This window comes from Miniopterus schreibersii (assembly GCF_964146895.1).
Source record: "Miniopterus schreibersii genome assembly, chromosome: 12".
Taxonomy (NCBI): domain Eukaryota; kingdom Metazoa; phylum Chordata; class Mammalia; order Chiroptera; family Miniopteridae; genus Miniopterus; species Miniopterus schreibersii.
The window spans coordinates 73,258,318-73,315,603 of record NC_138112.1 but is presented as its reverse complement, the minus strand read 5'-3'; the positions used below and the strand labels follow the sequence as shown (position 1 = coordinate 73,315,603).

Sequence of the window (57,286 nt, the reverse complement as noted above, 5' to 3'; positions counted from 1 at the left end):
ATCCCCACCCCCACTCAGTCTTACACTGCCCCAGGGTCCAAGGCCATCTGCCCCCCAGGGGGTCACCCCACCACCCACAGCCGCAGGTACTCAGGAGCATTAGGGGTGGGGGAGCACCTCCCTGCTGCTGGAGGCAGCCACCAGCTTTTTCCAGTTCTCCTTTTATTGACTCCAAGGGGCTGCCAGAGTTATAAATAGATGTTCTTGAGCTAAAAATAGCTCCGCTGGAGCCAGCCCTGTTTCTAGCTTCCAGCCTCCGAGAACTCTCAAGGATGCAGGATTCAAGGACCCGGGCTCCTCCCGCAGCCCCGATGTGTGTACGCTGACCCGCTCGCACGTGCTCTCACAGACACACGTGCGCACACGGGCCTGGTCGGCGTCGCGGGTGTGGGCTGCCAGCCTGGCCTGCTCGGAAAGCGGGAAGGGTCCTAGGAGAAGCAGCCAAGCCTCCAAGGTCAGGCCCCTCTGAGGTCTCCTGCGGTATTTGCTGCAGGACATGGGGTCAAAGGCGCAGGCCTGTTTGGCGCTGCCTGGGAAATACCTGGAGGGGTGCCGGGCACACAGTGGGTGTCCAGCATAGGAGCCCTGTTATGGTAACCGCCAGGCAAACTTGGGAGTGACCCAGGGCAGGCCTGTCTGAAAGCCCGTCCTGGGAGAGCAGCGTAGGAATCCCCAGGCGGCCCGGGGCTGCCTCCGGGGAGAGGAACCCAGTGCTGGGGACGCTGGTGGGGGCAACACCAGAGGCCCTGGTACCATGTGAACATGTTATTTTGATAAATCACGTACATACTGTTTAAAAAGGGGGCTGCAGACCCTAGATAGCTGGACCCCATTTCTGATGAAAGGAAGAGCCACTGTGGGGAATGTGCCCACGTGGGACACGAGGCGCCTGCATCCAGTCACGCCCAGGGGTCACTCCTGGGGAGCGGGGCAGGGGCAGCTGAAGGGCAAACTGAGTTTTTATTTTATGTGGTTCTAAGTTTATTTTATGTGGTTCTAAGCTAGTTAAGGCTTCCCCGGCAGTACCGAGGTTCTCCATCGGGGGGCGCAGCGGAGGTGCGCGCCTGGCCCTCTCCACACCCTGCCCCCCTCCAGTGATGCCCCACCCTGCCCGACCCCCCCTCTGCCCTCTGCCCTCTAGGGTCCCGGCAATCCAGCTTTCCAGGCCCAGCACCCCAGCCTCCTGGCCTCAGAGGGGCCTCCAGGAGCCCTCCCCGCCCTCCCACCGCCAGCCTGATGAAAGAGGCAGCCAGAGGCTCGGAGAAAACATCCATCTCAGGATTTATTACAACACGTTTTTTCCAAATACAAAAGAAGGGGACAGGGCAGGAGCAGAGAGTGTGGCCGCGCTGAGGCAGGGGGTCTGAGGCAGGGGCGGTGGGCAGCCGGCCCAGTCCAGAGAGACTGGGAGCCGTGCAGGGGGAGACCTGCCGCGTCTAACGCTGCTGGACTTTCCAGCAGATAACAGGAGGGGGCCGATCCATTCTGGGGCCATCCCAAGGCCAGGGCGTAGGGGTGGGGGGGCGGGCAGGAGGGTAGAGAGGACTGAGGCCCCCCCTCCCTGCCTGGAGCAGGGGGTGGAAATGACCAGGGAGGGCCCCCCCTCCAGCACACAAGGGGACCTTCTCCTGCATTGCAGCTGCTCACTTTGGGGTGACCAGCGCCTCAAGAGCAAGAGCCCCCCTGCCCTCCAGGACAGAAGCCGTGAGAGTTGCTGCAGCCTGCAGAAAGGGCGAGGGAGGGGAGGACCGGCCGCCGGGCCCGCCTCCAGAGCGCCGGGCCCAACCAGTGGCCCAGACCACTGTCTCCTGGACAGCACAGGGGTGGGGCGCGGAGGGGGGGCCAGTGCATCCTCCGCAGCAGCATCACCTCAGAAACCCAACCCGACAGACAAACAGGAGGCAAATTTACATAATCAACAATAATAGTAAATAACCAATAATAATAAATACTTAAACCTCTAATCCATAGATTGCAAATACAACAATGATAGCTTATTTCTTGGGGATCAGGGTGGGGACAGAGAGAACAGGAACAGGACTTCCGCTTAAAGGAGGCATGACAGGGACACAGGGCTGTGGGCGCAAAGAAGGACAAATAGAAACAGCCGGAGAGGCGGCTGGGTGGGCAGGCACATCCCACCCTGCCTGAGGACGCGGTCCTACCGGGGCCACCCCGCCCGCCAAGCCCCTGGCCTCTTCCCGAGGAGACCGGCCCCAACTCCTAGACTCTGGGACTTCTGAAGGTCATGGGGGACATCTACTCCTGCCTCCAAAAACCTTGGATCCCAATACGCGGAGTGGGTGCCCTCACTCCCAGGCTGGCCCCACTGGGACAAAAGCCATCTGAGGTGGGGACTGGCGCATCGCCTTGAAGGTACCGGGAGACTTCGGAGGGGAGAACTACCCGGGGAAGGGGTGTGCAGGGGGTTTCTCTCCTCTGAGGCCCATCTGGGGGTGGGGCAGACATGGGGGGACACGTCCTACATCTGCCTGGAGCTGGCTCTCCCAGAGCCGAGGACCCCCCCCACACACACACAAGCATAGGGTCTGACAGGTGCTTCAGGGCCCGCCCTCTGCATGGCAGCCGCTCCGCACGGCCCCTCCTGACTTCCAAGTCTGGCCTCGGGCGGGGCTGGTGGAGGGAAGAGCCCAGAACAAGACCCTAAAGCCATCTGCCCTCTGACCAGTGGTGCCAGCGCGGACCAGCCCAGCTCCTCCCACCAGCCAGACACCCCAGAGGCCAAGCTCCTCTTCCTGGGTTTCCCCCACCTGCAGGTGGAGCTCGGGGGACACCCGCAGAGCAAAGGGAGGGGCGCAGCCTCCTCTGAACAGCCCTGCTGGGCTGGGGCAGGAGTGGGGGGCAGTCCACCTCCATCCCTGCTCTGCGACCCAGAGCATCTGACACTCAAGAGTCCCCTTCACCAAGTCCTACCCTGTTCTCTACCCCAGCCCCTGGCACACCCTGGCCTTGGCGGGCCCAGTGCCGGTCAACACCTGCCAGGCCTGGGCCTGGGAGACGGGCAGTGGGAGTGCCCTCCTTGGCACCAAGACACGGTGCCCGAGGCTGGCAGGGGGTGGCAGGGACTCCCGGACCACAGCTCCTATGGCTTTGGTGCAGAGCCCAAGAAAGGAGCCGAGAAGGAAGGGGGGAGGGTGGGTGGGGAGGGCAGGCACAGAGTTTCTGCGGCTCAGTGTGTGGCAAAGTTTTTTTTTTTTCTTTTTCCCCCTTTTTCTTAAGTAAAAAGTGCATGAAAGCTCGGCAGCCTCTTTGCAATGGTCAGCAGTGTTTCCTCGGGGATGGGGGTGGCGGGGAGGGGACCCCCCCAGGCCCGGCACCCCAGCTTGCGCCTGAAGGTGGCCTCGTATTGCTTAAAAACGTGTCTCAGTTTAAATACCAGACTAAAAATAGAGCTCGGAGGACCACCCTCGCGGTTGCCAAGTCATTGCCAGAATGAACAGCTTCAATAAATAAAAAATCGAAATATTTACTTCTCGATAAAAATCGCAGTAAAACCATTTACCTTTCTTTGCATTATATATAATATATATTTATAGTGGGCCCGGCTGCTGGCGGCCCAGCCGAGGGCAGCGGAGGGCTCTGGGGCGCTGGGTCCCCACGGAGGGGCCGTTCCTGGCCGCCGTCAGGACACCTCGATGACCTCCACGCTGCCCGAGAAGCTGGCCTGCTTGCCCAGGGCGGCCAGCTCCTCGCCGCGGGCACGCCCCTCCACCATGCCCTCCTCGAACTCCATCTGGCAGCTTCGACGCTTAAACTGCGTCTCTGGGGCTGGCTCGTCGGGCCAGCTGGTCCGCGGGTCCCGGGACTCGGCTCTGGCCGCCTCCCTGCGCCGCAAGTCGCCACCACCGTTGCCCTGCGCGCCTCCCAGGCCGAGGGGCGCAAACCGAACGCCCTGTGCGCCCTCGGGGCTGAAGCACCAGAGCCCATCGGGCGACGGTGTGCCGGGGGAGTCCAGGGGAGGTGCCCAGCCCCCGGGGCTGGACGGCTGGCCTGGGCCAGGCAGCCCGGGCGCCGACAGGGCAGAGAGGCCATGCCGTGGAGTCTGCCGGGCGGAGTCCCCGAAGTTTAGGCCGAGGCCATGCGCTGGGGAGCGCGCTGGGGAGCCTGCTGGAGGCCGGAGCCGCCGGCGGGGCCGCGGACGCGCCTCGGGCGCTGCATCTGGGCTGTCGGGGCTGGGCGAGGGCAGGCCTAGCGCGGCCCCTGACGGGCTGTCCAGCTTGCAGAGCTTGGGGGCCTCCCCGGGGTCAGGGGGCCCGGGGTCCTCCGGCCGCCGGCTGGGGGCGTAGGCCGACTTGATGTCCAGCGAGAAGGAGCGCTTGAGGCGGTTGGTGTCCTGGAGGCGGTCGGAGGAGAGGTGCAGGCCGTGCAGGCCCTGCTGCAGGGCGCTGGTGGCCGGGGCCGGGGCGGGCGACGGGGGCTCCCTGCCCGCGCTCGGCTTGCCCTCCCTGGCTGAGTTGGCCGCTGCGCTCCCGGTGGCAGCGCTCTCTGAGGTAGGTGGTGGCAGTGGCGGCAGTGGGGCCGCGGGGCCCGGGAGGTGCTCGGGCGTCCCCGGGAGGGGCGCCCCCTCGCCATGCAGGGCGGCCAGCAGCTTCAGGCTCCGCTCATACTCCAGCAGCTGGCCCAGGAAGTTGAAGTTGGGCGAAATGGACGGGCGCCGGTCCTTCACAAACCTGGGGCGAGAGGCGGCTGGGTGGCCACAGGGCTTCCCACCAGGCCAGGCTGCCCACCCGCCTCTCCCCTGCACCCACTGCCCACTCCTGGGCACCCAGGCTTCTGTGCAGACCCGCATGTGCTGGGGCCGGATCCAGGCCTCCCCCTCCCCTTCCCCAGCCAGGGGGTCCTGAACCGCGGGCCACTCTGATGCCAGGAGGTAGAGAGCGGAGGAGAGGGGGCGGTTTCCAGCCTCAGAAGGGAAGCCTGGCAGGCTACCTGTAGGCGTCGTCCGAGGACATGCCCATGGTCTTCATGATGTAGGCGATGGCGATAGTGGCAGAGCGGGAGATGCCAGCCAGACAGTGGACAATGACTTGGCAGCTGGACAGCTTGGCTTTATCTGGGGGCAGGGGGACCAGGTGAGTGCTGGGGTTTCCACTCCTCCCTTCCCCCAGGTGGGGAACCGCGACCCTCCCTCAGAACTGCTAATAATCCCAGCTGCTGGTTGGGGAACAGCCCCTCCCACCTGAGCACCCGCCCCTCCTCCCGCCCTCCCCCAGGAGTGGGGGGCCGGGCCCCTCACCGATGAACTCGATGGACTTGTCCAGCCAGGGCAGCAGCTTTTCACAGTAGTTGTCGTTGATGGGGATGCGCATGAAGCGGCTCTCGCAGATGAAGTCGGGCTTGGGGCAGGAGTTGCTGGCGTTGAGGACGTAGCTTATTCCGTTTCGGGTCATCAGGTCCTGCAGGGACAGCAGGGCAGGTTGGAAGGGCCTGCAGCTGGGCAGGCCCTTGAGGGCCCAGATCCCGGAGCCTCAGAAGCTGTGGGGGGCGGGGCTGGGTCCTGGAGCCCCGCCCGCCGGTCCCGGGATTTTAGGGCTGCCTGGGCGGTGGCTTTACCCTCTTTCCCCGTCACCATTTTTAAAACACGGGGTTCTTTCAGCGCTGGCCCGGGGCCCAGTGACATCAGCAGTTTGGCATGTGGGCTCTGCCGCCGAGGGGGCAGGGAGCTGCTTCTCTACCCGGGCCTGCTGGGCCCTTCCCCCAGCCGGGCTCTGGTCCTGCCAGGCCCCCTCTGGTCCTCCAGTGCCCCCAGCCGGCGCTCATCCACCCCCCCCCCCCCACACAGAGGCCATCGGCTCCTTTCCAGCCCCAGACAAGCCCAGGAGCTGCTTCTGGGTTCCTGCCCCCCCCCCCCCCCCCCGCGGGCCTGTGCACACACCTTGTTCAGGACATCCTTCTGAGAGCCCAGGTACAGGTGAGGCAGGATGCGGGTCAGGCCCACGCTGGGCACGGGCAGGCAGGGCTGGGAGAGGCTCACGGGCAGCAGGGCGGCAGGCTTGCCCTCACAGAGGCCGGGGAAGCAGGAGGAGAAAGTGGCAAAGCCCCCTGCAGAAGGCGGAGCGAGGGCGCAGTCAGGCAGGGGGCTGGCTGGGGCAGGAGAGAGCCCAGGGCACTGACCCCACTGTGTCCCAGCCACACCCGACCTGGCCCCCACGGCTGACCCTGTGGCCTGAGCGCCCGGTCTCTGTGCTGGGTGCCGCGGGGCCATCTCACCAGGCTGCAGCTCAAAGCTCGTGCCGTGGGCAGTGACGGCCTCTCCTACGCCCACATTCCTCCTCGCGCTACTTAGGCGCTGGCCCCACTGAGGACGCCACTGTGATGCCCATAAAATGGGGGGCCGAGGCGGCGGTCAGCTCAGCACGTGCAGGGCCCAGGCAGGGACAGGCTCCGAGGCCGTGCTTGGGGGGGGAGTGGCTTCTGTTGAGGGTGTGGATCACACAGCCTCTCCATACCTGTGGCCGGGGCCAGGCTGGGCCTTCCACCTCCCCCCTGGGCTGATGCAATACCTCCCTGTCTCCATCTGGCTGGGAGCCCCAGGCCAGGCTTGGGTGCCAGGACCAGGAAGCAAGAGCTTCTGAGGAGGCCCTCCCCCTCCTCCTGGGCATGACATCACCCACTGGAATTGGCACAACCCGCAGGGGCATCTGCGCTCCGGTTATGGCTCCATTCCACCAGCAAAGACCAAGGAACCGGGCACCCTGGGGACTGGGAGCATGCAGGGCAGGCAGCGGGCACGCAGACTACATGTGGCTGGCACGTGCCCTGCCACTGTGCCCGCAGAGCACATCTGAGTCCTGGGCCGTGAGTCGGAGGAGGGAGCCCCTCCCCCCGGCCAGAATGACCGAGTGGGAGTCTTCCTGGGTACCCTCTGCCTCAGTGAGTGACCAGGGCAGAGCTGCTCCTCCTGCCTGCCACACACCAGGGTAGTAAGGCTCGTGGAAGATGACCGTGAGGACACACAGGACAGACTCGCTCACACCCGGCCTGGCTGGGTGACCACTGACTTGGACCAGCAACTGGGCAGTGCCCAGGGGCTGCCAGCTCTTGGTAGAACGAGGGCAGGACCTGGGGCTGACCACACTTCTGGGGACACAAGCCCCAGGGCACCTTCCCTGCTCCCAGCCCCAAGGGCGGTTGTTTTGGGTCTTAGTGGACCAGCCCATCACGTGAGACAATGGGGCCAAGGCCTACCCCATCCCGCCGGAGGAGGCAGGAGAGTGAGGTGGGGTCTCAGGCCCCAGGACCCCCCAGTGCTCTCTCCTGCCCTGGTGGAAGGAAGCAGCTGATGCCAGAGACCTGGCTGATTCCCAAGGACAGAGGCCTGGGGGCCTCAGCCTTCACCCCAGCCCAGCTCAGGGCCCAGTTTGTACAATCCCCCAATCAGATGCTTCCAGTGCCCCCAGCGAAGGCCTGACTTTTGGGGGGCATGGAGATGAGGGACCTCCGGGCTGGGGAGGAGGTGCCAGCGTTGGAGGAGAAGCCATCCTTTCCTCGGCTGCAGCTCCCAGGCTCCCAGGCTCGGAGGCCGAGCTGGGTCCTGTGGTCAGCTCCTGCTCACCACCCAGAGCGGGGGACCCTCCATGTTCACAACAGCCTGGCCAAAGGGGGGGTCCCACTAGTCTCTCTGCAGGTGCAGGGATCTGCCTGTCTTTGCTGCAATCCTCAGGAAAGGCCCCCAGGACTCCCTGGGTAGAGCCAACCGGCTTGGGGTGCCCCCTACAAACCCCTATGGATGCCAGGTCTGGCAGGGTACCCAGCCCCTGGGCAGCTTCAGGCCCCCCCCCAGGCTCTGGGATGGGCGGTGGGGAGTGAAGCAGGGCCAGCAGACCCGGACCCTCCGCAGGTCCCCGCACCCCAGGCTTGGGAGGCGCCCCTCCCCCCAGGCATCCCTAAGGCCACCTTCCTTCAGGAGGCCCCCCTTCACCAGCCCCGCTGCCCTGCCCGGGGGCCCCGGCGCGCGCAGGGCCCGGGCTGCCCGCACAATGAGATCCTGGGCTCGCGCGCAAGCGCGTGCCCGGCGCGCCCACCCGCGCGCTCAGCGGCGCCGCCCCACGCGCGCTCCCGACCGAGGCCCCGCGCCGCGCCCGGGCAGGGTCCCGCCCGCCTCCGCAGGGGCTGCTCGGCCTCGGCCTCCAGCGAGGGCGCGAGGGGACGTGTGGGCGGGCGCGGGGCGCACCCGCGGGCATCCCCGGTCCGCACGGTCCGCATCCCGCAGCGCGCACGGCGACCGCGGCCGGGCCTGCGGCTGCTTAAAGGGCCAGGCTCCCGGCCCCATCCCTCCCCCGCCCCACGTCTGGGTCGCGAGGCTGGGTGGGGGCGGGGGCGGGGGTCCCAGCAGCCCATTCAGCGCCCCAGGGCGCCTGACCTCACCGCCCTCTCCCTGCGCCAACCTCCCCGTGATGAGGTGGGGGGCCCTCCCTCCCTTCCTGGCGCTCCTCAGGGCCCCTCAACACCCCCCCTTTCTGGCCTCTGCTGACCCACCCCTGTGCTGGGTTCCCCAGCTCCCCCTTTCTGGGTGGGCAGCACCCCTCCTCCCCACTCAGCCTGTCTTTCCCATTCTCACTGCTCGGGGACCTGCTTGCCTCGGCCTGGGAGCTGCGGGCAAGGCCGGGAGGCCCTCCCCACGTCTGGGTCCTGATCTGGTGCCCCCAGAGCCCTCCTTATTCCACAAGGGTCCTGACTTCTTCCTGCCTCGGCTCTCAGAGAAACGGGCCAAATACTCTAACCTTGCAGGTGGGGCAGCGAGGGGAGAAGAGAAGGCCAGATGGGGCACAGCTGGGTCCCAGGTAAGCCCTCCAGGTGCATCCTAGCCCATGCCTGCCCTGCCCAGTGTTGGGTGAGGGGGCCCCAGGCCCCCCACTCCCCAAAGCGGGGGGAAGAGGGGGAGACAGTCCACTAGAGGCTCTGAGCTTCCCACTCTCCCCACCCCACCCTCCAGCCTGGGACGCTCTTCTCAGATTCCCGGCAGGGGCCCTGTGGCTCCCACTCATGCTAGGGTGCATGTGCACCCCCTGGGGATCCTGGCTGGGCCCTGGCAGAGTTCCTGTTCTGCCCAGGACACCTGTAAAAAGCCCAGACTGCTCCCCTCTCCCCCCTCCACTCCCACCCACTCAGCTCCCAAATCGAACCGGGTGGCGACACAATCAGTGTCTGCTATTCTGTGGCTTATGGGTCCACGTAGATGAAAATTCCACACCCCACCCAGACGAGCTCGACGAGGCCACCGGAGGTCGGACACGCCAGCAGGCGGGTGCTGGCCACTACAGCCACGCACAGACCACGCAGACCCAGACCTGCAGAGTGCCGGCCCTGCACCAGACACGCGTGCAGAGGGCCGCAGGCACACCTGGGCCACCACGCCGGGCCACCCATGGCACCTCCTCCTCCTCTGAGAGGTGTGCCCTGAGCAGCCTGGCCACAGCAGTCAGGAGACTGCCCACAGCGTCACTCGCAGGCTGTGGTGAAAGTCTGTGCTGCCTCTGGACACCAGTCCTGGAGGGCCAGCCCGGCGCCCACTGACCACCCCACCGGGGCCCGTGCACGGCCGCTACTCAGGGCAGGTGGGCCGCCTGTGCAGAAACGCCCCTCAACTGTGTGATGGTGGGGTGACCCTCTATACCCTCCTGCACACTCCACCCACCCGCCAGAGCCCCTGGCACACACAGGGCAGGGTCAGGAGCACCCACGAAAGCCCTGGACCTGGGCAGGGAGGGTGCACATCCCTGGGACAAGCCAGAGTCACCACCACCGGGTCCCAAGGGGTGGATTAAACAGAGGAGCCTCAGCCACTGCCCACAGGAGGAAGGAACCAGCTGAACCACAGTGGAGCCTGTGTGTGTGTGTGTGTGTGTGGAGGGGGGCTTCCCAGCCTGGGGGCGAGGCAGAGAGAGGTGTCCCGCACCCCTCCAGGCCCCTGGGAGCTCACCTGTGAGGATGGCCACGCTGTCAAAGCAGCCGTCCAGCTTACTGAGCAGGATGGAGAGGAAGCTGTCTGCGGCCAGCACGCTGGCGTCCCGGGTGCTCTGGTCATAGACGACCACGTGCTGCGGCTCCTCGGCCTCCACCTGAGGGCCAGGAGGGGAGGGCACAGGTCAAGGCACCTCCAGACAGGGGCTCAGGTGACCGGATGGAGGGGTTGCTGGCACCCTGATGCCTTGACCGGAGGGCAGGCACCCAACCACCCACCTTATACCCAAACAGGTGTAAACGCCCCTGGCCACACAGCCAGGCCCTCAGAGCAGGCAGAGATGGGGGGCGCTGGTCCCCAGTGCAGCCACGTATGAGAGTGAAGGGAACGCATGCTTATGGGTGTCCACTGTGGGCCAGGCGCACGTGGAAGAGACACAAGCAAATGTGACAGGTCTCTAGCAGGCCCACGCAGGGCCCATGGTAACAGGACCGCACAGCCACGGCCTGGGCTGGCTCCCACGTTGGCCAAGGAAAGGGAAACCCGTCCTCAGCGTCCCCGGGAGGCATACTTTGGGGATTTGAAGGCAGGGTACCTTTGAGTCTGGGTTCTCTCCCTGCACCTCAGCCAGCTAAGGGAAACTGAGGGCTGCAGCAGGAGCCCCCCCAGTTCAGGAGGCAGCCGCTGGAGGCTCGGCTCCACCTGCCCTCCTTCCCCTCCAAGTGCCCAGCCTGGGGGCCAGATGTTCAGCGGCTTTTGCTCAGACGGAGGCTGATGCCTTCCTCCCCCCAACGCTCAACGCTTAAGCCAGCTGAGCCACCAACCCTGGCCTGATGATGTCACCAGCAGCCAATGGGATCGAGCCCTGGTGGGGAGTCCTCACTGGGGGTGATTAATGACCGGATTCCCCTCGTGGAGGCTGCAGGGAGCTGTTCTGCCTGTGGGGAGGGGGGCTCCCGACAGGCGGCCACCGTCTCACCTGGGTCCTCTCACAACCAGCTCTGCTTGTGGCCTATGACCAAGACCCCCCACAACCTGCAGGTTGCTGGACATGTCACCCCCCCCATTGGAGGTGCCACTGTCTTCCCAGGGCTCTGGCCCAGTTGTCCCTCCCCAGCTGGACTTGATGCTGTTGGGACAGACAGGATTGTCCACTGCAGATGACCCGAGATATTCTTAGGGGTCACAGAGAGAATTCTGGGTGACTCGAGAGGGGAAAGAACCAGGGGGCTGGGGACACGGACTGCTCATTGTAAGCTCCTTGGCCACCCTCCTGTCCTCTTCTGAGTCCTCACAGCCACCAGAGTATGTGCCTGACCCGCCGCCATCCTGGCCCACTGCCCATCTGCCACCTGTGCCCAGCGCACCCTGTGCCCGGTATGGTCACACCCCGCTCATCCACTCGGTGCCCCTCTCTGGGCTGGGGCTGGGCCTGGGGCCGTGGCCTTGTCCGGTGTGTGCAGAGAGCTCCACGCAGGGCTGAGTGGGGACCCAGCCAGGTCAGAAGACCCTGGGAGGGGTGGAAGCTCCAGGAGGGGGGCTGCCCTGCAACAGCCAGGTGTGGACTGAATGGCTCTGAGCACTGACCCCGAGGAGCCCGTTTGGGTTCAAGGGCAGAGGTGGGGAGGCTGCCCCAGGCATGAGCCCCTGCGCACCTGGCTGGATGAGCTCAGCCCTGGCCCTGGGGTGGCGGAGCCTGGGTGGGGAGGCGGGGAGCAGGGGCAGGGCAGGCGCCGTACCTGGCCGCGAGCGGTGGGTTGGATGAGCTCTGCGATGGTCACCTTGCCCTGCTGCAGCCGCCGCTTCACCAGCTTGGAGCAGCAGATGTTCACGGAGCTGAGCACGTGCCAACGGTTGTACTCCACAAAGGAGCGGCTGTCGATGACCAGCGGCCCCCCAGGCCCGCCCCGCAGCAGGCTGGCCAGCTTCCTGGCATCCATCACCTTCCTGGGGAGCCGGTCCCCGGCCATGGTGAGCAGTGGGCAGTGGGTGCCCCTGAAGTGAGCAGGGGCTGCTTCGATGGCCCAGATGTGGCCTAGGGTTTAGAGTGACCAGGCATGGCACCAGACCTGCAGGGAGAAGCAGCCGGTCAACAGCGACCTCGGAGGGGCCAGTGTGCGACCCCAGGACCCAGAACGCCCAGCCCGGGCCTGACATGTGCCCACGGCCCTCCTCCCTCAGGAGAATCAACATCTCTCTGACCCACAGGGTTGGAAGGCTCAGGGTGCTCGGCATGGGCCCGTCCAGCCTACATCATCCAGGTCACAGTGCCAGCCTCAGCAGGACGCAGCAGGGCAAGTGGGGGACCCGAGGGAAGGGGCTCAGGGCTTGGACTGGGTCGCAGAGGGGCAGGACAAGCCCTGAGCATCTGCCCCTGGGCCCTTGGGTCCATGGACACCCCTCATTCCAGAGCACAGCATTCTGCTTCCCGGCTTCTGTTACCCCACCTGCCCTCGCTGTCCCCCCATCTTCCCAATCCCCAGGGCCCCTCGCCGCCAAGCCCCCCCTCCTCAGCACACCCTCCCTCTCTGATCCTGAACAGCCCAACTGCTCCCTAAGCTGGTACTTTGCATGAGTGGAGGGGGCTGGGGGTCGGGCTGCCTCCACAGGCTGACGGGCTCCCGGAGGCGGGCGGCCAGGGCAGGGCGCTGGAAGGGGCTTGGGAGTGTGGGGGGCTCCTCTGCTGTCACTATTGTCCCAGTTCTGCAGGACAAGGCTCAGAGTAGCTGCCTGCTCGCCTTACAGCCTGTGGCCAGTGTCCTCCAGCAGGGTGTCACAGAATGGGGGTGGTGACAGCGGGTGCTCCAGGCAGTGGGGGCCTGGGCCCACCATCTAAGGGCTGGTAGATCCCAGGATAGGGTGGGGTGGGGGGCAACCCCAGGATAAAGGTCAACATGGGTGACCCATATCTGGGACCCTCAGCATGGTCTCTGAAGGCCCTTGGGCCGAGGGGTGCACAGAGGGAGGAAGGGGTTAGGGGACTGCAGAGCCTGGGTGGAAGCCCCTCCTGGGGGTTCAGTACCAAGTCTCTACCACCCTGCCCCACCTGCCAAGCCCTACCTTTCCTGTCTCCATCTAGGACTGGCCTTTCTTGGGGCCCTCACAGCCCCCCCGGAGGTACACAGAGTCAAGATGAGGAGTTTGCTTTAAAGGTGGGGAAATTGAGGCTCACGGAAGGGGTGGGACCAGCCCAAGGTCACACCAAGGAGACTGGAGAGAACCCCAGGCCTCCTTCCATCAGTTCTTCCCTCTACCACATCCCCACCCAGCTTGCTGGGAGGGGGGGGAGTTTGATTACAAGCAGGTTTGGAAAGCTTCTGAGCTCTAACCTGAATCCCTTCAAGGCTGTGACAGGCCACAGCCACCAGGTCTCCTCCCTCCTCTCGCGCAGGCCTGGGCACAGTCACCTGTCCTTGGACGTGGAACTAAGGGTCCAGCTCAGAGGCCCAGGACCCTGTGTGAGAGGGACACAGTGGGAGGGAGGCACAGTGGGCCAGAGGGTCCTGGGCGCGGCACTCAATGTCCCCATCAGGCATGTGGGGGCAATTACCTCCCACCTAAAACTACAAAAGCCAAATTGAACTCCAGCGCAGGGAGGAGGGAAGGGGCCGGGAGAGAGTGGCCTGCACGCACACTGCCCCCGGGGCCTTGAACCACCCCGAGAGGAGCAGGGTGAGGAGGTGTCCACCCCGCAGATGGGAATCCAGGCTGGAGGAGGGCAGAGAGGAGAGGGGCAATGACCAGGGCCAGGCAGGGGCTGCGGGGGGTGGGCAGCCCGGCCCCAGGCTGGTACCTGGTCCCGGGTCCCCGCCCGCCTTCCAGGGAAGCTCTATTAACCACCACAGTATTGTTATTTGCAGCCGAGGAGGACTCATTAGCCAGTTAGCACCTCTGCTGTCACCATGGCAACAGCAGAGGTGCCAGGCAACCGCTCCTCCTGCCGAAGCCGCAGCAGCCACTGAGCAGGCTGCCTCCGTAGAGCCGCAGGCCCCCCTCATTTGCTCCCCCCCATCCCCGCCCCTGCAGGTGCCCAGTAGCCAGGGCCTGGGACCAACCCCAGCCAGGGCCCACGAGGCTCCTCCCCACTCTGCTCGGCTTGGTCTTAACCTTTCTCGCCAGACACCACCCGCCCTGCACAGGCTCCCACCCCCTGGAGACCTCCTTTGAATGACCGAGGTCTGGCCAGAGCCCCTCCTGCAGGAGACCTCTTGCTTTGAGCTGGCCTCCTAGGAGGGCGCGCTCACTGCAGGGCCTCCTCCTCGCAGCTAAAGCTTACCTCTCCCCTCCCAAGGATGCTACGGGTCAGGACCCAGCTGGGCACAGAGCGGGGGTCGGGGTGGAGAAGCTAAGCAGAGTCTTGAGCAGTGGGTGGGGCCAGAACAGGCCAGGTGGGTAGAGGAAATAGGTATTGTAGGGTCTTGGGCCTCCCTGCTCTCAAGAACCCACCCCAGACCCCATTCCTGCCACCCACCATCTCCTATTCCAGGGCCTGGTTGTGGGTGGGAGGAAGGCACAGCCCATACACCCATCAAAGGCCATTCTCAGTCCAGAGGCAGGAGACCCCTCCCTGTCCTGGCACCCTGCACACACCACTATGCCTGCTGGGACACACTGACCATACGGACCCGAACTCACCCCTTTCCCTCAATGCACCTCACCCCACTCTCGCCATGTGCAGCTACTCACATGCAAATGTGTGCACATACATGTGGCCACTGGATGCATGTGTGCTCACCCTCTGCACGCCAGATCCCCCCAAGTCCCAGGACACCCAAACCCCCATGCCAGCTCCACAATACCACACTGTTGGCCCCCATGGCCTCGGACAGCACATTCATGTCCCTGAGTGCACGCACAACCAGGACACTGCCAACCAACAGCACCCTCACCAAGGTGCCTTCTGCTCACTATCTAGTGACGGGGAGCTCACTACCTGCAGAGGTGGCTATCAGGATGGTGAGGACAGGACTGTGGCTCTTAATCAGAGCCGTGGTGCCTGGAACAGACAGGCAGGTTCCCAGGGAAAGCCGGCCGTAGAGGGAGGCACAGACCATACATCCCATCAAAGGCGACCCGAGATGCTGAGACATCCAGCTCACTATGACCCAGGAGCAGAAACTGCCACACTAAGAGACCTCCACAGGCGGGGGACCCGAGTGCTCACACCAGATCGGCTCACAGCACCCTCAACTATGCTCACCAGGGACCCCAGTGCTCACATACCTGCTCCCCTCTAGGCATCCAGGATTGAGCAGGGCAGGGCCCACACTGGCCTTCACTCCCCTGCCCAGCCTGGGGAGGCCATGGGCTTGGGAGGCAGCGGGGTGGGGGGCCTGCCTCCTTGGTTCCCAGGGGTCTGGGCTGAGCCCGCGGTGGAAGGGCTTGGCATGTGGGCCCTTGGAAAGGCAGGCGTGATATCTGGCTTCCTTTGCTCCTGCCCAACTTGTTCTGGCCTCACTGACCTGCAGGACTTGGCCCGTGTTGCACACACAGGCCCGCCCAGAGCATCTCCCCGTTACTGCCCAGGCTGAGCAGTCCAGGAGAAGTGCCTCAGTCCATGTGGTCCCGGTCATTCTGACCACATCTCTTTGCTGTGGGTTTGGGCCCCTCCTCTCCTTTCCCTGTGAGCTGCACACCGTGGAGATGTAACCAGGCCACCCTATGCTTTCCCCTGGCCACAGTCTCTGGCCCCTGGAGCCCTCTGTCCGGTTGAAACTTCTGGGCCCTGAAGTCAGCATCAGCGGAAGAAGAGAGGTGATGCTGGGAAGGGCCCTGGAGCCCAGAATGACCTGGAGCATCTTTCTGCATCTCTGTTCATGGGACTCACTGCTCCTGGAGGCAGCCTCTGGGGCCCAGGAGCCTTCCCAAGGGCCAAGGACAGCAGGGGACCAGAGCCTGCCCAGCAACTCTCCCAGCCCCCGCTGACTGCAGCCGGACTCAGGATGCAGCCCCATCCTTGGCCGGTGCTCATTAGCCATCCGAGCGAATGCAGGAGACATCTGTCCTCTGGAGCAGGGTGGGGGCGCTGAGGCTACTCAGCGCAGGGCAGCCCTGGGGGCAAGAAGGTCTGGGGCCCGGAGCTGGAAGAGCATGGCCTCCCCTGGCCTGCAGCACCCCTACCCCACCCCAAGCTGCACAAGAACACTGCAGACACCGCACCAGATCCTGCAGCGTCTCTCCTCCAACCCCCAGCCCCCTCCCCCTCCATCACTGCAGCCCCAGGCCCCCAACTGCCCCCAGCAGAAGCCAAAAGGCAGATTCTCCCAGAACGTGATGACCTGGCATGGGCCGGGCGGTCGGCGCCCCCTCCCTTCCAGGCCACACTATTATGCACCCTCCCCCAGGTGGGTAGATAGGCAGAGGGAGGCTGGCTGCACTCAGCCTGGCAGTGCCAGCCCCTCCCCCAGCACTCGGGCCGCCTCTGCAGCAGCCGGGCGAAGTCTTTCTTCCGCAGAGACCAGCTGAGCGCCCGGGGCTGGGGGTGCCCGCGCGGCCTGGGCGCACGGGGGAGATGGATCTGCAGCCCCTCCCCACCGACTCGGAATGTGCCCTTTCCTGAGCCTCCCACAGGCCAAAGGCCCGCAAGCTCCTGTGGCCGAAGCCCCCGCGTCCCCGGCAAGCCCGCCGCAGGGGCGACCGTCGCCAATTCTGGGCCCCAACGTGGGGGCTGCGGAGGAGGCGTCGCGGGCTCGCGCGGTGGCCCTGACAGATGCCCGCTGGGTCTCCAAAGGCCCTCCGGGGTCCTCATTCACACCCCTCCCCCCAAGATAAGACGCTATCACAAGGAGACGGGCAGAGGGCGGCGGCAGGGCGTGGGCCAGGCCGGGGTCCCTGGGTGCAGCGAGAGGCGAGGGAAGGGCTGCCCTGTCCGGCCGTGGCATCCCTGCGAGCTGGGTTTGGGGCCGGCATCCCAGGAGCCAGGGACGCAAACCTCAGGGCCGCCTCCTCCCCCCTGGTGCCCCCCGGACCCACGCAGCTCCGGGGTGCTCCAGACGTGGCGCCCCGGGGTGGCTGGGCCGGCGCGAGGGCTCCGTCCCGGGCCACCTCCCCACCGCGCCCCGCTCACCTCGCTCGCGCTTGCCTCCGGGGCGCCCCGGGGACCAGGGTCGCGCTCAGCGCGCACGGCCGGCTGCGTCGCCCATGGGCCGGGGGGGCCCAGCGGCCGGGCCGGGGACGGGGGAGCGCGCGGGCCGCGTCGCCGTCGTCGCCGTCGCCGCCGCGGCCGCCGTGGGGAGCGCTCGCTCGGGCCGGGGCGCGCGCACTGCGGGCGGGCACGCGCGCTCGCGGCGCGCATCCCACCCGCGGCTCGGCGGGCGCGGCCGGTGCTGCGCGGGCTCCGGCTCCTCTCGGGCTCCGGCGTCCGGGCGGGGGGCGCGGAGCCGGCTCGGCCGCCGGGCTCGGCCGCGAGTGACAGGCCCGGGGCGGAGGGCGGGGCCGCCGGCGGGGATGAGGTCATGCGGAGCGAAAAAAGGCCCTGACGTCACCTGCAGCCAATCAGCGCGCGCGGCTCGGGGGCAGGTGACGTCAGCCGGAGCCCGGCTTTGGGTGCAGATTAGAGGCGGAGGCCGCGGGGGGCGGGGGCCCGGGCTCGACGCCGCTGCCCTCCGCCCTCTGCCCTCACCCCGCACCCGGGCACCGGCTCTTAAAGGGACCGCGCGGGGTCCCGATGCGTGCCCGGGATCCCCACCTCCAGGAAGCCTTCCCTGCCCCAGCGCTCTGCCTCTCCCGGGACCCGCAGCCTCACCGCACACAGCCTCGCGGAGGGTCCGGACAACCGTGCGCCGCGCGCGGGTCCTCTGCCCGCCGGACGGGCCTGAGCTGGTGCCAGCCCCCCGCCCCGCGCGCCCCGCGCCCCGCAGCCTTTGTTCGTGCGGGGCCTGCCGCCCGGAGAGCCTTGGCTAGCCGGGGGCCTGGCCCGCGAGCCCTGCCCTGCGGAGCGCTCTCCCCGCAGCGTCTGCGCTCACCCCTCTCCACGACGCCCGCAGATGAGAACCCGGGTCCCCACCGCGCTGGGAGGAGGCTGGAGGCTCAGAGGCGAGACGGTTTGCGTCGGTCCCACGTCTCATGAACTCTGGTGTGGGGAGGCCTGCAGCGCTGCTCCCCCCGCCCCACCGGGGACCTCCAGCCCCTGACGCTTCCAGCGAAAAGCAGCCGCTCACGGCGCTCACGGAGGCCCCCCTCGACAGTGTACCCCCCACCCCAGTCCCCAATAAAGGGTCCGCCCCCAGCCGGTCACTGTGGGAACACAACCAGCCACCCGCTTGGACGCTGGGAGTCCCGAGTGGGGACAAACATAGGTAATTACACCTTGGGCAAGGGTTGGGCCGCAAACACACGGGAGCAGGTGGGTCTCCTGAGGCCACCCCAGGAGGTGACATGAAGCAGTGACTGGAGGCTGAGGGGTCTGTGGTGAACAGGGGTCAGCCCAGGCAGGAGAGGACCTTGTCCCTCCACCAGGAGGAGGCCAGGGTGCTGGGGAGGACAGGCAGGCACACATCTATCGATTTGTCAAATATTTGCTGAGTGCCTTCTGGGGCCAGGCCCTGTGCCAGCGCTAGGGGACAAATTGCCCTGCCCCGGAGCCTGGAAGGTAATTATTTGGGGGGAGGTGTGGCTAGACAGCCCAGGTATCTCTAAACCCCTCCTCCCTGACTGCACAATGGGGAGTGGAGGTGGTCCCCCCTCCAGCCTGTAGCCCCGGCCAGTGCAGGTCTCCAGGGCGGGAATGGGGTCAGCGGGTGCATGCTGGCCCAGGACCAGGAGGGGCCCTCCCCTGTGCCATACTCACTTCTTGAGACCAGCCTGTCCTGCTGCCTCAGAGCCTAGCACACAGTAGGAGTTTAATAAGTGCTTGGGGCCTCCCTCGCTGGCCGGAGGAGCGTCCAGCAGTCGTGTGTTTGTGCACTCGAGAGTGCTTGTGAGTGTGCGTGGAGTGCCTGGCTCAGAGCCAGCGCTCAGGAGGAACAAACAACTTGGGGGCTGGGGATGAAGCCCTGGGAACCAGGGGCTATTTAGGGCTGGGGCTGGGCTCAGGGCCTTCCTCCTTCCCTGAGCCAGGCTGCGCCCCAGAAGGGCGAGGGCCCTGCTAAGAAGAGAGGTCCTGGCCAGAGGCAGACCCTGAGCTCAGCAGGGGAAGATGCCCAGGAGGATGCGTGGCCAGGTCGGCATGGGGTGGGGGTGCTGTGGTTCCCGGCTGCACTGGGCTCACTCCGTGTCTGAGAAGTGAGGAGGCTGGGCTCTGGGAGGGGCAGGTGGGGACCTCGGGGAGCAGTGACAGACCCGGAGGGGCCTGGGACCACTGGAGGAGGTGGTCCATGTCTTTCTAGAAGGACTTTCACCTGGGGGTAGGGGATGCCTAACCCAGCTTGTTCTCCTTGCCAGGCCCAGGGTGAGCCCAGTGGGCGGGAGGAAGGCGGGAGGAAGGCAGAGGTAGAGGGAATGGGGTGTAGGGTTGGGGATTAGGAGGAGTAGGGATGGGGGGGACTGGGTAGGGGGGGTGTTCAAGTGGGGCCAGCCACTCTTCGGCCAAGCCCAGATGTGGTCAGCACTTGCATGTGGTCTGGGGGTGCCCTCGGTCCCTAAGGACTCTGGCTGTGCTCTGGGCAGCTCCTGGCTAGGCCTGAGCAGACCTCAGTAAATTGAGGGGCTGTCTTCATGTCCGCTTCTGGAAGCTGCCAGTGTGTGTGGGTGGCATACAGTTTCCCAGGCTGTGCCTGGCCAGGGAAGTGTGGTTAGCCCGTGAGTATTTTATATTCCTAATGGTTATTTCTCCTGCAAATGAGCCCTTAAAACCTGGCGTTCTGTAGCGATGGGGCAGCAGGGTGGGGAGGTCCCCGCTCTGCAGAGGACTGTGACTTTCCAAGGCCGCCAGCTCTGGCCCTAGGTTCTTTCCAGCCCAGGACGCTCCCTCGACCCCCAGCAGAGGGTTGGCGCCTGACCAGGTGGGCCCTGAGCCTCAGGCCCCCAGATGGGCTCAGCTCCAGAGGGCACCAGCCTCTCCTCTGGTCCTAGGTGTGGAGGGGACAGGGGCCGCCGGGAGCGGGCTGCGGTGGGACGGAGCGCCGGCTGGTGAAAGGAAACAACGCTGGGGGTTTGCAGTTTCCAGCGGGGCCTGGCCTCCCGCAGCGGCCGTCCCGCCCCAGCTGTCCGATGCGCCCTGGTTCCCCCAGGTGATCGCGGCCACTTTGACCTGGGCGTGCGGACCCTGCGCGGGGTCCCCGGGGTGGAGCAGGACCCCGCGCAGGGCCCGGGAGGACCTTTCAGCGCCGGCGGCCTCGGGCGGGACCCGCGCTCCCCGTCGGGCGGGTCGGCGGGGCGGCCTCGGCGGGGCGTGCGCGCCCTCTGCCGCCCGCCCGCACCCGCCGCGCCGCGGGGAGGACGCCGGGCCGGCGCCTCTCAAAGCATCCTCTCTGTGCGAAGGAAAAGCAGGTTCCTTTTTCCTTGCTGATTTGCAACTCGGTGGATACATAGTTGCACTGAGTTCCCTCCTCCTTTCCGGACAGCTGTGCCCTCACCTTCCGACCTATCACCGGGGGCTCACGTTGCCTGTTCTTGAACTTCATAGAAATGGCAACGTGCACTGTGCATTCTTTTGTGTCTGGCTTTTTTTTCTTTTTAAAAAATATGTTTTTATTGATTTTAGAGAGAGGGGAAAGGAGAGGGAGGGATGGAGAGAGATCGATGTGATGGGCTGCCTCCTGCACGCCTCCTACGGGGGACTGAGCCCATAGCCCCGGTATGTGTCCTGACGGGGGAGCCAATGCGCTACCTGTCGGGGCAACCTTTGGGTGCATGGGCAACGCCCAACCAACAGCGCTGTGTCTGGCTCTTCTCACTCAAGGAAATGCTTCTGAGCCCCCCCCCCGCCCCCCCAGCCCGTGTCAGTCTCTGCGTGGTGTTTTGTATTTTATGGATGTGTGCTGATATTCAGACTGACTATTTTATTAGATCCTCCCCATATCTCAGCTACTAAGAACAGTGCAATGAGCAGCATCCTTCTATACACATTTAAAATATATATGTTTTGATTGATTTCAAGGAGAGGAAGGGAGAGGGAGAGAGAGAAACATCAGGGATGAGAGTCATTGATCAGCCGCCTCCTGCGCGCCCCCTGCTGGGGATCGAGCCCATAACAGGGCACATCAACTCCCACCTCCTGGTTCATGGGTCCATGCGCAACCACTGAACCGCCCGGCTGGGCTTAGGGTGTCTTTTGAAGTCTATGGCTTAATTTTCAAACATCTGGAGATTAAGAGAGAAAAGGGAATTTCCTCTTCTCTAGGACTAGTTCGATTCCTCTCTGTCGGAAGTCCGTCCTCTGTAAAACTTGGAAGTAGACTATGTCCGTTAGGCCAAGCTGGTTGGTCAGGTTGCCCGGATCTCGTCTCCTTACTGTTTTTCCCTCCTGCTGGTACCAGTGGGATTTATTAAATCAGAGGGTTTATTAAACACCCCACCCCCACTCTATTGGTGGATTTGGACATTTCTCTTTTTAGTTTTGTGAACGTTTGCTTTATGGAATTTGAAGCTCTGTTATTGGGTGTGTAGAACTTAGGGTCATTTTCTCCTTGGCTGCACCGACCACTCAGCGCCGTGAAATGCTCTTTGTCATCTCTTGTCATAGTTTGGTCCCTCTGACAGTGACATGGCTACAGTAGCTTCTTACGAAATTAGTGGCTGCACCATGTATCTTTCCCCGGCCATTGGTTTTCTGCATCTCTGCGTCCTAGTATTTAAAGTGTATCTTTTTTCTGTAAACAGCAAGCATCTGCGTTTTCTTTCAGTTTCTGGTCTGACAGGTGGCTTCGGTGGGAGAGTTCAGGTTGCTTGCATTAGTAATTACCGCCGTAGGTTACTGACGCCACTCGGCGGTCTGCATCTTACTATTTTAATTTTGTTTCCTTCACCTCTCTCGTGTTCCTTTATTCCTTTTTTCCTGCCTTTTTTTGAATATGTTAAGTATTTTTATTCAATTTCTCTCTTCTGTTAGCCTTTGAGTTACACATTCACATATCATTTTTTTGTGTTAAACCAAACCCAAGGATATTTTTTTCCATTGATTTTTAGAGAGAGTGGGAGGGAGGGAGGCATGGATGTGAGAGAGACGCATAGATTGGTTGCCTCCTGCACGTGTCCCAACTGGGGCCGGAGATTGAACCTACAGCCCAGGTGCCGGCCCTTGACCGGGAATCACACCGGGGACCCACTCGTGTGCAGGCCGATGCTCTAACCACTAAGCGACACCAGCCAGGGCTTCTCTCCTGGTTTTTGTCAGGAGAGAGAACCACAGACCTTCACGTCCCAGAGGTGAGGACCGTGGGTGCAGGACCGGGCTGCGTGGCTTCGTCCTGGCTCCAGAGCTGTCCACAGCGGGCAGCAGACAAGCACTCCTGTTCTGTGGCTGTCCCACGGGAGGCGGGACCTGCCTGCTGCCCCCGGGGGCCAGATATCAAGGTTGCTCACTCTACACGTGCACCATGGGGTTGGACAGGGTGCACCAGTCACACAGGGAGGCCCTGGGTGAGCAGGGCAGGCACCCAGGCTGGTCTGGAGTGGCCTGAGCGAAGAGAGAGGACCGTGCTTTGGTTTTTGTCCTGGTTAGAGGATGGGTCTGGGCTTAAGGTGCCTGTGCAGGCTGGGGTTTTAGTGGTTCCAATTTCCCCACCAGTGACAATGGGCTTTCTCAGTGGCTTGCCCCTGTGTGTGTTTGTGTGTGTAGGGGGGCTGGAAACCGTCAGTGGTCCAAGAGGAACAATGGAGCCAGGCTTGGTCTCCTTGGCTTGCCCGTGTGTGAGGGGCCTGGAAACTGTCAGTGTCCAACAGGGACAGTGGAGCCCGGCTCCCTAAGGCACTCACCCTCCCTGTCCTTCATTTCTATCGGTAACTGGGCTGCCATGAGCAATCAGTGCGGCACCCAACAGGTGCCAGAGCCACATGAGGAGCACCCGGGGACCACTGCAGTTGGTCTGGCTCTTTCAGCAAAGATGACAGAGCCTCACCTGCCTCAGCTGAGCACTGAGGCGAGAGTGGGTATGTGCCAGATGCACTCACTGGTCGTTGTCACCAGTGTTGTCCCTCGGGCTGCTTTAGTGTTCACAGACCATTTCCTGCCCGCTTTACAGGTGTGGACACTGAGGTCTGGGAGGAGAGTGATTCGCTCAGGCTGCTCTGCTAGTCAGCTGGAAGGAAAACAGGCCGTTTGAGAACTGAAGGGCAGGTCAGCGCTGCGGAGGGCGCTCTGGGAGGCTCAGACGGGTCCCAGAACTGAGCGTGGCCACAGACGCCGCTATTCCCATGCACACTGTCCCACCCACAGAGGAATATAAACAGAAAAATACACTAACACAGCAGTGGGGTCTGGGGCAAGCAGCTTTATTAGAGGCTAAGAGGACAGATGGAGATCACCTGGTGACTGCAGGATGAGCGGAACTGAAGCCTGTCCCTGCTCAGATGTCGTCACTGGAGGAGGAACCAGGTGGGCAGGGCTTGGGGACAGGCCGTGGCTGCAGGTGTGGAAAGGTGTCGGCTGCTGGGAGAGGGAGCTCTGCAAGTCATTCTTGGAGAGCAGTGCCCACGGCATTTCTCGCAGGAGGGCAAAGGAAGATGTTCACACGTGGAGGAGAGGACAGGAAATAGGGCTCTGGGGTGCGGAGGGAGAGTCTTGCTCAGGGGGTGCTGGGAAAAGGCAAGCGATGGCAGAGCTGGAACCCAGGACTCCTGGCAGAGGGTGGCATCGACTTTGGGAAGAGTCCCAGCGAAACCCAAAAATCAGATCTTGCACTGGCAGCAAATGGGGACACAGCTGGTCTGGCAGCAGCAGGGTTTGCAGCAGCTGGTCTGGCAGCAAACGGGGACACAGCAGCTGGTCTGGGAGCAGCAGGGTTTGCAGCAGCTGGACTGGCAGCAAACGGGGACACAGCAGCAGGTCTGGGAGCAGCAGGGTTTGCAGCAGCTGGACTCGCAGCAGCTGGACTCGCAGCAGCAGGGTTTGCAGCAGCAGACGGGCACACAGCAGCTGGAGCCACAGCCCCCACAGGAGCCACAGCCCCCCTTGCAGCCCCCACAGGAGCCACAGCTCCCCTTGCAGCCCCCACAGGAGCCACAGCCCCCCTTGCAACCCCCACAGGAGCCACAGCCCCCTTTGCAGCCCCCACAGGAGCCACAGCCCCCCTTGCAGCCCCCACAGGAGCCACAGCCCCCCTTGCAGCCCCCACAGGAGCCACAGCCCCCCTTGCAGCCCCCACAGGAGCCACAGCCCCCTTTGCTGCAGCTGGAGCAGGAACAGGCCGGCACACAGCAGCACACGGGCACACAGCAGCTGGAGCCACAGCCCCCGGAACAGCCACAGCAGCTCATGGTTCTGGTGGGTGAGGGTGGAGCAGGTCAGAGGAGCAGGTAGAGAGGGGAGGTGGTCAGGTGTGGAGCCTCCTGGGCCAGGGGCCTTTATATACCCGCCGGGGTCCGGGGTCAGGGGAGATGCTGGGCACATGGTCGCTTCCTGGTTCCTGTTTGTGCCACATTTAGAGCCTCTTGTTTTCCTGGACTTCAGGTCCACGTGCCATCACCTGCTATCAGTTTCCGTGTTCAGACTTGTGGGAACACCCCCCTCGAGGGTCCAGCCCATTTCCATTGACTGCTGAGTCTGATTTGACATTTTTTTTTTAGCTGTGCAAAGGGTATAAATAATATATCAAGTAAACATGCAAAACACACCCACATTATGAAAAGAATTATTACACGAAGCCTCCTTCACGCATCTGCCCAGGTTGCCCCCCACCCCCCGCTGTGGGTAAAATCCCGAGTTAGGAGTTCATCACTCCCAGGAGGTCTTTACAGCCTTACTAAATACGGATGTTCTTTAAACACAGTGTTTCCAATGCTCTAAACCTCGTGCAGCTGGTCAGATACTGTATTTCTCCTGAAAGTTGCTTTTGGAGTGGTGGCTAGAGATGTGCGTAGAGGGTCCCTGGCTCCCTCTGATCCCTGGAGGTACAACCGCTGAGTCTCCGTTCGCCTGTTGGTGGATACTTTGTTTCCATTTTGTTGCTATTTTATTTTGGCGGGTTCTGTGCGCGGTGGAAGCCCCTGGGCACCTGGGAGTGGAGCCCCGGCTGGGCGGCTGGGCCTGGGCTCCACCCTGAGCCCTGAGCGGACGTTGCCCCTGGGCCTGCAAAGCCCTGGTCCCGGGGGGCGTCCCGTCCAGCACCTGTCACCGTGAACTTGACACCACGCTCGTCTTCACGATTCTTTATTGTTGGAATCTTCCATTAACTTCCTCTGTGTACGCTTTGCCCGCTTAATGAGATTGGACTGTTTATTATTTTATGGATTCCTGAAGTTATTTTGAGTTTTCTGAATTCTAGTCAGTAACACGCATGGCAACTATCTTTCTCCAACTATCTGAAGCTTTTTTTTTTTAGTCATTTGCCCCCTTCTGGTGATTTCTGGTACACCAGGCTTTAAAAATTTGAACTCTAAAATGTATTAATCTTTTTCTTCAGAGTTTATATTTTCGTGTTTTTTTATTTGGAAAACCCTTTCCTTCCCCAAGATCATTAATCAGATAGAATCCCATATATGGTATTGTTATTATTATTATTTTTAGTTTGAAAGTTCAGAGTTAAAAAGCCTATCTGGGAGAATCGACAGTTTTGGTCGTATGTTTCTCAATTTATTTAGAAGGTCTTTAAATACCTTAGGGTCGCCCGGCCGGGCGTGGCTCAGTGGTTAAGCGTCGACCTAGGATCCAGGCGATCGGGGTTCGATTCCCGGTCAGGGCACATGCCCGGGTTGTGGGCTGCAGCCGATCAGTGACTCTCTCATCATTGATGTTTCTAGCTCTCCCTCTCTCCTCTCCTTTCCTCTCTCTGAAATCAATAAAGATATATTTAAAAATAAATAAATAAATACCTTAGGGTCAAGTTCAAATGTCTTTTTTCCTTCCATAAAGACCTAGCATCTGTTAGATGCATTATTTTATAGCCTCACTGTTGGGGGGGGGGCACGTCGCCCTTCTAAATGGCACCTTTTAGGGTTACATTTCCTAACGGCCGTGGATTGATTTTTGTATATCGATCTTGTTCTCGGCAACCTTGGGCTCTATTTTTAACGCTCGTGATTTATCTATAGAGGCCCCTTGGTTTCCTGTGCCACTCATGTCTTTTTGTGAATTATTTGTTATTCCTGCTTTCACCTTTATGACTTTTATTTCTCTTTCTGCTTTACCACACTGACTGCGACAAGGCTTTGTAGCCGGTGCGCAGCCCTGTCTCAGCCCTGACTTTAAAGGAAACGCTTCTAACACGTTGCCATCGGGCGAAACGCTTTTGGTGAACGTTTGGCAGAAAACTGTGTCAGACGAAGGGAGGTCCTTTTTCTCCTCATTTGGGTCCCTTTCTCCCTTGGTGGTTATGGGGAGCTCCAGGTGGGTTTATAGTGGGAATATCCCTGCGTCCTTGGGCCGCGTCCCAAGTTGCCAGTATCCGGTTTCTATGCCTCGGGTAATCATCAGGCCGGGGTGGGTGTCACTTCCCCCGGCCGCCCTCCTCGGCACCCGTGAGGCCGGGAGCCCCGCACGGCCCGCTTTCGGAAGCGCCTGTCTGTCTGCGTCTGTCTGTCGGCCTGGGCTTATCGGTTCCTCGGCCACCGGGCAGAACCCCTGTGGGAAGCCGTCCAGCAGGGAGTCTGCGGAGGGCGGAGGTTACCTCGTGGGCTGCGTGGAGCGGACGCGTCCCCTGCCCACGTTCTGTTTTTGTTTTATTTTCAGTTTTCATCTGAAGGATGTTTTTCCCGTTGCTTTTCAGAGAGAGCGGAAGGGAGGGAGGGAGGGAGAGAGACGCGGACGTGAGAGGGGGTCACCGGTGGCTCGCCTCCCGCGCACCCCCCGCCGGGGATCGAGCCCACAGCCCGGCCTGTGCCCTGACCCAGAACCCAAGTTTCCTTTTTGTGGTATTTAAAGACCAACCAACTGAGCCACCCAGCCCAGGGCTTTTAAAAAAAATCCTCACTGGGGGATATGGTTTGTATTTTTTTAAATTTATTTTTATTTTTAAAAATTTGTCTTTATTGTTGAAAGTATAACATATGACCCCCCCTTCCCCCCCGACCCCCTCCACCCACATCCGTCCCCCAGGCCTTCACCACACCGGTTGCTGTCTGTGTCCCTGGGTTCTGCATATGTGCACAGAAGTCCTGTGGTTAATCCCCCCCTCGGCCCCGCCTTCCCGCCGAGGTGCGTGAGTCTGCTCCATGCTTCTGCGTCTCTGGATCTATTTTATTTGTTAGATTCCACATATGAGTGAGAGCATGTGAGGAAGGTGTTTTTTAGAGAGAGGAAGGCCGGGGGGGAGAAACACTGATTGGCTGGGAACCGAACCCGAAACCTGGGTACGTGCCCTGACTGGGAATCGAACCCGCAGCCTTTTGATGTCCAGGACTATGATCCAACCAGCTGAGCCGCACCGGCCCGGGATATTCTTCTAATTTCTCTTTGGATGGTGCCTTTGACCCAGGAGTTACCGAGAAGCGTTGACGCTTTCCCAGCGAGGGGGGGGGGTCCTGTGGGTTGATTTCTGACGGGTTGTGTAGAAGTCGGAGCTCGGGGCCCTGAGCTTTGTGGGGACCCCGGCAGCCGGCGCGGCCCACTCGTGACCAGGCCGCGTGATCTCCGTGGGCGCCAGCCTGCGGTGCTGGGGCGAGTTCCCCGTCCGTGCGGCCTTCCTGCTCGCCGGCTGTCGGTGGCTCCAGAAGGAGGGTGAGGCCCCGTCCGCTGACTCCGGAGTTTCGGGTTTCTTCCTGCGCCTCGAGGACTGGAGGCTCTGTGAGTGGGACGCGGGGATCCGGGGCTGTCCCCTGGCCAGCTGTCCCCTGGCGCCGTTTCCAGCCGTCCCACCCGTCCCGCCCGGGCCCTGGCTCGCTGTCCCCTGCCGGCTGCTTTCCCTGCACAGGTGCTGGCTGGCTCCCCTTCCCTTCCGTCCAGGTGCCTCCTGCGTGCGTCCATCTCAGGCGTTTCCTGTGACCGGCGGGCGGCTGCTTTTCCAGCTCCCGTTTTGGGGTTTGTGTCTCCCATCGGGGCGCTGGACCCGACCATCCATGTGCATGTAACTGTCCCCCTTCTCTTATACGGGTTTTTCCTGCCTCGACTGATTTAGAAGGTTACACACTGCATCCCCCGTTTCGGCGGCAGCCGGACGCGTTTCATACCCGCTTTGTTTCTTTACAATTTATTTTTATTTATTTGCCCCTTCATACATGTTTTAAACGAAACACCGTCAGAATGTAATGACACCTTTTCCTGCCCCGCCCCCCGCAGTGGCAGGAGCCGGGGACGGAAGCCTGCTGACCCCCTTCCGCGTCACCCGTGGGTGTCCGTCGGCATCTGGGCTTGCTCTGGTCACTGTTGGTTTCTGCAGGAGGCGGTGCTTGAACCCCCAAACGCCCCGAGTCTGGGGCACTTTGGAGTTTGGCCACGACCCGGCCCTGCGCCGTCAGCAGGAGCCGCCCCGGTGCTCGCTGCCCCCAGCTGCCTCCCTGGTCTTGACCTCGGGACCCTGTAGAACTGTGGGGAGCAGGTCGCGAGCGGGGAGGGACCCCGGGGAGCTGCGTGGTGGCCACAGGGGGTGGTGTTTTCTTTTTACACATGTTTGTGTTGATTTCAGAGAGAGGAAGGGAGAGGGAGAGAGGGAAACATCAGTGATGAGAGAGTCCTGATCGGCCGCCTCCCGACCGCCCCCCCCGGGGATCGAGCTGCAAACCCCGCCTGCGGCCTGACCGGGAACGGACCCTGGTTTTGGCATAAATGCCAACCTGAGCTCTTGGTTCCCAGCTGGCTGCCTCTGTGCGGACACAGAAATGTATGAGGACCGAGGCTCCCGCTGATGCCGCCTTCCCGAGTCCCCCTTCTCCGATGTTTCACCAAATTATCGTAAACGATATTTTCTTCCGTGTTCCCCGGTGAGAAGGGGCCTCTGCCACACTCGCCCCCTCTCCGAAATGTAGTTGAAAAAACCTGAAATTTTATTTCTGGATTATTTGCCCCCCCCCCCCCATCACACCTCCTCAGCCCCGGGAATCGTTCACAGTTGCACCGTTTCTCCGTCGCCAGCGGCTCTCAGGCCTTGTGGACCTTTCACTGGCGCCCGTCGCCCCCAGTGTTTCTGGTTTTCGATTTTTTTTCTGTCTTCCTCACTGTTCATTCAGTGGGAGAACTTCCGCAGGTCCCTTTGTCCCCTGGCCCCCTGCGCCTGTCATTCCCGCAGCTGTGCTGAGGCCCACGCGGTGGCCGGTCCTCACGGGACAGTCCCGCTTCCCTCAGCCCCCCCAGATGTGCCCCGGGGGCCTCGCTTTCCCAGCGGGGACACTGGCCCCCCGGTGCTGTGAGCCGGGCGGTAACTTTTGGGGGGCCCTTCACTTCCAATGCCAAATTCTAATTTTGCGTTTGGCTTGAAGGTGGACTGAGGCCCCTCGGAGGGCGTCCTGGGGTTTTGGCCCCTGACCCACCAGGACCAGGTTCCTGTCCTGGGACCCGGGGGGGGAGGGAGGCCGTGTCCCTCACCAACAGGGCGCCCCACCGCGTCCCTGCTGGGATTGTGGGTGCCCGGCGCCCATCTGTGTGCCTCTCGTCCTGGATGAGGCCGGGGCGATGGCGCTTGGCGGCCTCCAGGATGACAGGGTCAGTGGGTGCTTCTCGGACCCACCAGGCGCCGCCAGGGTGTCCCAGAGTCACACGAGCAGCGAGTGATTTGTCACCACACAGGAAAGGATTGCAACAAGTATACAGTTGGCTTCCAGGGTCAGGAGAAGTTTTATTAAAGGAAATTCAGTTATTTTTTCTAAACAGAAAGAGCTGATCTAAGGAGGAAGGAAAGCCCCGCGGGGGGTGGGCCACGGGGCGGGAAGGCTGAGTCGGGAGCAGCCGCTGCCTGGGGCTGAGAGGCCGGGTCTCAGCAGCCGGGGCCAGCGGTCACTCAGACACGGCCCCAGCCGTGCAGGGACGGCCCTCGAGTCTCAGCCAGCCCGGGAGGGGCGGGAGTGACCCGCTCACGAGCCAGGAGGGCCAATCGAGCGGCAGCTGGCACCTGCCCCAGGAAGCTCCAGTGACCAGGAAGCACTGCGCCCTGGACGGCAGAGTCCCCGAGGGAGAGCCCAGCGGGAGACAAGCAGGCGGAGGTTGTGGTGCCACAGGGAGGACATGTGGAGAGAGCTGATCCAGGGGGTCCCCAAGCACTGAGGCCGAAGGCCTGGGGTCAGAGCCTCAGATCTTGCACTGGCAGCAAACGGGCACAGAGCAGCTGGACTGGCAGCAGCAGGGTTTGCAGCAGCAGACGGGCACACAGCAGCTGGAGCCACAGCCCCCACAGGAGCCACAGCCCCCCTTGCAGCCCCCACAGGAGCCACAGCCCCCTTTACTGCAGCTGGAGCAGGAACAGGCTGGCACACAGCAGCAGACGGGCACACAGCAGCTGGAGCCACAGCCCCCCTTGCAGCCCCCACAGGAGCCACAGCCCCCCTTGCAGCCCCCACAGGAGCCACAGCCCCCTTTACTGCAGCTGGAGCAGGAACAGGCTGGCACACAGCAGCACACGGGCACACAGCAGCTGGAGCCACAGCCCCCGGAGCAGCCACAGCAGCTCATGGTTCTGGTGGGTGAGGGTGGAGCAGGTCAGAGGAGCAGGTGGAGAGGGGAGGTGGTCAGATGTGGAGCCTCCTGGGCCAGGGGCCTTTATATACCCGCCGGGGTCAGGGGTCAGGGGAGATGCTGGGCACATGGTCGCTTCCTGGTTCCTGTTTGTGCCACTTCCGTGCCATGTTGTTTTCCCTGAGTCCCTGCCCTCTCGCTGGCTCAGGCGGCACCCACTTTCTTAGGTTTCTAATTCTGGCATCTCCCTCTGCGGCCTCCGTAATTAGGAACTTGGCTTCTGCTGGCCTCCCCGGACGGACGGGAACCGGTCACCTGCCTCTGTTGCTCATCCCGTGCGACCTGCCATAGGACGGCCCAGGCCTGCAGGGCAAGGGGCCCAGGGACATCCTCGGGGCCTTACTCCCTGGTGGCCGCCTGCGCCAGGGGAGGCGGCGGGAGGGCGTCCGCGAACCTCCACGCGGTTCCCCACGGGGGCTGCGCCGTCGGTGCTCCCACCAGCCGGGCACGAGGGGTCCCCTTTCCCCACATCCCCCCAGCACTTGTTTGTTGATTTCTGGATGGACGTTCGGACAGGTGCGAGGTGACAGCTCCCTGTGGTTTTCATTTTCATCCCTCTGATGATTGGTGACAGAGCGTTTTCGTAGGTCTCTCGGCACCTGTGTGTCCTTCTTGGAGAAGCGTCTGTTCAGGACCTCTGCCCATTTTTAAATTGGATTGTTTGGGGGTTTTTTTGGTGTTGAGTTGTAGGAGTTCTTTGTAAATTTTGGGAATTAGCCCCTTGTCAGATGTATCCCCAGCGAATGTGTTCTCCCGTGTGGCGGGTTCCCTTTGAATTCTGCGGGTGGTTTCCTTTGTTCTGCAAAAGCATTTTAGTTTGATGGTTTGCAAGTTCTGGAAGATTCTTGTTAGGATCACGGGTGCTCCCGCCTGGCCCTTCCCCTCTCCCGCGCTCTCTCCACGACACTGAGCCATTTGGGGTCCTGCAACCTCAAGCCCCAGATGCCCCCCGACCTGTCTCCCTGGGGAGTCTCCCTGGCCCCTCAGACAGCCTGCTCCCCCCACCGGGGTGCTCGTGTCCCCTCAGACCGGCTGCTCCCCAGATGCGCCCACGCCTCCCCTAAAAGGCAGCCTCGTTGTCCCCCAAGGGCCGCCAGGGGCTCGAACCTCAGAGCTGCCCCGTGTCCTGTCTTTTCTCACCAGGCGACGCCCCAACCGCTACGCCCCTGGCCAGGGCCAGAGAAGGTTTTAGCGTTTTCCCGGCTACAAGACGGGCTCTTGTCAATATGCCTGTCCCAGCCTGGCCCTCATTTTCTTTTCTGGGCCTTTTTATTATGATTTGGTGGAAGGCCTTTATTTAGTCCGGGCGTCACCCTTTGAGCTGACACGTGGGACGAACTTCTCCTCTGCCTCGGACCCGCCCATTTGTTGTCTCTCAGAGGTCACTGGGTGGACAGCAGTTTGCAGTTTAATTTAGTTCAATGTATCAGCGCTTTCCTTTCTGACAAGTATGTTTGTCCTGTTCAAGAAATCTTGCCCGGCCGGGGCGGCTCAGCGGCTGAGCATTGACGTAGGATCCAGGAGGTCGCGGCTCGATGCCCGGTCAGGGCACAGGCCCGGGTTGCAGGCTCGATCCCTGGTCGGGGGCGTGCAGGAGGCGGCCGATCAATGACTCTTATCATTGATGTTTCCATCTCTCTCTCTCCCTTCCTCGCTCTGAAATCAATAGAAAAATATTTTTAAAAAAATCTTTTAAGCAATGAATATTTTAAAATCTTTCCCACCCCCGCTTGCCTTGTAGCCGGGCGTTGCCTGCTCACACCTGTGTTTGGTGATGGACAACTCGGTTTAAACCCACCGCTGTACCGTCTGCTCTGTCGGCTCCAACCCGCTCTTCTTATTGACTGAAAATTTAATTTGGACACTTTCCGCTTCGTTGAGGCATCAGCATTATTTTACTCTCCTTTTTACGGTCACCCTGGAGGTGAAAACACAGGTTTCTGACTTTATTAAAACGGAACCAAGTTTTGTTATTTTCCCACTCGCACGAAACCGCAGAGAGCCGAGGACGCTCCACCCGCTTCCCTGGTCCCTGCGTGGGGGCCGTGGCCGCCGTGGGTGTGGCTGTGAGTACAGTTTACACCCCCCCCCACTCCCTGCGCAGGGCCGTGCCTTGTGGCCGACGCTGCTTAGAATCACCTGCATTATGACGCTTCCTCCTCCCCGGCTCCTTTCCGGGCCTCAGAGCTGCCTCTGGCGTTTACTTTCTTCTGTCCAAAGAAAATCTTTCAAAGTTTCCTCGAGCCTGAGCGTGTGGCTGGTGATTCCTTCCTCCGGTGCCTGAAAATGTACCTACGGCCCCTCCACCTCCAAGGATATTTTTACTGGATGTAGAATTTGTTTTTTTTAATCTTCACCCGAGAATATTGTTTCCATTGCTTTCCAGAGAGAGTAGGAGGGAGAGAGAGAGAGAAACATCCATGTGAGAGAGACACATCGATGGGTTGCCTCCCGCATGAGCCCCAACTGGGGCTGGGGATGGAGCCTGCAACCGAGGTACGTGCCCTTGGCCAGAATCGAACCCTGGACCCTTCAGTCCTCAGGCCGATGTTCTAACCACTGAGCCAAACGGGCCAGGGCTGGAGGTAGAATGTTTTGGTTGGTAGATGCAGAGAGTACAGGGAAAGAAAACCATGGACAAATATTTCTTGTGAACACAAAATAAAATGTCCTCAACAGAACTGAACCCAGCAATATATAGAGGATCCTATGGCTTGACGAAATGGGCTTGATCCTAGGAACTCAGGGTTTGTGGAACGTTTGAAAATGAACGAATTTAATTGACCATGTTAGTGGAAGACAGACAGACAGACCCAGATCTATCCCTAGTATCTCCTTTTCTTATAAGAACCCCCGTGCAGCTGGGTTAGGGACCCCCATTTATTTCATTCAACATTAGTAGCCTCCCTATTGACATTGGGGCTAGGGCTTTAACACAGGAATTTGGGGCACAGTTCTGTCTGTGCAGTTGCCCCGCCATCGGCGCCATGTGTGAACACCTTGTGCTCCTCACGCCCCCACGGACCTGTGTTTGCCATGGGGTCCCCTGCCCTTGGCTCCAAGAGCTCCTTTCTCTGTTTCTCGAAGCCACCCTGTAGCGGGATTTGGTTATGGCCGCCGGAGTGGACTAATACAGGGACTAATACAATGACTAATACCCCGGACTGATACAGTCCAGTCTGATCTCCCTACGTAAGGTCAGCTGATTGGCAGCCGCAAATCCACCTGCTTCCTGAATTCCCTTTGCCAGGCAACTGAACAGAGTCACAGGTGTGGGGATCAGGACAGGATACTTTTGGGGGGCATCATTCTGCTACTTTGCTGTTCTAACCACAGTGGAGTCTGATATAGAGACTAGTTGGTTCCAGACACACTGAAAGAAGCAGAGGAGCTGACCTCCAGGAACGACCCCTCTGGGCCCTGTGCCTAGATAAGCGTGATGCCCGTGGCCAGACAGTGGGATGTTGCTAACATCACCCACGAAGGCCCAGTACACTCTCAGTGCTTCTGCCTTATTTGTTTTCCTAATATCACGAGAAAGCAGAATGAGTGAGCCTAATTGCATCTGGGGCCATAGCTGCAAGGGAGTCGAGGAAATGCTTCCTGGCCTCTGTGACACAAGAGGGAAGGAGGGAGGGGAAGTGCTGGCCCCAACACACCAAGGAAAGTCCCAGAGGGAAAGTCCCACTGCTGGACAGTACAAGACAAAGGACATGAGCCCCACATCCTGACATGGCTCAGCGCTCTGTCCCGGCTCCACCATGTCTCAGACCATTCACTTGTCAAGTATCAGTGGAGGACATGCATGGCCGGAGGCAGAGGGACATTGGAGGCAGCACCTGGCTGGCTGGCCTGGGCCCAGGGAAGTCCCTTATTTGTGAGCAGTGAGAGAGAGACTGCAGTGAAGAATCACACTATGAATGAAATTGTTTGCAGTGACAGACATGATTTGTGGGGAGGAAGTTTTATAGTAGTTTAACAGACAAGTATAGAAACTGCTGGAAATAAGGGAGTCCAACGGAACCCCACTTTTTTGGGAGAAGGAAGTGTGCTGGGGTGTGACAGGGGTGGTGCTTCTTTTATTGAGGAGCCAAGAGTAGATACCTCTGCCCAGCGTTGCCAGTTCCTTCTCAGGGCCAGTGCCCGGAAGTGGTAGATAATGGCCTTTAGAGGAGTCAGAAACACCAACAGTAGACACTTGATTTATTTTTATTTTTATTTTTATTTTTATTTATTGACTTTAGAGAGAGGGAGAGGGAGAGAGAGGGAGAGAAACTCCAATTTGTTGTTCCACTTAGGCATCATTGGTTGATTCTTGTATGTGCCCTGACCTGGCATTGAACCTGCAACCTTGGCATATCGGGACGATGCTCTAACCTACTGAGCTACCTGGCCAGGGCACGGCCACTTGACTTTAGAGTATTGGTGAACATTGGAATATGCCCTTGCTCTCAGAAAGAATATCTCAGAGCTCAGGGAGGGAATAGAGCCACAGCCACTCTCACGAGTGTGCTGGACACAGAGTGAGAATGGGGTTGGCTGGAGCAAGAAGTGTGAGGGGAAGTGATGAGACGAAAGCTTCAAAGATGGAGCAGTTAGAAGAAGTTAGTTGGATACATCAGATCTTGCACTGGCAGCAAACGGGGACGCAGCAGCTGGTCTGGCAGCAGCAGGGTTTGCAGCAGCTGGTCTGGCAGCAAACGGGGACGCAGCAGCTGGTCTGGCAGCAGCAGGGTTTGCAGCAGCTGGACTGGCAGCAGCTGGACTGGCAGCAGCAGGGTTTGCAGCAGCAGACGGGCACACAGCAGCTGGAGCCACAGCCCCCACAGGAGCCACAGCCCCCACAGGAGCCACAGCCCCCCTTGCAGCCTCCACAAGAGCCACAGCCCCCACAGGAGCCACAGCCCCCCTTGCAGCCCCCACAGGAGCCACAGCCCCCCTTGCAGCCTCCACAGGAGCCACAGCCCCCCTTGCAGCCTCCACAAGAGCCACAGCCCCCCTTGCAGCCTCCACAGGAGCCACAGCCCCCCTTGCAGCCCCCACAGGAGCCACAGCCCCCTTTGCTGCAGCTGGAGCAGGAACAGGCCGGCACACAGCAGCACACGGGCACACAGCAGCTGGAGCCACAGCCCCCACAGCTGGAGCCACAGCCCCCGGAGCAGCCACAGCAGCTCATGGTTCTGGTGGTTGAGGGTGGAGCAGGTCAGAGGAGTAGGTAGAGAGAGGAGATGGTCAGGTGTGGAGCCTCCTTGGCCGGGGGCCTTTATATATCTGCCAGGGCCATGGGTCAGGAAAGATGCTGGGCCAGGTCACTTCCTTGTGTCTGGGCTCTTTCCTCAGGGCCATGTTTTTGTTTGCTGTCCTTCCTGGTGAGTCCCTGTTGCCTGGGGGCACTGACAGTGTCCTTAGGTTTCTAAATTTGGCCTCTTTGTCATACACACCAATCTCAAGCCTTTCTTCCCAGGAGTCCCTGGCAGTGGTCACCTGCCCTTGGTGCTGACACATGTGACCTGTGGTGACAGCATTGTGCCCAGGCTCCCTCACATCTGTTGTTGGAATATGTGCAAACTGAGGAAGTTGAAGACCTGGAGATGGAGAAACATCTGCGTGATCTGGGCCCTATACGTAGCCACCCTCTGCCTGATGGAAGGGAGGCAGAGAACATGGGACCACACACAGGGGAGAAGGAATGGAAGGTGGACAGAGAGGGATTTGAAATCTTGCTTTGAATATTTTAGTAATGTGGCCAGGAGGGCCAGGGATGGATCCTCCCTTTGAGCTCCGGTGGGGAGGGCAGACGTACTGGCCACTCCGTCTATGGCTGGGCCTAGGTCCAGGAAGACTCTGGAGACACTTCTGGTCCTCAGATCTGGGAGGGAATCACAGCATTTGTGGTCATTTGTCACAGTAGCTACAAGAAATTAACATGATTTTGGCACCGGGAAGCAGTTTGCTGTGACGGCAAGAATCTAAAAAGGTGTAAGTGATTTTGAAATTGGGTGGAGGGATTTTGAGGGGAATGACAAAAAAGCCCAAATCACCCTGAACAAGCTTTGGTGGAAGTGTGGATGTTAAAGGTGTCTTAGGCCACGGGGAAGACGTGGTTTTGGAAATGGTAGGAAAGCAGGTCTTGTATGTCCTGGCAGGAAACCAGCTGAATTGTGCAGTGGATTGATGAGGAAAACAGAACCCCACCCCCCATTTTATTGAGATGTAATTGGATTCAGCACCTTAGAAGTTTAGGGTGAACAGCATATGACTTGGGTTAGATATACTGTGAAATGATGGCCTCAGTTACTTAGCTAACATCCATTACCTCATGAGATACAAAAAAAAAGAAAAAAATGGGGAAAAAGTTTGTTCCCTGTGATGACAACTCTCTTAGCCTCTGTCAGATGTGCCCACAGCAGCCAGGACTTATTTATCTTATAACTGGACGCTTGCACCTTCAACCTCCTCATCCCATTTCCCCTCCCACCCCTGTCTCAGGTAACCACAAACTGATCTCTTTTTCTATGAGCTTGTTGTTGTTTTTAGATGCCACAGATAAGTGAGATCATACAGGATTTGTCTTTCTCTGTCTGACTTATCTCACTTAGTACAATGCCCTCCAGGTCCATCCATGTTGTGCAAACAGCAGGATTTTTTTTTTTTTTATGGCCACATATGTATATTTGTAGCACAGCTTCTCTATCCACTCATCTGTCTGTGGACAGTGAGGTTGTAACCATGCCTTGGTCCTTGTAAATAACAGAAAACATAACTTGTAAGTGAAAAATCTGAATATTCAGCTGAGAAGATCTCCAAGCAAGTTTTGAAGGTACTTCTGGTTTCTTCTGGCTCCTTGTGAGACATGAGAGGATGAGATAAATTTAGGAAATAACTGTTCAGTAAAAGAAACCAGCACGTGATTGTTTGGGAAGTTCTCAGCCTGTTCAGACTGCAAAAGATACTAAAATTAGGAAATTATTAGAAAAAATGAGCTTTTTGAGAATGTCGTACCAGCAAAATCACTGCCAGCTGGAATGAAGGGAACAGGGTCAGGATGAAATGCAGGAAAGATGTCACACTCCCCAAGTTCAAAAGGCAGTAATTAGGCTGATAAAACTAATCAGGTGAAAAAAAAAAAAAAAGCCACGGTTCATGAAAAAGGAAGAATGTTCCAGAAGGCAGAGCCATGCATCAGAGGCCACAGCCTGTAGCCAAGGAGCATTATTCCCAGCCGTTGTCCTGAGTGGAATTTGTATTGCTAGATTTTGGAATTTTTTGGGACTCATGACCCCTTTAATCTGTGTTTTCCCTTTTGAAGGAGGAATGTCTGTCACTATTACCCTATGCTTGTCCCACCACTGCCATTGGATTTTGGAAGCAGATAACTTTTGTGGTTTTGTGGTTTTGTAACCAATACCCAAATTCGGCTGCCTGCCATCGCAAAAACCAAACTCGTTAGACAGATGATGGTGAAAAAGAAAAGAGGTTTATTCAAGTGCTGGTAACCTGATGAGATGCATGGCTCTTGTCACAAAGCCCATTGCAACATCTCAGTGCAGGCAGAGGTTTTTATAAGGAGGGAGAGACAAAGTATAAGAAAGAATCCAAGGGGAGGGGGAAGAAGAGTCTTCTATGTGCAGCCAGCACAGTCCATTCCAATAAGGATCTCAAAACTGGTCATGTGATGGTCTGGTGTGTGCCTTCCTGGTTCTAGGGTTGAAGGTGAGCAAACCTCCTGGAGCTGGAACACTTGAAGGCCGGAGCCTGTACCTTCTGAAGTTAGTTCCTAGGATTCTTATACAAACACGCTGTTTATCTACAAGCTGCATATTAGTCAGAGTCAGCATTTACAGAAGCAACGTCAAAAGAATGGTGGGTGCGTTACGATTCCCCACTGTTACTGTATCACAAGTCCAGAGACGGGGAAGAGTTTCACTCTAGGACTAGTCATATCCTGAATCTCACTTTGAACTGATTTGGAGGGTTTAGATGATAAAATGTGGGGATTTTGAGGGAGTCACGAGAAGTGTTGAGACTTGGGGGGTTTCCTATGGTGGAATCAGTGCATTTTGCATTTGGGACAGATGTGACTCTGGGGACCAGGGGATGAACTATGGTAGGTGTAGGGCTAATGGCACCCAACATATTAGGGCCTAATTGCTGGAACCTGTAAATGTTTTCTTATTTGGAAGAAAGCTCTTTGCAGATGTGATTACATAAGATCTTTTTTTAAAAATATATATATATCTTTATTGATTTCAGAGAGAGGAAGGGAGAGGGAGAGAGAGAGAGAGAAACATCAATGATGAGTCATTGATCAGCTGCCTCCTGCACGCCCCCTACCGGGGATTGAGCCTTCGACCTGGGCATGTGCCCTGACCGGGAATTGAACGGTGGTCTCCTGAATCCTAGGTCAATGCTCAACCGCTGAGCCATGCCGGCCGGGCTACATAAGATCTTGAGACACAGATGATCCTGCTGTGTCCAGGCGGGTCCTAAATGCAACTACATGAATCTTTAAAAAGAGATCCTTTTCCAGCTGTTGTTGGAGGGGGCGTGGCTGCAGAAAGGTAGGAGGGATTTGATGCTAGAGGAAGCCCTGTGGTGTCGTCACTCCCAGGCAGGCTCTCGCTCTGTGCTGATGAGATGGCCACCAGCACCTCCTGGTTTATGTGGGACCAGTGTCCAGGATCTCAGAATAGAGGAGCATTTTTAATAAATATATTTTTATTGATTTTTATTTTATTATTATTTAATCTTCACCGAGGATATTTTTTCCATTGCTTTCCAGAGAGAGTGGAAGGGAGAGAGAGAGAGAGAAACATCAATGTGAGAGAGACACTTCGATTGGTTGCCTCCCACATGTGTCCAGACTGGAGCTGGGGATCAAGCCGGCAACCCAGGTACATGCCCTTGGCCGGAATTGAACTCAGGACCCTTCAGCCTGCGGGCCGATGCTCTAACCACTGAGCTAAACCAGCCAGGGCTATTGATTTTTAGAGAGAAAGGAAGGGAGAGGGAGAGAGAAAGAGCAACATCTATGTGAGAGGGGACTGGCTGCCTCCTGCAAGCCCCCTATTGGGGATGGAGCCTGCAACCTGGGCATGTGCCCTGACTGGGAATCAAACCCGTAACCTTTCAGGGCACCGTATGAGCCCAACCAATGGAGCTACACCGCCAGGGCTAGAGGAGCATTTTGGAAAACATCCTGAGAACTTTCCGGTTGGCTTGGCCTGGTCACCAGCCTGGTCCTGAGGCTGGAGGGGCCCGTCAGCCCCATGTCCCTGCATATCGGATCAAACTAACACAGGTGTGTTCTAAGAAAAGCAGCAGCAGAGCCAGGCTGGAGGTGGGAAGGTGTTTCTGTGCAGGTGTCCCAGGGACGAGTGTGGACCTATGAGACGGAAGGTGGGAGCCAGCAGGGCCCAGGGAGGTGAGCAGGGGTCTGGCAGGGTCTGGGAGGGGAGCCTGCTCCCTGAGCCTGTGGGATGGACCCAGGAGGAAATTGGGACAAGAGGAGGAAGGGTCAGGATGGGTCCCTGGGTCACAGTTCTGTTCCAGTCACTTTCTGGGGGGGGGGGGGAGGGAAGAGGCGCTCAGGCCTTTGAAGAAACAGCAGGCGTCCATGACATTAGCGTGGTCTCTGAACCCGCCTCAGGAGCGGGTGGTGGTGGTGTCATCTTCATCTTCTCCCTTCATGCCCTCCCCCCATGTCCAGAATCTTACCCCTGAATTACTTAAACACCGTGGCTGGTCCCCACGCCCCCTGCTGGACTGGTCTCAGACCTCCCTGTCTCCATCCCTCCCCTGGCACCTGGCCCCCGGTGGCTGCCTGGACCTTCACTCTCCTCCTGCACCACGGTCCCACCTGCCTCCTCTCTTTGGGCAGGTGCCACGTGGTGTTCCTTGCGCAGTGCGTGGTGTGGGCACCGAGCACGCTGTGGTCTGTGGAGGGTCCCTGATGCCTTGTCAGGGTTCAGGAGGCCAAAGTAAGGAAGCACTGGGAGAGAGGAGGGGAGCTGAGGTGCTAATTACAGAGAAGCAGGAGAACAGAATCAGCCGAGACCAGGACTTGTGAGGGGAGAGGACACGTTTATTTAAAGAACCACAAGGTCAGGACCCTCAGGACTTGAGGACCACGACAGACAGAGATTAGAGCCAATGGGACAGGAGCTTTACTCAGGGAGAGGCCAAGGCCTGCGCCGTGGGGAGAGGAGAGCAGAGAGGGGTGACCAGGGGCAGGAGGCAGTCAGTCCATTCCTGAGAGCCCTCTGTGTCGAGGTGCTGGGGACCGGCCTTCTGCAGGTCCGGGTGGCCATCTCTGCTCTAGCCTCCTGCTTCCCCAGGCCAGACAGAGCAGGCAGGTGGGGCTGAGGATCTCAGATAGGGTATTGGTCTCTGGGGCGTCTCTGTCTGATCAGTAGCCACTAGTGTGTCAGAGCCTCAGATCTTGCACTGGCAGCAAACGGGGACACAGCAGCTGGTCTGGGAGCAGCAGGGTTTGCAGCAGCTGGTCTGGCAGCAAACGGGGACACAGCAGCTGGTCTGGCAGCAGCAGGGTTTGCAGCAGCAGACGGGCACACAGCAGCTGGAGCCACAGCCCCCCTTGCAGCCTCCACAGGAGCCACAGCCCCCCTTGCATCCCCCACAGGAGCCACAGCCCCCCTTGCAGCCTCCACAGGAGCCACAGCCTCCACAAGAGCCACAGCCTCCCTTGCAACCCCCACAGGAGCCACAGCCCCCCTTGCAGCCCCCACAGGAGCCACAGCCCCCTTTACTGCAGCTGGAGCAGGAACAGGCCGGCACACAGCAGCACACGGGCACACAGCAGCTGGAGCCACAGCCCCCACAGCTGGAGCCACAGCCCCCCGAACAGCCACAGCAGCTCATGGTTCTGGTGGTTGAGGGTGGAGCAGGTCAGAGGAGCAGGTAGAGAGGGGAGGTGGTCAGATGTGGAGCCTCCTGGGCCAGGGGCCTTTATATACCCCCAGGGTCAGGGGTCAGGGGAGATGCTGGGTGACTTCCTGTTTGTGTTTACACCATCCCATGTGGGCAAGCGCTATTATTAGCTCCCACAGTCCCACGAGCTCAAGCCAGAGTCTACTCTCTTCAGTTTCTAAATTCGGTTTCTTCCTCCTTTCACTTTGCTTTGTAAAGACGGACTGGGCTCCCTCCTGCCGCTCCCGGGCCACGTGCCATGTGGGGCTCTCCTCTCTCTGCTCACTGGTAGTAAACCTCTGTCACTCACAAGAGAGTGTCTATTCCCCACTTGGAAATCAACTAGTGATTATTTCCGTAAATAAAAGTATCAGGCAGGAAGACAAGACAGTTTGTGGTTCCACCCCTAGAACGACCAGCACCAGCATCTTGTTACATTTGTGAAACAATGTTTCAAAGCCCTTGGCCTCCACGGCCTCACATTCCAGCCCCTCCCTCTGGTCCGCTTCTCCTCCAAACATGTGTCACAGGTGTTCCCTCCGGGACCTGGGCTCACAGTCCCCCCTCGGTGCTCTCTGGGTCTCAGTCCGTCTTAGTAAAAACCCCGCAAGTCTACAGATATAACTCAAAGTTCTTTTCTGTGATGCCCATGAACATAGTTTGAGTGGTTGGGACACAATTTGATGAGCCATCGCCTCTCATTCTTTTCATTTCCTGGAAAGTTAATTTCACCTTTTTTTATGGAGGTAAAATTTATATCCAGAGAAATGCACATATTTTAAATTCACAGTCCCAGGAGTTTTGCTAAATGTGAACAGATGTGCCCATCACCCCATTTGTATCTGTAGTTTTTGTCTTTTTGTTGTTGATTTGCTGGAGTTCTTCATAAATTCTGGCTCAATAAAGTGCTTTGCTCCGTATATAATTATATATTATATAGAACATATTATATACTAATATATGTAATTATATAAATTATATAAATTTAATGTACACTTTTCTCGTAGTATTTGGTTTGCCCTGAGGATATGTTTGTTGATTTTAGAAAGAGGAAGGGAAGGGGGGAGAGAGAGAGAGAGAGAAACATAGATCCGTTGTCTCCTGTACAGGCTCCCAACTGGGGATTGACCCACAACCTGGTATGTGCCCTGACTGGGAAGAATTGAACCTGTGACCCTTTAGTGCACTTGATGATGCTCCAACCAACCGAGTCACCTGGTCAGGGCTTAATAGCATCTTTTAATAGGAAAGCATATTTTAAATTTCCATAAAGTCCAATCTGACATTTTTAACATTGATGGTGGGTGCTTCCTCCAGGAGCGTTAGTGATTTGGTTTTTGCGTTTGGTTCTGTGATGGATCTCGAACTCGTCTGTGTGGTCAGGGGAGGCGGGCTCACCTCTGTGTGTGTGTGAGGCAGGGCTCACTCTCCCAACGTTTATCCCATTTCTGAGCAGTGTGTCAGAGCTGGATCCTCAAAGACATGATGGGGGTGGGGGTAACCGGTGCCATCAGCAGGTAAGCTGTCCAAGGGAGTGGTAGTTTTGAAGGTGCTCATCTCACCTGTGAATATTTCCAGGTGTAATGGCCCTTCCCACCGAGGACTTGTAGACTGTGCTGGGTATCCCGACCTGCCTTGGCAGAACCCAGTGATCCCAGGCTGGGCGGTAGGAGGAGTGTTTCACATGGCAGGAGCAGGTCACATGCCATGCCTGGCTTCAAGGGGACCTGTGAAAGAGCCACCCCCCACCTGCCATACTACCTGGTTCCCAGGAGAGCAGGTCTGGGAATAGCCCTTCTTCAGTGTTCCCTGTAGCAACTGTCAGTGCTTTAGATGGGTTTTTAGCTTGATGGTTTGAAGCCTATTGTTTTTCCTCTAACATATGCATTGAAGGCTATGAATTTTCCTCTAAGCGCTGATTTGGTTGCATCCAGTAAACTTGACGTGTAATGATTCATTGTCATTGCATAGACCCATTTTTTTTTTTCTTTTTTTCTTTTTATTGAATTTACTGGGGTGACATTGGAGGACCCATTATGTCATTAGGGTTTAGAAAATGGCAAATTCTAATCATACTATTGCTCCTTTTTTTATGAGCTGGAATACTTCCTCTCATTACCTGGTTATCACAAAATATATAGAGTTTTATATAGAGTTTCTATACAAAAGTAGAATAAATGTGTGGGTTTCCCCCTAAATAATGGATTGGTTCCCAGGATCCTCCAAAGGCAACTGATGAGGTTTGAGTTTTGCATATTTTTTCAGCTTACTGAGGTCTGACTGATAAACAAAAATTGTACCTATTTAGGTCGTACAGCCTGATGTTTTGCTGTCTATACACATTGAGAAATGATCCCAACAATCTGGTTAATCGACGTATCAACCACTTCCCACAGATACCCTTCTTTGTGGGTAACGAGATTTATTCTCTTAGCCATGTTGACATGTTCAGTACAGTCCTATTCGCTGTACATTAGACCCTAGAACTTACTCTTCTTATGACCAAAACTTTCCACTTTCTCTTCTCTCCCTCCATCCCTTAGCAACCACCATTCAATTCTTGGTTACTGTGAGTTCAACTTTTATTTATTTACTTTCAGTTCGACCTTTTTAGATTCCACACATAAACGAGATTATGCATGCTTGGCCTTTCTGTGTCTGGCTTATTTTATGTAGTGTCCTTCAGGAAAGGACAGAATTTTCTTCTTTTTAAAGGCTGTATAATATTCCCTTGTGCACATAACATCTTTTCTTTACTCAGTTACCTGTTGACAGACATGTAGGCTGTTTCCACATCTTGGCTAAGGTGAATAATGCTGCAGTGGACAGGGACTGCAGATATCCCTTCAAGATATTAATTTTATCTCCTTTGGGTGCATATCCAGAAGTGAATCGCTAGGTCATATGGTAGTTCTATTTTTAATTTCTTGAGGAACCTCCATACTGGTTTCCACAGTGGCAACACCCATTTACAATACCCCCAATGGTGGATGGGGTTCCCTGCAGGCCATTCTGGTGCTCAGACTTTCCAAGAAAGGGGCCCTGACCCAAGCTGTGGGGTCCTGGGCCTAGCACACTAGCTGAGAGGGCGAGTCGTTTTCTTAGGTCTTTAGATAGCATACATCACAATTTCATAGTGATACTTTTTTAAAAAAATTATCTTTATTGTTGAAAGTATTACAGATGAGCCCTTTTCCTCCCATTGTCTGCTCCACCCCATTCCCGCCCCGTCCTCAGTCCTTCCCTGCACTATTGTCTGTCCATGGCTAAGAAGCAGAGGCGAGCCCAGGAGAGAGCAGCCCGGGGGTGGGGCCTCAGCACCTCCCGCCAACATCTCCATCAGCCCCCTGAAGTCTGAGTTATCACCAGAAAAGAATGACAGACCCAGGGCAGGGGCGATGGTGCCGGCAACAGAGAATTCCACAAGGTTTGGCTTTAGTTTGTCAATGTGACGTTTTTATTGAATTACAACAACAATTTAAGGTAAAGCAGAGAGTTTGGTGAGCACAGCAGCTCTGAGGACATCTCTTTAGTCCCACCTACTCCAAGCTGAGGTGGGCAGAGTGGACCAGGATGGCAACAGGTCCAGGAGCGCCTGCTCTGCGTCACTGGCAGAGAGGTTAGGGGACCAGGGTGATTGGACCGAGTGGGACTCAGGGAGAGATTTGTCAGGAGACGTGGACATTGCAGTGGCTTCTACTTAGGAAAGGGATGGGGAGTGAGGGAGGAAGGTGGGTTCTGAGTGTGACTGAGGAGTTAGCAAGGAAACATAGGTCCTGGTGGGGAGACCTAGATTAGCAGGAGTCACCTGAGGGGGGAGGTCAGAGCCTCAGATCTTGCACTGGCAGCAAACGGGGACACAGCAGCTGGACTGGGAGCAGCAGGGTTTGCAGCAGCTGGACTGGCAGCAGCTGGACTGGCAGCAGCAGGGTTTGCAGCAGCAGACGGGCACACAGCAGCTGGAGCCACAGCCCCCACAGGAGCCACAGCCCCCACAGGAGCCACAGCCCCCCTTGCAGCCCCCACAGGAGCCACAACCCCCTTTACTGCAGCTGGAGCAGGAACAGGCTGGCACACAGCAGCAGACGGGCACACAGCAGCTGGAGCCACAGCCCCCCTTGCAGCCCCCACAGGAGCCACAGCCCCCACAGGAGCCACAGCCCCCCTTGCAGCCTCCACAAGAGCCACAGCCCCCCTTGCAGCCCCCACAGGAGCCACAGCCTCCCTTGCAGCCCCCACAGGAGCCACAGCCCCCCTTGCAGCCCCCACAGGAGCCACAGCCCCCTTTGCTGCAGCTGGAGCAGGAACAGGCCGGCACACAGCAGCACACGGGCACACAGCAGCTGGAGCCACAGCCCCCACAGCTGGAGCCACAGCCCCCGGAACAGCCACAGCAGCTCATGGTTCTGGTGGTTGAGGGTGGAGCAGGTCAGAGGAGCAGGTAGAGAGGGGAGGTGGTCAGATGTGGAGCCTCCTGGGCCAGGGGCTTTTATATACCCCCAGGGTCAGGGGTCAGGGGAGATGCTGGGTGACTTCCTGTTTGTGTTTACACCATCCCATGTGGACAAGCGCTATTATTAGCTCCCACAGTCCCACGAGCTCAAGCCAGAGTCCACTCTCTTCAGTTTCTAAATTCGGTTTCTTCCTCCTTTCACTTTGCTTTGTAAAGACGGACTGGGCTCCCTCCTGCCGCTCCCGGGCCACGTGCCATGTGGGGCTCTCCTCTCTCTGCTCACTGGTAGTAAACCTCTGTCACTCACAAGAGAGTGTCTATTCCCCACTTGGAAATCAACTAGTGATTATTTCCGTAAATAAAAGTATCAGGCAGGAAGACAAGACAGTTTGTGGTTCCACCCCTAGAACGACCAGCACCAGCATCTTGTTACATTTGTGAAACAATGTTTCAAAGCCCTTGGCCTCCACGGCCTCACATTCCAGCCCCTCCCTCTGGTCCGCTTCTCCTCCAAACATGTGTCACAGGTGTTCCCTCCGGGACCTGGGCTCACAGTCCCCCCTCGGTGCTCTCTGGGTCTCAGTCCGTCTTAGTAAAAACCCCGCAAGTCTACAGATATAACTCAAAGTTCTTTTCTGTGATGCCCATGAACATAGTTTGAGTGGTTGGGACACAATTTGATGAGCCATCGCCTCTCATTCTTTTCATTTCCTGGAAAGTTAATTTCACCTTTTTTTATGGAGGTAAAATTTATATCCAGAGAAATGCACATATTTTAAATTCACAGTCCCAGGAGTTTTGCTAAATGTGAACAGATGTGCCCATCACCCCATTTGTATCTGTAGTTTTTGTCTTTTTGTTGTTGATTTGCTGGAGTTCTTCATAAATTCTGGCTCAATAAAGTGCTTTGCTCCGTATATAATTATATATTATATAGAACATATTATATACTAATATATGTAATTATATAAATTATATAAATTTAATGTACACTTTTCTCGTAGTATTTGGTTTGCCCTGAGGATATGTTTGTTGATTTTAGAAAGAGGAAGGGAAGGGGGGAGAGAGAGAGAGAGAGAAACATAGATCCGTTGTCTCCTGTACAGGCTCCCAACTGGGGATTGACCCACAACCTGGTATGTGCCCTGACTGGGAAGAATTGAACCTGTGACCCTTTAGTGCACTTGATGATGCTCCAACCAACCGAGTCACCTGGTCAGGGCTTAATAGCATCTTTTAATAGGAAAGCATATTTTAAATTTCCATAAAGTCCAATCTGACATTTTTAACATTGATGGTGGGTGCTTCCTCCAGGAGCGTTAGTGATTTGGTTTTTGCGTTTGGTTCTGTGATGGATCTCGAACTCGTCTGTGTGGTCAGGGGAGGCGGGCTCACCTCTGTGTGTGTGTGAGGCAGGGCTCACTCTCCCAACGTTTATCCCATTTCTGAGCAGTGTGTCAGAGCTGGATCCTCAAAGACATGATGGGGGTGGGGGTAACCGGTGCCATCAGCAGGTAAGCTGTCCAAGGGAGTGGTAGTTTTGAAGGTGCTCATCTCACCTGTGAATATTTCCAGGTGTAATGGCCCTTCCCACCGAGGACTTGTAGACTGTGCTGGGTATCCCGACCTGCCTTGGCAGAACCCAGTGATCCCAGGCTGGGCGGTAGGAGGAGTGTTTCACATGGCAGGAGCAGGTCACATGCCATGCCTGGCTTCAAGGGGACCTGTGAAAGAGCCACCCCCCACCTGCCATACTACCTGGTTCCCAGGAGAACAGGTCTGGGAATAGCCCTTATTCAGTGTTCCCTGTGGCAACTGTCAGTGCTTTAGATGGGTTTTTAGCTTGATGGTCTGAAGCCTATTGTTTTTACTCTAACATATGCATTGAAGGCTATGAATTTTCCTCTAAGCGCTGATTTGGTTGCATCCAGTAAACTTGACATGGAATGATTCATTGTCATTGCATAGACCCATTTTTTTTCGTTTTTTTCTTTTTATTGAATTTACTGGGGTGACATTGGAGGACCCATTATGTCATTAGGGTTTAGAAAATGGCAAATTCTAATCATACTATTGCTCCTTTTTTTATGAGCTAGAATACTTCCTCTCATTACCTGGTTATCACAAAATATATAGAGTTTTATATAGAGTTTCCATACAAAAGTAGAATAAATGTGTGGGTTTCCCCCTAAATAATGGATTGGTTCCCAGGATCCTCCAAAGGCAACTGATGAGGTTTGAGTTTTGCATATTTTTTCAGCTTACTGAGGTCTGACTGATAAACAAAAATTGTACCTATTTAGGTCGTACAGCCTGATGTTTTGCTGTCTATACACATTGAGAAATGATCCCAACAATCCAGTTAATCGACATATCAACCACTTCCCACAGATACCCTTCTTTGTGGGTAACGAGATTTATTCTCTTAGCCATGTTGACATGTTCAGTACAGTCCTATTCGCTGTACATTAGACCCTAGAACTTACTCTTCTTATGACCAAAACTTTCCACTTTCTCTTCTCTCCCTCCATCCCTTAGCAACCACCATTCAATTCTTGGTTACTGTGAGTTCAACTTTTATTTATTTACTTTCAGTTCGACCTTTTTAGATTCCACACATAAACGAGATTATGCATGCTTGGCCTTTCTGTGTCTGGCTTATTTTATGTAGTGTCCTTCAGGAAAGGACAGAATTTTCTTCTTTTTAAAGGCTGTATAATATTCCCTTGTGCACATAACATCTTTTCTTTACTCAGTTACCTGTTGACAGACATGTAGGCTGTTTCCACATCTTGGCTAAGGTGAATAATGCTGCAGTGGACAGGGACTGCAGATATCCCTTCAAGATATTAATTTTATCTCCTTTGGGTGCATATCCAGAAGTGAATCGCTAGGTCATATGGTAGTTCTATTTTTAATTTCTTGAGGAACCTCCATACTGGTTTCCACAGTGGCAACACCCATTTACAATACCCCCAATGGTGGATGGGGTTCCCTGCAGGCCATTCTGGTGCTCAGACTTTCCAAGAAAGGGGCCCTGACCCAAGCTGCAGGGTCCTGGGCCTAGCACACTAGCTGAGAGGGCGAGTCGTTTTCTTAGGTCTTTAGATAGCATACATCACAATTTCATAGTGATACTTTTTTAAAAAAATTATCTTTATTGTTGAAAGTATTACAGATGAGCCCTTTTCCTCCCATTGTCTGCTCCACCCCATTCCCGCCCCGTCCTCAGTCCTTCCCTGCACTATTGTCTGTCCATGGCTAAGAAGCAGAGGCGAGCCCAGGAGAGAGCAGCCCGGGGGTGGGGCCTCAGCACCTCCCGCCAACATCTCCATCAGCCCCCTGAAGTCTGAGTTATCACCAGAAAAGAATGACAGACCCAGGGCAGGGGCGATGGTGCCGGCAACAGAGAATTCCACAAGGTTTGGCTTTAGTTTGTCAATGTGACGTTTTTATTGAATTACAACAACAATTTAAGGTAAAGCAGAGAGTTTGGTGAGCACAGCAGCTCTGAGGACATCTCTTTAGTCCCACCTGCTCCAAGCTGAGGTGGGCAGAGTGGACCAGGATGGCAACAGGTCCAGGAGCGCCTGCTCTGCGTCACTGGCAGAGAGGTTAGGGGACCAGGGTGATTGGACCGAGTGGGACTCAGGGAGAGATTTGTCAGGAGACGTGGACATTGCAGTGGCTTCTACTTAGGAAAGGGATGGGGAGTGAGGGAGGAAGGTGGGTTCTGAGTGTGACTGAGGAGTTAGCAAGGAAACATAGGTCCTGGTGGGGAGACCTAGATTAGCAGGAGTCACCTGAGGGGGGAGGTCAGAGCCTCAGATCTTGCACTGGCAGCAAACGGGGACACAGCAGCTGGACTGGGAGCAGCAGGGTTTGCAGCAGCTGGACTGGGAGCAGCAGGGTTTGCAGCAGCTGGACTGGCAGCAGCTGGCCTGGCAGCAGCAGACGGGCACACAGCAGCTGGAGCCACAGCCCCCACAGGAGCCACAGCCCCCACAGGAGCCACAGCCCCCCTTGCAGCCCCCACAGGAGCCACAACCCCCTTTACTGCAGCTGGAGCAGGAACAGGCTGGCACACAGCAGCAGACGGGCACACAGCAGCTGGAGCCACAGCCCCCCTTGCAGCCCCCACAGGAGCCACAGCCCCCACAGGAGCCACAGCCCCCCTTGCAGCCTCCACAAGAGCCACAGCCCCCCTTGCAGCCCCCACAGGAGCCACAGCCTCCCTTGCAGCCCCCACAGGAGCCACAGCCCCCCTTGCAGCCCCCACAGGAGCCACAGCCCCCTTTGCTGCAGCTGGAGCAGGAACAGGCCGGCACACAGCAGCACACGGGCACACAGCAGCTGGAGCCACAGCCCCCACAGCTGGAGCCACAGCCCCCGGAACAGCCACAGCAGCTCATGGTTCTGGTGGGTGAGGGTGGAGCAGGTCAGAGGAGCAGGTAGAGAGGGGAGGTGGTCAGATGTGGAGCCTCCTGGGCCAGGGGCCTTTATATACCCCCAGGGTCAGGGGTCAGGGGAGATGCTGGGTGACTTCCTGTTTGTGTTTACACCATCCCATGTGGACAAGCGCTATTATTAGCTCCCACAGTCCCACGAGCTCAAGCCAGAGTCCACTCTCTTCAGTTTCTAAATTCGGTTTCTTCCTCCTTTCACTTTGCTTTGTAAAGACGGACTGGGCTCCCTCCTGCCGCTCCCGGGCCACGTGCCATGTGGGGCTCTCCTCTCTCTGCTCACTGGTAGTAAACCTCTGTCACCCACAAGAGAGTGTCTGTTCCCCACTTGGAAATCAACTAGTGATTATTTCCGTAAATAAAAGTATCAGGCAGGAAGACAAGACAGTTTGTGGTTCCACCCCTAGAACGACCAGCACCAGCATCTTGTTACATTTGTGAAACAATGTTTCAAAGCCCTTGGCCTCCACGGCCTCACATTCCAGCCCCTCCCTCTGGTCCGCTTCTCCTCCAAACATGTGTCACAGGTGTTCCCTCCGGGACCTGGGCTCACAGTCCCCCCTCGGTGCTCTCTGGGTCTCAGTCCGTCTTAGTAAAAACCCCGCAAGTCTACAGATATAACTCAAAGTTCTTTTCTGTGATGCCCATGAACATAGTTTGAGTGGTTGGGACACAATTTGATGAGCCATCGCCTCTCATTCTTTTCATTTCCTGGAAAGTTAATTTCACCTTTTTTTATGGAGGTAAAATTTATATCCAGAGAAATGCACATATTTTAAATTCACAGTCCCAGGAGTTTTGCTAAATGTGAACAGATGTGCCCATCACCCCATTTGTATCTGTAGTTTTTGTCTTTTTGTTGTTGATTTGCTGGAGTTCTTCATAAATTCTGGCTCAATAAAGTGCTTTGCTCCGTATATAATTATATATTATATAGAACATATTATATACTAATATATGTAATTATATAAATTATATAAATTTAATGTACACTTTTCTCGTAGTATTTGGTTTGCCCTGAGGATATGTTTGTTGATTTTAGAAAGAGGAAGGGAAGGGGGGAGAGAGAGAGAGAGAGAAACATAGATCCGTTGTCTCCTGTACAGGCTCCCAACTGGGGATTGACCCACAACCTGGTATGTGCCCTGACTGGGAAGAATTGAACCTGTGACCCTTTAGTGCACTTGATGATGCTCCAACCAACCGAGTCACCTGGTCAGGGCTTAATAGCATCTTTTAATAGGAAAGCATATTTTAAATTTCCATAAAGTCCAATCTGACATTTTTAACATTGATGGTGGGTGCTTCCTCCAGGAGCGTTAGTGATTTGGTTTTTGCGTTTGGTTCTGTGATGGATCTCGAACTCGTCTGTGTGGTCAGGGGAGGTGGGCTCACCTCTGTGTGTGTGTGAGGCGGGGCTCACTCTCCCAACGTTTATCCCATTTCTGAGCAGTGTGTCAGAGCTGGATCCTCAAAGACATGATGGGGGTGGGGGTAACCGGTGCCATCAGCAGGTAAGCTGTCCAAGGGAGTGGTAGTTTTGAAGGTGCTCATCTCACCTGTGAATATTTCCAGGTGTAATGGCCCTTCCCACCGAGGACTTGCAGACTGTGCTGGGTATCCCGACCTGCCTTGGCAGAACCCAGTGATCCCAGGCTGGGCGGTAGGAGGAGTGTTTCACATGGCAGGAGCAGGTCACATGCCATGCCTGGCTTCAAGGGGACCTGTGAAAGAGCCACCCCCCACCTGCCGTACTACCTGGTTCCCAGGAGAACAGGTCTGGGAATAGCCCTTATTCAGTGTTCCCTGTGGCAACTGTCAGTGCTTTAGATGGGTTTTTAGCTTGATGGTCTGAAGCCTATTGTTTTTACTCTAACATATGCATTGAAGGCTATGAATTTTCCTCTAAGCGCTGATTTGGTTGCATCCAGTAAACTTGACGTGTAATGATTCATTGTCATTGCATAGACCCATTTTTTTTCGTTTTTTTCTTTTTATTGAATTTACTGGGGTGACATTGGAGGACCCATTATGTCATTAGGGTTTAGAAAATGGCAAATTCTAATCATACTATTGCTCCTTTTTTTATGAGCTAGAATACTTCCTCTCATTACCTGGTTATCACAAAATATATAGAGTTTTATATAGAGTTTCCATACAAAAGTAGAATAAATGTGTGGGTTTCCCCCTAAATAATGGATTGGTTCCCAGGATCCTCCAAAGGCAACTGATGAGGTTTGAGTTTTGCATATTTTTTCAGCTTACTGAGGTCTGACTGATAAACAAAAATTGTACCTATTTAGGTCGTACAGCCTGATGTTTTGCTGTCTATACACATTGAGAAATGATCCCAACAATCCAGTTAATCGACATATCAACCACTTCCCACAGATACCCTTCTTTGTGGGTAACGAGATTTATTCTCTTAGCCATGTTGACATGTTCAGTACAGTCCTATTCGCTGTACATTAGACCCTAGAACTTACTCTTCTTATGACCAAAACTTTCCACTTTCTCTTCTCTCCCTCCATCCCTTAGCAACCACCATTCAATTCTTGGTTACTGTGAGTTCAACTTTTATTTATTTATTTTCAGTTCGACCTTTTTAGATTCCACACATAAATGAGATTATGCATGCTTGGCCTTTCTGTGTCAGGCTTATTTTATGTAGTGTCCTTCAGGAAAGGACAGAATTTTCTTCTTTTTAAAGGCTGTATAATATTCCCTTGTGCACATAACATCTTTTCTTTACTCAGTTACCTGTTGACAGACATGTAGGCTGTTTCCACATCTTGGCTAAGGTGAATAATGCTGCAGTGGACAGGGGCTGCAGATATCCCTTCAAGATATTAATTTTATCTCCTTTGGGTGTATATCCAGAAGTGAATCGCTAGGTCATATGGTAGTTCTATTTTTAATTTCTTGAGGAACCTCCATACTGGTTTCCACAATGGCGACACCCATTTACAATACCCCCAATGGTGCATGGGGTTCCCTGCAGGCCAGTCTGGTGCTCAGACTTTCCAAGAAAGGGGCCCTGACCCAAGCTGCAGGGTCCTGGGCCTAGCACACTAGCTGAGAGGGCGAGTCGTTTTCTTAGGTCTTTAGATAGCATACATCACAATTTCATAGTGATACTTTTTTAAAAAAATTATCTTTATTGTTGAAAGTATTACAGATGAGCCCTTTTCCTCCCATTGTCTGCTCCACCCCATTCCCGCCCCGTCCTCAGTCCTTCCCTGCACTATTGTCTGTCCATGGCTAAGAAGCAGAGGCGAGCCCAGGAGAGAGCAGCCCGGGGGTGGGGCCTCAGCACCTCCCGCCAACATCTCCATCAGCCCCCTGAAGTCTGAGTTATCACCAGAAAAGAATGACAGACCCAGGGCAGGGGCGATGGTGCCGGCAACAGAGAATTCCACAAGGTTTGGCTTTAGTTTGTCAATGTGACGTTTTTATTGAATTACAACAACAATTTAAGGTAAAGCAGAGAGTTTGGTGAGCACAGCAGCTCTGAGGACATCTCTTTAGTCCCACCTGCTCCAAGCTGAGGTGGGCAGAGTGGACCAGGATGGCAACAGGTCCAGGAGCGCCTGCTCTGCGTCACTGGCAGAGAGGTTAGGGGACCAGGGTGATTGGACCGAGTGGGACTCAGGGAGAGATTTGTCAGGAGACGTGGACATTGCAGTGGCTTCTACTTAGGAAAGGGATGGGGAGTGAGGGAGGAAGGTGGGTTCTGAGTGTGACTGAGGAGTTAGCAAGGAAACATAGGTCCTGGTGGGGAGACCTAGATTAGCAGGAGTCACCTGAGGGGGGAGGTCAGAGCCTCAGATCTTGCACTGGCAGCAAACGGGGACACAGCAGCTGGACTGGGAGCAGCAGGGTTTGCAGCAGCTGGACTGGGAGCAGCAGGGTTTGCAGCAGCTGGACTGGCAGCAGCTGGCCTGGCAGCAGCAGACGGGCACACAGCAGCTGGAGCCACAGCCCCCACAGGAGCCACAGCCCCCACAGGAGCCACAGCCCCCCTTGCAGCCCCCACAGGAGCCACAACCCCCTTTACTGCAGCTGGAGCAGGAACAGGCTGGCACACAGCAGCAGACGGGCACACAGCAGCTGGAGCTACAGCCCCCCTTGCAGCCCCCACAGGAGCCACAGCCCCCCTTGCAGCCTCCACAGGAGCCACAGCCTCCCTTGCAACCCCCACAGGAGCCACAGCCTCCACAAGAGCCACAGCCTCCCTTGCATCCCCCACAGGAGCCACAGCCTCCCTTGCAGCCCCCACAGGAGCCACAGCCCCCCTTGCAGCCCCCACAGGAGCCACAGCCCCCCTTGCAGCCCCCACAGGAGCCACAGCCCCCCTTGCAGCCCCCACAGGAGCTGGAGCAGGAACAGGCTGGCACACAGCAGCACACGGGCACACAGCAGCTGGAGCCACAGCCCCCACAGCTGGAGCCACAGCCCCCGGAACAGCCACAGCAACTCATGGTTCTGGTGGTTGAGGGTGGAGCAGGTCAGAGGAGCAGGTAGAGAGGGGAGGTGGTCAGATGTGGAGCCTCCTGGGCCAGGGGCCTTTATATACCCGCCGGGGTCAGGGGTCAGGGGAGATGCTGGGTGAGTCACTTCCTGCTTGGGTTCCTTTTTGTGCCATTTCCCCAGGACTCTCCTGTGTTGTCTAAAAGCCCCTCTGCTCCTCTCTGCAGTTATTCTCAGCGACATCAGCACGTGTCCAGCGGGTGGCCCCTTGCCCCGGAGGAGCACAGAGACTCACTCAGAGACCTGCTCTTGGGAGCTGACTTGAACCTGAGGCCCTGCTCTCCCCTGTGTGATGTCATCTTTGCAGCCCCTTGTCTTGCTTTGGGGGAGCCTGAGCCTCGTCTCTGCCGTCCACAGGGAGCTCCTGGCCAGGCTGCTTCTCACAGCGCTGGCTTGGGCTTCAGCCTCCCTGTCTGCAGGTTCCCACCCAGGCTGCCTTCACTGGAGATCCTGAGCCCTGACAGGTGGGGGTGTCAGGTGCTCACCCCCGGAGTTTGCAGCGGCCCGGAACACCACGGGGTCCTGTCCTCACAGAGGTAATGCTTGGAGCCCTACGAGCCTGTCTGTGTGGCCCATCACCCAGGCGGCAGAGTGGACAGATGCAATTCAGGATTCTCAGTGAGACCCGGGTTTCGGATGGACAACAAATGCTTTCTAAGTTTAAGTAGGTTCCGAATATTACATGGTGAAAGTGTGATGTCTGTGAGCAGGGGACACACATGCTGCTCTCTCTGCTGCCACAAGGTGTCGCCCATGAGTGCTCCCTCAGGGAGCAGGACCTCAGGGCGGGAGAGAGGCAGGGAGGGGCCCGCGGGGACAGGTGACGCTCTGGTCCCCTCTCTCTGCTTCCCTCAGCCTCGGCCTGGCCGCCCCGTCAGCAGCGGGAATGAGCTGGAATCCCCTCTCTAAAGGAGTCAAGGCTTTACTCCCGGACATTCAATCTCACACCGTCAACATGCGTTGGCCAGGCGGGAAAAACAAACAGATAAAAAAAACGGCCGTTACGAAAAACTGAAAATGGATTTTAAAAACACCCTAAACTCAGCTTCCCTGTAAACACCTGTGCAAAACAAACGACCTGGTTTGGAGACCAGGAATTTATTTCCTTGTATTTCTGAGTTCCTCTTTTAGCACAAGCATCTTGTATTTTGAGGTGGTAGCCATGTGTGCTATTAATCATATACGAGAGGCTTCAGCCAGTTCAAGGGGGTGTTTGGCTGGGGAGGGGGGACTGGTAGAAACCCATCCTCTACAGGTCACCTGAGGGAAGCAGAGAGGCAGGTGTTTGGGGATAATTACAGGGTCCCATTCAAGGGGGAAGTGGCCACATTGAGGAACCTGAGAAAGTAAGTGCTGGCCTGGGCCAATGAGAGCCCGGACACCCGGCAAACAAACAACCTGTTCAGGAAGTGTGGTGACTGGCATCGCCTGAGGGACAGGGACTCCAGAGGTCCTGGCGGGTATATAAAGGCCCCCGGCCCAGGAGGCTCCACATCTGACCACCTCCCCTCTCTACCTGCTCCTCTGACCTGCTCCACCCTCACCCACCAGAACCATGAGCTGCTGTGGCTGCTCCGGGGGCTGTGGCTCCAGCTGTGGGGGCTGTGGCTCCAGCTGCTGTGTGCCCGTGTGCTGCTGTGTGCCGGCCTGTTCCTGCTCCAGCTGCAGCAAAGGGGGCTGTGGCTCCTGTGGGGGCTGCAAGGGGGGCTGTGGCTCCTGTGGGGGCTGCAAGGGGGGCTGTGGCTCCTGTGGGGGCTGCAAGGGGGGCTGTGGCTCCTGTGGGGGCTGCAAGGGAGGCTGTGGCTCCTGTGGGGGCTGTGGCTCCAGCTGCTGTGTGCCCGTGTGCTGCTGTGTGCCAGCCTGTTCCTGCTCCAGCTCCTGTGGGGGCTGCAAGGGGGGCTGTGGCTCCTGTGGGGGCTGTGGCTCCTGTGGGGGCTGCAAGGGGGGCTGTGGCTCCAGCTGCTGTGTGCCCGTCTGCTGCTGCAAACCCTGCTGCTGTGAGTCCAGCTGCTGCCAATCCAGCTGCTGCAAACCCTGCTGCTCCCAGTCCAGCTGCTGTGTCCCCGTTTGCTGCCAGTGCAAGATCTGAGGCTCTGACCTTCCCCCTCAGGTGGCCTGTGCAGGGGCAGGGCCCAGGCTCCCAGCCCTGTGTCTGGGCTCCTTGACCTCGTCCCTCCATGACTTCAGCTGCTGACTCATCTGCTCCACGGAGGAGCTTCTGTAACATCAGCGTGAGGGAGGCACCTTGGGACCACCTTCTCCCTGCTGGGGACTCCGGGGGCTCATCACTC

The 57,286-nt window shown here is 57.5% G+C and overlaps 8 protein-coding genes across 8 annotated transcripts; 1 reads left to right on the top strand and 7 right to left on the bottom strand.

The window, feature by feature from the left end:
• Positions 1–1,262: 1,262 nt before the first annotated feature.
• Positions 1,263–17,083, bottom strand: DUSP8 (dual specificity phosphatase 8). Its single transcript, XM_081153675.1, has 7 exons — positions 16,992–17,083; positions 11,665–11,994; positions 9,944–10,082; positions 5,897–6,063; positions 5,258–5,417; positions 4,951–5,074; positions 1,263–4,691 (listed from the first exon to the last, which is right to left on the bottom strand). Exons 2-7 carry the CDS (start codon positions 11,893–11,895, stop codon positions 3,644–3,646), a joined length of 1,869 nt encoding a protein of 622 aa, XP_081009801.1. The 5' UTR covers positions 11,896–11,994; positions 16,992–17,083; the 3' UTR covers positions 1,263–3,643.
• A 6,609-nt stretch (positions 17,084–23,692) lies between these two features.
• LOC308564964 (uncharacterized protein) lies at positions 23,693–30,557 on the bottom strand (the record flags this gene model as incomplete). Its single annotated transcript, XM_081153680.1, has 3 exons — positions 23,693–24,242; positions 30,220–30,325; positions 30,515–30,557. The coding sequence occupies 3 exons, from the start codon at positions 30,555–30,557 to the stop codon at positions 23,693–23,695; spliced, it is 699 nt and encodes a 232-aa protein (XP_081009806.1).
• Positions 30,558–35,238: 4,681 nt separating this feature from the next.
• On the bottom strand, positions 35,239–35,796 carry LOC308564969 (uncharacterized protein; the record flags this gene model as incomplete). Its single annotated transcript, XM_081153688.1, has 1 exon — positions 35,239–35,796. The coding sequence occupies one exon, from the start codon at positions 35,794–35,796 to the stop codon at positions 35,239–35,241; it is 558 nt and encodes a 185-aa protein (XP_081009814.1).
• Positions 35,797–41,054: 5,258 nt separating this feature from the next.
• LOC308565611 (uncharacterized protein) lies at positions 41,055–41,501 on the bottom strand (the record flags this gene model as incomplete). Its single annotated transcript, XM_081154919.1, has 1 exon — positions 41,055–41,501. The coding sequence occupies one exon, from the start codon at positions 41,499–41,501 to the stop codon at positions 41,055–41,057; it is 447 nt and encodes a 148-aa protein (XP_081011045.1).
• Positions 41,502–45,378: 3,877 nt separating this feature from the next.
• Positions 45,379–45,951, bottom strand: LOC308564968 (uncharacterized protein; the record flags this gene model as incomplete). Its single annotated transcript, XM_081153687.1, has 1 exon — positions 45,379–45,951. The coding sequence occupies one exon, from the start codon at positions 45,949–45,951 to the stop codon at positions 45,379–45,381; it is 573 nt and encodes a 190-aa protein (XP_081009813.1).
• Positions 45,952–49,826: 3,875 nt separating this feature from the next.
• Positions 49,827–50,414, bottom strand: LOC308564967 (uncharacterized protein; the record flags this gene model as incomplete). Its single annotated transcript, XM_081153686.1, has 1 exon — positions 49,827–50,414. One exon carries the CDS (start codon positions 50,412–50,414, stop codon positions 49,827–49,829), a length of 588 nt encoding a protein of 195 aa, XP_081009812.1.
• A 3,875-nt stretch (positions 50,415–54,289) lies between these two features.
• On the bottom strand, positions 54,290–54,946 carry LOC308564966 (uncharacterized protein; the record flags this gene model as incomplete). The annotated part of the gene is made up of 1 exon (XM_081153685.1): positions 54,290–54,946. One exon carries the CDS (start codon positions 54,944–54,946, stop codon positions 54,290–54,292), a length of 657 nt encoding a protein of 218 aa, XP_081009811.1.
• A 1,604-nt stretch (positions 54,947–56,550) lies between these two features.
• Positions 56,551–57,084, top strand: LOC308565276 (uncharacterized protein; the record flags this gene model as incomplete). Its single annotated transcript, XM_081154244.1, has 1 exon — positions 56,551–57,084. One exon carries the CDS (start codon positions 56,551–56,553, stop codon positions 57,082–57,084), a length of 534 nt encoding a protein of 177 aa, XP_081010370.1.
• Between the last annotated feature and the right edge of the window lie 202 nt (positions 57,085–57,286).

What these genes read in the sequence shown, in the direction of transcription:
- DUSP8 (XM_081153675.1), bottom strand. Translation starts at nt 11,895, where the DNA reads ATGGCCGGGGACCGGCTCCCCAGGAAGGTGATGGATGCCAGGAAGCTG. An exon ending in AACCCACCGCTCGCGGCCAG is followed by an intron (nt 10,083 to 11,664) that starts GTACGGCGCCTG and finishes CCTGGCCCTCAG; the next exon opens with GTGGAGGCCGAGGAGCCGCA. An exon ending in CAGCGTGGCCATCCTCACAG is followed by an intron (nt 6,064 to 9,943) that starts GTGAGCTCCCAG and finishes CGCCTTCTGCAG; the next exon opens with GGGGCTTTGCCACTTTCTCC.